The sequence below is a fragment of the Aplidium turbinatum genome, chromosome 11 (genome assembly GCF_918807975.1).
Source record: "Aplidium turbinatum chromosome 11, kaAplTurb1.1, whole genome shotgun sequence".
NCBI lineage: Eukaryota > Metazoa > Chordata > Ascidiacea > Aplousobranchia > Polyclinidae > Aplidium > Aplidium turbinatum.
In genome coordinates this window covers 15,809,758-15,881,846 of record NC_137482.1, presented here as the reverse complement: position 1 = coordinate 15,881,846, position 72,089 = coordinate 15,809,758, and the positions used below count along the sequence as shown (strand labels likewise).

Here is a 72,089-nt window from a genome sequence, read left to right as displayed (position 1 = left end):
TCTGCTCATCGCTCAGTATGATCTGGGCGAATTGATCAAAACAATCAAAAAATTAATTGCAGAAAATAAAGCCAGGGCCAGGGGTATAAAAACATTAGGGAAAACCATTTGGCATCACTTGTCTGAGTTACTTTCGACAACTCAGCATAAGTTGGCATTCCCAGGCACCAGAATCCGCTATTTTTACGTAGATTCGCAGACGTTGAATCAATGTAAAAATGACGAATTTTGCTGCCTGGGTTTGTACACCGTTCACAACGTTGCCAACCGTCGAAACGATGTAAAAATGGAAACTTTGACTAACTGAACAAAAAAATGCAAACTGCGCTGCGTTCTCAGCGAATGACGTGGCAGCTTCTTATTGGTGCTCACCACTTTTTGGTCGACGTCAGAACAGACGATGCTGCGGCCACCAACTTGAACTTCGATTGGTTTGTTGAGAATCCGCCTCGCTAGCGCCTCCATCTGGCGTGGAAACGTCGCTGAGAAGAGCACGGTCTGTCTGTCCGGCCGACACGACTTGATCACGTGCATCACCTGGAGTGGATGAAAATCTTATTGTAAGAGTTTGAAATTTATGAAAATGTTTCTTTCTACGGTGAGTTTTGATGTACAGATATTTTTCAGCGGTCATGGCAGACAACAACTTTAGATGGATAAGTTTTTTTCCGTTTGTCTGTTAATAGCATCGATCCGTAGTAAGCAGAAGTCAGAAATAGCACCCTTAAAGTAGAAATGGTATAAACGTGTGGCACTGAATGCCTCTTGCGTGTATACGCAAAGAATTTCAGCAATTTAGTATCTATAAAAATATCACAAATACATCGCTTGATCAAAAACAAACTGCATTTCAGACATCTACAAGTTTTCATGATTCAATATTCACTAAAAGGTAATATGCAAACCACTCTTTATTATTCACAAAATCTCATTTTCTATGAACAAAAATAATATACATCAGCAACCTGGCATGCTGATTTTGTTAACAAAACAATCACCTCATGTCAGTGCAGTGCAATAAATATGTCTGTTTTAGGGAAACTATTTGTTTCAACAAAAGGCGAAATATTTCACGATTTATCGCTTCAACTGACCTGCGGTTCGAAACCCATGTCGAACATGCGGTCGGCTTCGTCCAGTACGAGGTAGGTGCAACGACGCAGGTTCGTCACTCGGCCTGTGAACAAAAAACCCGAAGGCAGAAACAAAAAAGACTCGGTTAATATTTGCATAGAAAGTTTTCTGAAAGATTTAAGTGTTAAAAAACCACAAGGTGTCGGCGAAGAGAGGCGGAACGAGAACACACGAATGACGTCATCGTGGCTCTAAAGAAGATTGTTGAATTAAAAGTGATGGGCAAGTATTTCTCAACAAAAGTAAAGTCTAGGAAAGTTATTATTCCACTGAGTTACATTTGAAATTAACACTACCTCAGTGTAAGCAAATACAAAACAACTGCTAATAATAGACACAAAACTGAGTAAGCTTATTCTATCTTGCAGATATTATCCGGCTACAGAAGGTTAATATATAAAGGAAGGTATCTCGTAGGTCCGAGGCCAACGGTTGAACACCTATAGAAAGAAGTACATGGTTACATGGCATGTGCAAATACCGGGTGTATGACATTTGCTAGGTTTACCTAAGATGTTACCAGAAGATTGTAATCCGCCAAGTTTCATTTTACACTTGAACGACTAATTTGGACCAAGGATTGGGCGACAAAAACAAATTGGTTTCAATCACGGTCAAATTTATTTAATAGATCTTTGCGCTTTCGCTGCTTCGAGGTGAAAGACGTCTCAGTAACTTGCCACAAAAAGAGCGCTAGCGGCTTCCTTTTCAAATTCTAACCACAAGTGGCTGCCAAAACAAATTAATTAATATGATGTAGATGAGCAAGACAAAAAACAGCTCAAAATACGAATCAACCGCCCAATCCCTGTGCTGCACTGACAACTTTACCGAACTTTAATTAAAATTTTCCTTTTTGCATTTCAATATTAACTTGAATAAAGCGGTAAGTAATCTTGTCTAAACTACCCTAAGTGTTTGATAGGTGCCCGGATGTTGCACAGTTGAACCTGAAAAAAATGGACAACGAATCAGTATCTGCTCTTCTAGGGGGGTGCATTGGCTTAGGAGGGGAGACAACACTAGATAACTTGATATGATAATACCAACGGTACGCTAACTTTTTACATGGAAAGAAAAGTTAACTATACAATTAAACCAGTAGAGGAATCTCTTTTGTTCATAGTAGCGTAGAGGAATTTGAATTATTCAATAACTTGAAATAGTGTAAGTTGATTAAGCAAATTAATTAGGAAAAGTTCAGAGACTTTGCCTGCAAACAGCTAGTTATAGAAATGCACATTCTCAAAATCAAATGATATCTTTTTAATCATAATTACGCATTATTCAAGCTAAAGGATGAGAAATAGACCAACCGTTGTTGACTGTCAGCATGTCGATCATTCGGCCTGGAGTGCACACAATTATCTCGGCGCCTCGTTTCAGATCGGCGATCTAAAACAACAACAAAACATTAACCATGTGGCTAGTAGAGTCGTATGGTGTGCACAAACTGCACAATGCACATCTTACATGTGATCTTCTTCGTGCTTCAACAAGTGTTTGAAAATGTCGTCAGATGGTAGCAAAGTTAAAGGTTAGAAAGTTATCTCGCCACCAAGCTAGAAACTGAACTAACGATAACAATGCATTTCATCATCTTTGTCCCATTTGAAGATCTTTTTTTTGTCGTATCTAGGCTTTCGCCCGGTGGTTGAAGATTTAGATTAAGTGGACAGGAAGGCAAGGAAGCCATCTTCGTGTCCACTTTCATCAGGTATGCCTTTAAGTGTCCTGCCAGAGACACAGCTACATGCTCTTGAGCGGTTTCGAACCGGTGCCCATTCGAGTGCCGTTCCAGTGCTCTCATCACTCGACTGTGCAGCCGGGAATCTGATGCAAATGCTAAGATAAGCTTAAGATATATCTCATGTTATAACTTATGGTTGTTGTTACCTGTTCCGATATGCCAGTCCCGCCATATACGCACACGACTCGAAGCTTCAGAGATTTGGAAAACTTCTTGCACTCTTTTGTGATTTGTAAAGCAAGTTCCCGTGTTGGTGTCATAATGACAGCTGAAGACAAACGTCGTGAATAACATCAAACAACCTACGACAATGCTACAAAAAAATTACTAAAATTACTACATATGCGACGTATGTTTCTGTGCTTTATATAGGCGCGCCGGGCTCAAGATCACGCGGCGCTGGTTCGACTCTCGAGGTGTGCGCTTGACCAACGCATTTCAGGACTGCTCTCCATTCAGCGGCACCTAGTAAACGGAATAATTCCTCGGCAACAACACTTCAACAATCGGAAAACTTCACTCTGCCAATCTCGGTAACCGGCTCTGCGTCAAGAGCCTCTACAAGTATGCGAAACTACCAGAAATAGACTATCAAGGCTTTGTCAGTCCGAGGATAAAGATTCAAAACCAAACCATATACGACCACACAAAAAGTTTAAACTGAGCACATTTTCTTTTTTTATTGATTCTTTATAAAATCAGGACGAGGGGTGGCTGATTAATCCAGGTTAGCCTTGCCCAGTACTACAATAGCACGTACCACATTTGGCGGCTTATAAATCAAACACTCAAGAATAGGATGTCAATTGTCAACGTTTGTTTGTCCGAACAGCAGACTGAACATTAAGAAAAAATAATGTTGAGTTTTCAATATTGATAAATCTCAGACAACAAAACTTGTCTCAACGTTTGCAGACGTTGAATCAATGTAAAAATGACGGATTTTGCTGTCTGGGTCTTGCAACATGTGACAGACTTGAGAATAAACGCACCTATCGGGCCTTCTCCGTTGTCCAAAGGCCGTTGATCCATAATCTGCCGCAGCATTGGTAGAAGAAAGGCGACGGTTTTTCCGCTCCCGGTTTTTGCGATTCCGATCAAATCATTGCCAGCCATCACAGCAGGTATGGCCTGCGCCTGGATTATGGTCGGCTTCTCATAATTTGCTCTGAAAGTAGAATGTTATCAATGAATGAAACCAATAATTTGTGATCAACACCAGTTTTGAGTGTGAAAAGTCATAAGCACACAAATACTTCATGTAAAGACCGATAGTTTGTTTGGAAGTGAAAAGTTTTCGGAATAAACGAACACTGGGAAAACAATGTCACGACACAGACATACTTTTTCAAAGCATTGAGCATTTTGTAAGAAACTCCAGCCTGCACCCACGACTGGATAGGTTTTGGACAATTCTTTCCACGTATCTTTATGTTCTCCATGTTCATTCGCATTTCCTCTACTTCCTCGGTGGTCAACGCTGCCAGTTCAGGAACCTGGAAAATGTTTGTTTTGAAATATTAAGTCGTTTTTCTCGAATTGAAAGTATCTATATTCTTTACATGTTATCAACGTTCAAATACATCTAACTGCCCGATGTTATAATGTGTGATACGCTAAGTCCATCTTCAATTTGGTCGCACACATTCACCAACAACTCACCTCAACATAGAAGTTCTTGCGAAAGGAATCATAGTTTATTTTCGAGTGATCGATTTCAGATTCCAACTTCTTGGGCTGGTTCTTGTTTTGGTATTTGCTGAAGGCCTTGTCGAGGCTCTCTTCCTCTTCCTCAGAAGAATACTGTAAAACAACGTTGCTTTAAAATCAGCGGCTGATAACAATAAAATTTAAACAATCAAATATCATTCGTCTACAAAATTCTTGAAAGCACAACACAATTGGTGCAAAAGCCAGAGTGATTTTGTGTGAAATTGCTTGGCCAAACTAAACATTACAATTACGTGTTCTAATTAACTTTGGTACCTCCATGGCGTCCATGTTTCCTTCCATCAGTTCTCCCTTTTGCTTGAGATCTTTTGGCTTTGACTTGTTAGCAACGGCACTGACCCGACTCACCTTTGGTCCGTTCGAGTTGTCATTGCTTTCCTGCAATAAACGTTCTTGCAAACTTAGGTAAAAGTGAAACGCAACAAAAAATTTGGTGTGGTGAGCTTTATCAACGTCGAGCGATGGTCGTTGATAAAGAAAGGCAGTGTGAACGTGTTTTGTCCGCAACACGTTGTCAAAAAGATTTGAAATAACTTTCAAATGAAGGTAATTTATACTGTGATAATTATGAGAATATAAGGAAAGGAAAGAGAGCATTACATAGACTGGAAAGTTGTTTTCAATAAACAGGGACTTTTATGAAATCAGGTTCCCAGATAGCAAATCATTTGTTTTTCACATTGATTCAACGTCAGCAGACGTTGAATCAATGTAAAAAAACCGATTGATTTGTTATCTGGATCGTACAAAACGCTTTAAATACCGAATCAAACAGGTAACATAGATCACACTTACAGGTTCGACATTGTCGTCCTTGGTCTTATCGTTGGTTAGATCCTGCATGAAAGCATCCAAGGGATCTACTTCCTCTTCTTTTTCGTCCACTTTTTCATCTCCTTCTTCTTTTGCGTCATCTCTCTTTTCCACAGCTAAGCGCAAGTTAAAGAATGGTGTGATTTATTTTAATCATCTTTATCAAAGTATCGAAATAAGACAAAAGCATAACAACCGTTGAGTACTATATGATTATACTTTATCGATGTCTTCCAAATGTAACGGAGCACACCATCTCAGGATTAATTTTTTGTGAATTTGATTGATTTAGTTCGCCTAAGATTAAAAAATGCGATTATTTTTACAGCATTCAAACTCTTTTCGCCTTAACACTGCAACTTAAGAGAGATATACCGAATGAGTCTGATGTTTTTACGCAAAAAAAATATGACCTTTTAAAGACAAGGATACTAATGACAAGGCCTTTTGCAAGCTGGTCAATGGTCTTTTAATATACGTGCAGCATTCAAAATACAAACGTCAGCTACTACAATACCAATGAACACAAACGATTGCCTAGTTTTCGCAACTCCTGGCGAACGTGTCTAATCTAAGCTTTAGACTAAAAGTAAGCAGAGAAATTAGCCCACCATCATCATCGTCGTCGTCGTCTTCAAGGGACCAAATCTTCCTTGGTTTCCCATCTTCATCACTGTCGGCTGATTTCGCCAATATCTTGGCCCTGTTCTGTTCCATCCTCCATTTCTCGACCCTCTCTCGACGCTTGTTCATTTCATCCTCAAGTTTCGCTTGTTCAAAGTCTTTTGATAGCTGCAACACTTAACAGTTAATTACAACTGGAAACAGTCAATCCCCTTGTTCATCAACACGTAAAAAGAAAGTGACTTTGCTAGTTAGAATAGTACTTAATTATGGCTCCGTTAAAAATGCGGAGGCACAAAATTATAAACCTGAAGTTGCGATGGTCTGCTCATTTTTCACAACAAAAGCAAATAAAGAAAAGTAAAACAAAGTAACTTCACCGGGTTTAACATGATGTATTACATACACAAATATAACATAATTAAAATAAACTCTAACGTTTTTGACACGTACGTGTGTCCTCATCAGGAATTACATATCTACAATATACATAAAATGAAAACTGTAAGGTAAATTTGACTTTGCACTATAACTGTAACTGATTTAAAATTATCTCTCGAGGCATATCTGAACTTCAGACTAAGATCATGGAAGCCTTAAGGATCAAACGTAATAATCCGTCTCTCAGCCGGCAGTTATTCGCCTGTGGCTCATCGTTCCTCTTGTGTGTGTTCTAATTGTTTGTCAAATACCTGTAGTTTACACCTCATGTGATCTGTTTTCCACCGTATAATTTACCTGTAATCATTCCTGTGTCACTCGTTCAGTTTGTGTGTTTCAGTCTGAAGTGTCGTTAGTATACAGTTACAGTTATAGTGCAAAGTCAAATTTACCTTACAATTTTCATTTTATGTATATTGCAGATATGTAATTCCTGATGAGGACACACGTACGTGTCGAAAACGTTAGAGTGTATTTTTAATTATGTTATATTTGTGTATGTAATACATCATGTTAAACCCGCTGAAGTTACTTTGTTTTATTTCTTTATGGTTCAACAAAGCAAACTCTCTACCAATGCTTTATCACAAGCAAATAAATATATTAAAATCGCGTTCTTAATATCACTAGGATGTAGTACTGATTGAATTAGGTAACTAGGATGGTGATAGGTACAATGGGCTTCAAAAACATCTTCATGCACAGCACGCAAATTAATGACGTCAATTGTTGAAGAGGCTTGTGGCCAGGGTTGTAGTGGGTAGCTGCCCGGGTGGGCTGTTTTATTTTTTTAATAAAAAAATAGCTTTGTTTAAAAAGGACATGGCTAGATGTAAAATAGTAGTGATGCCAGATGAGGAATTCTGCTCCAATTTGAGAAAACTTTGAAGCTGTTCTAGAAAAAAAATTATGGCAACACCTGTGACGGAACGAAACTTTTACTAAAAACTTTCAAAAGTTTTATTTTTAACAACAAGTCAAAGTTTGGGTGCTCATCAGCATTGCAATTTTTTCTAGCATTAGTTTTGTTGCAACTAACTAATGCTAAAACTAATCATATTCGTGTTACATATAGTAGGCTCAGCAACCAGCTACTAAAGTTATATTTTTGCAGGCTTTTAATGTACTGTAATGTTGTCAATGAAATGGCACTTTACAGTGCGAGAAACTTTAAAAGGGACTGATCAGGTGATTCCATTTTCTTGTCTTACTTTACTCACTCCTCCAACGTGAATATAACGTTAATCGTCAACCTACTAAGATGGATCTTATATTCCTCTCTAGACCTTTCACCGAGGACATCACATCATACTTGAACAGCCAAGCAAACCAGAAAATGGCAAAAACTCACCGGATCGACATCAGAAAACTTGGACTTTTTGGAATCTTTGTCAGTTGTGGATTTCGCTTTGTCTCTATCTCGAGAGCGAGATCGCTTTCTTGACCTTGAACTGCGAATGAAGTAAAAGTAATCTTAAAATCGTTGCTATGCAAATCATCCAGCCCTTTTTCCGCTGGTTGAAAGGCACACCTCAATCTGACGCGAGACAATTGACCACGGCCGACCAATCGCAAACAGAATGTCCTCATCCCGTCATTAAGTGTCCTGCTAGACACAGACGCGTGCTTTCGATAGGTGTCGTACTGACGGCCTTCGCAAGCTATCACTGATAAAGAGATTTCCATACCCCGGCAGCAAACCCGTCCTTTTTTACATTGATTCAACGTCTGCAGACGTTGAATGACAAACTTTGAACGCCTCTGACATTCCTTCACTTAAAACCAAAAAAAAAACATGTCAAATTCTCTTCTAAGACATCAAGACACCTTACACAAATGACTGCCATACAAGTAGTCATCAGCAAGTAGAAGGTTCTTACCGTCGTCCATGAGATCTTGACCTTTTTGATCTTCGTCTATCACGAGATCGAGATCTTCTTCTGGAATAAAAAGATCACAATGATGTGATATGTTGTGTCAGGATCACTACTTGCTATACTTTTAGTTCACTGGCTTTAACGATGGTGGGGAAACTTTAAAGAACAAACTGAGCTTTTATGCTTACAATGTTATGGGACAAACGTCACGTATAGATATCTGAAGATAGGGAGCCTTCAACCACGTACTAAACTTTCCAACGTGCTACCATGAAGCAAACTTTCAAGTGATCCACTTCAAAATTGGAGGTTGGCAAAATGACACTGTTGTCGCCAGTTGCAGGTTCAAAGTCAAACCGTTTCAGGAGATACCCCATTATTACAAACTAACTCGTAAAGCGTTATAAGTGGTTATCGCAACATGCCTGCGTCTTCTGTGAGGTGATCTCGTTCTTGATCTCCGTCGTCTCTCCGGTGTTCTTGAACGTCTAAATACGAAACAAGATTACTCGACGCCTTGGATATTTGTTTTGAAGACCCCAAGCAAAATATGAAACACAATAGCGTGGGTGAATTTGATGAAAAGTGCTACTAAAAACAGTTTTTCATGAAAGTCACGGTAAGTTATATTGTTCAATCAAATAAAGCTGTGGAATGAAATTACTTTCGACTCTTTGTGTCTGGCTTCTTTTCTGTTTTTTTCTCTTTTTCCGCAGTGGCCTCTGTAGTTTTAGCGGCTACTTTTTGCTTGCTGAAATTTAATAGAACTTAAAGTAAAAAGCATTTGATTGAACTCAAGTAACATTCTCGATCAGTGACGTAAGTGCTTACCTGTCAGATTTTTTGGAATCTTTATCCTTTGAACTTTCGGATTTAGAATTTGTTTTCGCTGCAACAACAAAATAGTTTGCGTAAAACGAAATCTGCTATGAAGATGGGGCCTATTGATTATTGAAGCTATCTTCTGTGGAACTGGAGAGCAATTCAGAAATTTAAAGCAAAGTTAATGTCAACATTTTCAAATTTACTGTGATAACACAAAGAAAGATATATTACAAGAAACCCGAAACGATATCTTGGGTAAACAACATCTCTCGTATCTTACATTAGATGAAACCAAGACTGGAAGTAGTCCTAACTTTCATGGTAAAAATATGTCAAAATGAAAGCTTTCTTCACATATGCATTATGCAGGTGTAAATTAAAAAAGTTGCGATAAAGCAAAACCGACGTCTTGGGTTCGTGGTTGTCAAGTTGCACAAAAGCAACAAGCTGCCCACACGACTGAATTTAATTTGCAATAAAATGACAGGAAACCTTTTTCGCCACCAGAAGAAGAGCTGCTGCTGGATGAACTCTTGCTCCTCCTTCTTCTTTTCTTACTTCGAGATCGCCTTGATCTTCTGTCCCTGGACCGTGATCTAAACAAAACGTTGTAACAACGTGAAACAAATCACAACAATACGTGGAATAAATAATACTTTGGGCATTAACCAACACGTTTTAACTAGACAAGAAAAAAGGAAAGTTAAATTAATGATGTTGGGTCACACGCTTCAAGAACCAGAAAATATTCATCCTTGTTTGAGCAAACGCAACATGACATTTGTTTTCTACAAGGTACGTTTGAAACTAAAAGTTATACCAGAGCAGATAACCCAACTATTTACTCACCTTCTTCTCCTGTGCCTATCACGTGATCTGGACCGCTTATCACGAGACCGTGATCTCTTATCACGAGACCTGGAACGTCGCTTTCGAGCAGGGCTCCTAAAAATTATGATGAAGATCCTTGTCAAACTAATTAAACCAGGAGCAATAATTTTTTTTGACTTGACAAAAAGCAGTCATTTTGACGTTTGAGCGCCAAAACATTCGGTGACAAACGCCGTTCATTAAAGTCTTAGAAAATTTCCAACGAGTTGTGATTGCGCAACGTTGCATGCAAGTTTGCACTCATCACATGATACAGGTCTGGGATTCTCAACTTGGGTTACATTTAACGAAGAAGGATAAACTTGTCAATGCTCATGTTGCATTGTTACTATGAGTGGTTCTAAATAACAACTGTTAAAATAGATCGTTTACCTTCTTCTTTTCGGTGACTTGTTACGCGATTTCGATCTTCTACCTCTTGATCGAGATCTTTTTTTACTTCGAGAACGAGAGCGTCGACGTTTTCGCGAAGAAGACTTGGAATCTTTGCTATCTACTTTTTTGGACTTCTCTGCTGCTGCTGTATCATTGCCATTCGTCTTTGGTTTCTATTGAAGCAACGGTTGCAAATAAAATATGATCACATACCAGATGCATTTACGTTAAATAAACGTAAATATTAAAACCAAAACAGCATTCAGCAATTGCTGTAAAAGTATGTATATAATACAGTAGTTTTTATACGTCGCTGCTGGATACGAATTCTATTGATCATTGAGTGTCATTACAACTCCAGACCAAGAAAGGGGTGTACTGTATAACCCAATAATCCATGGCTCATTAATGTCACTCTTCTCCAGTAAACAATTCATGGCATGAATCAAAATACAATACTGATAGTGGCAGGCAGTAGGGTGATTTTGTCGTGCGCGGACATTTTGCCGAAAGACATTTTGCCGAAAGGACATTCTGCCGAAGGACATTTTGCCGAATGGACAAATTGCCTAAAGGACTAATTGCCGAACGGACTAATTGCCGAAAGGACTAATTGCCGAATGGACAAATTGCCGAAACAATTTGGAAAAAAATTACTTTGAAGTGACACAAAGTCTCGTTACTATGCAAGCAGTGCTTTTGAAATAGAATCACTTTGCTACTGTTTGTTTGCCTAAAAATTACTTTGAAGCAACACCAAGTCACCAAGTCTCGTTACTATGCAAGCAGTGCCTTTGAACTGGTAATTATTTTGAAGTGACACCAAGTCGCAAGTCTCATTGCTATGCAAGCAATGCCTTTGAACTGATAATTATTTTGAAGTGACACCAAGTCTCGTTACCATGCAAGCAGTGGCTTTGAAATACTGTAGTAATTACTTTGCTACTGTTGTTTGCCTAAAAATTGCTTTATATACAGTCTCCACAGTTTTTGGAAATCAGTATTAGTTTGAAGTGACACCAAGTCTCATCTATAAGTATAGGCTATAGGCTATGCAGTCTCCACAGGTTTTGGAGATCAGTATTAGAAGTTCGCTTATACATATAACACTTCTGTCGGATACTTACGCGCTGTCGCACATAATTTGTGAGTGAAATCTGCTTGTGAATGACATTTATGTGACATTAGGTTATGATAATACATAAAATGCATTTGTATAATTTCGGCAATTTGTCCATTCGGCATTTAGTCCTTTCGGCAATTAGTCCTTTCGGCAAAATGTCCATTCGGCAAAATGTCTTTCGGCAAAATGGGTTTCGGCAAAATGTCTTTCGGCAAAATGTCTTTCGGCAAAATGTCCGGGTACCGATTTTGTACGGTTCATTACCGTAAATCATAAAGTGCAATAACACCTGTGTTGCATTATAATAAACCAACAAAAATTTAAACTGATAAAATTAGCCTTGGAAATGGTTACCCTACCGATTTATGTCTACTACCAGTCTACCACAGTGCAGAGTAGATGTTTGTTGGGTATACTATACAACTGGGGTTGCATATCAATTCAAGCTAAAAACGAATTTAGCTGAGATTATGAAAGCACATTACAAATATATACATTAATACATCAAAACAATGAAAATTATTAATACTACAAAAAGTGCTCAATGCCAAGCAAAAAGGCAAAGCAGAGCGAATTAAATCAAATATAGTTATTACTATCTGAAGCCTTTACAAATTGTTTCACCTAACGGATCATCAGAAGGTCTTATTCAAATTCTATTTGAATAAGACCTTCTGATGATCCGTTAGGTGAAACAATTTGTAAAGGCTTCAGATAGTAATAACTACATTAATACATCTTAATTTCTAATGTAAAGATTGCAATACTGGTACAAAGAAAAGGACATTTTAAAGTACCATTTGTCAAAATGCTAGATTGCTAGTGTGTCATACTTTTTATTTAACCTAATTCTTTATCACCATTTTGAGGCCCCGAATTACTCACCAAAAAGTACAACTCGATTTTTTAAAATTTTACAACACAAGAACAAAGCCCGCCAAGGTGTGGCAAGATAGTATTCTTAATACATGTGTTGACAACTGTAAAACACCACAAATACATTATCAAGCGAGTGCCATTAATATTCACTGATTCTATATAAAGAAAATTGCCATGCTCACCTCAGCATCGGTGCCATTTTCTGTAATTGTTTTCACTTGCTCACTTTCAGTACCGGTACTTGTCATATTTCAAAAACAACTTAACTAAGCTAGGTCCACTGTACAGTGTACACATCAACACTTAACAGTATTCACTACTCAGCTTTGAAAATAGAAGCAAACATTGATATCTTCCATAAAAAAACTTTAACCCATCTTATTTATTAGTCAAAAGAATGCCAACGTTCACAAGTTATTTTATCAACAAGAAGGGTTAGAAGACATAATATAAAATTGTGAGAAAATGATAAAATCAGTCAATCTATTTATATATTATATATATTTATAAAAATAACAACAAAACAAATGTGAAAAAAACATTTCAATTCACGCAAGCACAGTACTTAAGTTCAGTACAAATAGGGAAACAGTGAAGTGATCTTATGATCTACTAGGCAGTTGTCACCCTGCATAATAAAAATTAAACCTATAAAAGACAAAGGTTACACATCACTACCTTGTGATTAATATGATGCTCGAATGATGTCAGTTCGACAAAAGCATGACTTGTGACAGGTGATGCCACACACACTGTCAGAATGGCCCGTTTCGGCGTGTCCGATTCGGCTAGTCCGATTCGGCAAGTGCCCTATTCGGCGAAAGCCCTTTTTGGTGAGTTCCCTATTCGGCAATTTTTTGAATTTTTTTTTTTAATTATCGGGTACTGTAACCTAATTATCATTGCCGTTTTAGGGTTAGGGGTTAGAGGTTAGGGTTGGAGTTAGGGGGTTAAGGGTTACGTGCGCGAACATTTTGCCGAAAGACATTTTGCCGAAACTCATTTTGCCGAAAGACATTTTGCCAAAAGGACATTATGCCGAAGGACATTTTGCCGAATGGACAAATTGCCTAAAGGACTAATTGCCGAACGGACTAATTGCCGAAAGGACTAATTGCCGAATGGACAAATTGCCGAAACAATTTGGAAAAAAATTACTTTGAAGTGACACAAAGTCTCGTTACTATGCAAGCAGTGCTTTTGAAATAGAATCACTTTGCTACTTTTTGTTTGCCTAAAAATTACTTTGAAGCAACACCAAGTCTCGTTACTATGCAAGCAGTGCCTTTGAACTGGTAATTATTTTGAAGTGACACCAAGTCGCAAGTCTCATTGCTATGCAAGCAATGCCTTTGAACTGATAATTATTTTGAAGTGACACCAAGTCTCGTTACCATGCAAGCAGTGGCTTTGAAATACTGTAGTAATTACTTTGCTACTGTTTTTTGCCTAAAAATTGCTTTATATACAGTATCCACAGTTTTTGGAAATCAGTATTAGTTTGAAGTGACACCAAGTCTCATCTATAAGTATAGGCTATAAGCTATGCAGTCTCCACAGGTTTTGGAGATCAGTATTAGACGTTCGCTTATACATATAACACTTCTGTCGGATACTTACGCGCTGTCGCACATAATTTGTGAGTGAAATCTGTTTGTGAATGACATTTATGTGTTATTAGGTTATGATAATACATAAAATGCATTTGTATAATTTCGGCAATTTGTCCATTCGGCATTTAGTCCTTTCGGCAATTAGTCCTTTAGGCAATTTGTCCATTCGGCAAAATGTCCTTCGGCATAATGTCCTTTCGGCAAAATGTCTTTCGGCAAAATGGGTTTCAGCAAAATGGGTTTCGGCAAAATGTCTTTCGGCAAAATGTCCGGGTACCTAAGGGTTAGGGGGTTAAGGGTTAGGGTGTTAAGGGTTAGGGTGTTAAGGATTAGGGGGTTAAGGGTTAGGGGATTAAGGGTTATTTGAACGTTTAGCGACGTTAAAACGATGTGAAAGCGGCAATGATAATTAGGCTACGGTATTATACCCATTAATTTAAAAAAAAAATTCGAAAAATCGCCGAATAAGAAACTCGCCGAAAAGGGCTCTCACCAAATAGGGCGCTCGCCGAATAGGGCGCTCGCCGAATCGGACTCGCCGAATAGTAGCAGACCTCACACTGTTGTGCCCGGTGATTTAGGCGCTGCCTCACTATAGCACAGAGGGATTTAGATGGTATCCTGAGTCAAGCGTAATTTATAAGGTACATTGTGGTTATATATTATTATCATATACTGTATCATATATATGGTAAATGTATATACATACTGTATTATTCAAAACAATAAATACTATTAATACTACAAAAAGTGCTCAATGCCAAGCAGAGCAAATTACATCAAATATAGTTATTACTCTCTAAAACCTCTACACAGCATGTTTCACCTTAAAAGGGGGATCATCAGAAGGTCATTTTTCAAATAGAATATAAATTAAGGTATAAATGTAAATTTTATTTGAAGAAGGACCTTCTGATGATCCCACTTTTAGGGTGAAACAAGCTGTAGGGGTTTTAGAGAGATTATAATAACTATATATATTTGATGTACTGTATTATTTATCTTTTTGATAGGTCTACTATATTTAACGCAGTGGCTATTCTTACTATATATTGTGAATATAACCTCTGAGGCTATATGCATACATCCATGTCAACTCGAGCATGATTACTCTTTTCTTCCACCTTTTCTTTTGAAATAAAGAACGACAAAAAAATTGGGTATATAACTTCTCAATTCAAAAGTTTTTTTTAACCGAATCATTGGCTTATGTGCAGGGTTGGAAAAAATCATGATTTTTTTAAAAAAATCAAAAAAATCGGATTTTTTTGATTTAAATCGGATTTTTTTGATTTAAATCAGATTTTTTTGATTTTTTTTAGATAAAAAAGCGTCGAGTCTACTTGGGGGAAGAGATCATTTTAGTAAGATAGCAGAATCATTTTTAACCCCTTGATTGATTGAAAGGCTTTGCTTTGCAAGTGTTTAATCATTTTTATTATCCTATTGTAGGCTAGCCTGTCTATTGCACATATTTTTAAGTAGGTGTGATATGTTGCTTTATACTAAATCACAATTGTGCATATCGAGATTGAGGTGAGTCTCAGACTGTCATCTCACTACACTAAGATCTTTCCTTACGTTTGAGCGCAAAACTCCCATCGTGACGTCACATTGCATGACAACATCTGTGTTAAATAAAAAGGAAAAATTCGCGCTAAAGTTTATGGCTCTACAAAATATCAATAGCTGTGGAATGGTAACATGTTTTTGAAAAAAGAAAGAAACACATTTTGCAAAATACTTCTATGATCTAAAAAGTACCAATCTTTTAAAACGGTTTTTAACCTGGACAGGCATTTTAAAAAAGGTCTAATAAAAATTAATCTGTGCCGTGTCTTTTAGCTCAAACTCTCACATTTGAAAACCCTGAGCCTCAATGCAGAATAGTGCAGCTTACCCTCTTTTGTATTAAAATGCTGAAACAATTTTTTGTCTGAGTTGAAATGCACAACTGAAACTCCAATTATACTTAATTATCACTATCTTATCTTAATTACCCCCCACAGCTATACTTTGAGCTATTACATTGCTGCAACTTCAGACCAAGGCTCATCCTTTCTCATAAATGACAAGAGCAGTCACCCTGGCCATGTGCAATTATTCCCACCTACTAACGTTATTGTCCTTAACATCACAGATATATTATGATAGTACCATCCTTACTAAGTCACAGATCATTTTTCTGAATCGTTGATTGTATTTTTTTTTACCTAAAAAGCTCTAGCCTAATATACTATGTTGGAGCTGGTATACAAGTCCCAAGTGTGAACTGCCAAGTAAACTAAGTTGCCTTTCAAAACATGCATAGCCTATAGCCTTATGTATTGAAATATAACTTTTGTATTACAAAGAAGCAGTAAAACGTTTGTTGATGTATTTATTTTTATTTTAGCAAATAAAAAATCATTTGATTTTTTTAATTGATTTTTTTGATTTTTATTGTTTGATTTAAATCATTTGATTTAAATCATTTGATTTAAATCAGCCAACCCTGCTTATGTGCTGTTTTTTGGGTTGGTATTCCAAAGGGATCAGTTTGATTCCAAACTGAAGCACTTTTTTTTTAAACTAAATTCTAATTCGAAGCAACTCAATCATCACTGCTATTTGTGGTAATTTTTTTAAGTTGAGTAGCCTACAGCCCAGTTTTTATGTCTTTTCAAACATTAATATAAAAATAAGAATTTGTTTGATTTTCTGGAATTTGAAAATTTCTCTGGGTAAGTTTTTGTTTATCATAAGAGGATGTGATCATGTTTGCCGAACAAACTTGCACATGATCTTTGTTTTGCCCCTGGTTTTGACGCAATGTATGTTTGCTGCAAGTTAGTTTGGTGGCTGTAAAAAGTAATAATAGTGTTCAAAAAATAGTTTCATCAATGCTCAGTTTAGTTTGTTTTTATTTCTGACCATCACAATGAAAAACAATAGCCTACACGGCATACGCCAAACACAGCAGAGGTCTAGAAAAAGGTAGAAGCAACAAAACGTGGACGTTACAACAGGCTTGATACCAGAACAGGACAATCAGGTTTAAATATGGCAAGGTTGCAAAACCTAATGTATAATTTCAAAGTTTTAGTTTTGCAATTTGCTATATTTTATTGCTGTCACCCACATGTGTTTATTATGCATGCGCAACGTTTTCCAAAAAGATACGAAGCTTATGTATAAACCTACAACACGAATGAGCGGATTGAGCGCACATTGAGGTCAAACGTTATGCTCAAGTAGATGTGTGCATACAACTTCAGAGGCTATATTTCAGTCTTCGAAATTAACGGCGGCACACGGCAATTGCCGTGGTGAATGCCGCTGCAGACGTCATAATGGCCATTCTACTACGGCAATAAAACTGCCGTCGCAAAATGAGCATTTTATTCGGACAAAAATTGTGCAAAATTTCTTCCTGTTTGATTTACTCGCAGCGTGAGTTTAATCAGCAGAAACATCGCACCAAGACCTCACCTCGGACTATTTTACTTGCTGTGGACACTCACATAGTCTTCAAAATTAGCATATTTTTACTTCGCAAAAACGTTAACGAGGCCAAACGGCAAAAGTTGAAATTGCCTCGGCAATTGCTGTGAACTTTTATTACAAAAAAATTATATCAAAACATGTAAAACAAGAAGAGAAAAAATAATCGAATAGTCCATCACGACCGCAATGTTTGATTTGTTGTGATGAAATAATACCAAAAGTAGCAATAAAGCGGTCAACGCGATACGCACATCGCACGCTGTTACGGTGATTCACGCTGTAACTCATTTGAGGGGAAAAGTAAGTTAATTTTGGGTTGATTCAACGTTCGAGTCAGCACAAATCGATTTAATTTTCCCGGCGAGTTATATCGCATAACAACAATGCCCAATAAGAAAATTACGTTTTTTTTTACATTAATTCGACATCTAGCGACGTTAAATGATCATGAAATAACGTTAATTGCTCAATCAGGTACCGATAACAAATCAATAGCTCCCTGCGAGAAGACTGCCTTGATTTACGTATACAGTACACTAACATAATTTCGGCACAATTAGGATACTGCGAGCAACACAAAGTCTGTTGAATAAAGAACTAGTCAGAATCGGAATCATCGGAGGATGAGGTTGTCGCATCGTCTTGAAGACGCAAAACTTCCCGTTCATGAACGCGCGATGCTATATGATCGGAAGCATTACTTTTCTTTACTGCCGAAGAACCATTTATCCAATTTTGTACCACTTTTTATATTCGCAATGACACCGGACAAAAATGAGCATTTGATGAAAGAATAACTTTTGCGTAACAATTAAGCCAGTATATATTTATAAGGTTGCAAACTTTTACAGTTCACAAGAGCTTTAAAACACGTTCACATAAGTTTAAAAAAGTCGGACTGAAGGAGGAAGATGCAAGGGACAGGGTAGTAGTAGTAGTAGTAGTAGTCCAGTTTTAATCCGGTGATGTCCCCGTTACCGAGGGTGGCCGGATTCACCTCCAAGTGCCGCAATCGTCTTCACACCCTGCCTCCACATCGATCTGTCTAGCGCGTCCTCTCTTGTCAAGCCCACCTTGCTGCTTTCTTCCTCAACTTGCTTTTTCCATGTTTTCTTTGGTCTTCCTTGTTTTCTACGACCCTCCACTCGCAACTCCAGCGCTCTTCTCAAAACATCATCTTCATCCCTTCTCAAAACATGCCCATACCACCTCACTCCATTCGCTTTTGCCAACTTATCAACACTCTCATTCAACCCAAGCAAGCTCATAAGTTCTTCGGTATTCCTTTTGTCCATCAGCTTTACACCACACATTGCTCTCACCATCGCTCTCTCAGTTCTTCTTAAAATCGCCAATTCGTTTTCCCGTAAGCACCATGTCTCACTTCCGTACAGCATTGCAGATCTCACACAACTAATATAAATTCTTCCTCTCATTTTCAACGGAAATCTTCTACCACATAACAACTCTCGACACTCTCTGAATTTCACCCAACCAAACCTTCCTCTTGCAGTCACTGCCGCTTCACAACCACCACTGGCATTCAATCTATCTCCTAGATAGCAAAAGGCATTTACTGATTCAACTTCGTCATTCAGCTTTTCAACAGGACCAATCATTCCTTCCTCAATCTTCTTGCATCTTTCACATTCAAAACCATCTCCAGATCTGCATGTCACTCTCTTCATCTTTGCACATCTTCCATGCACCCATTTCTTGCATTTCGTACATGTAACAGAATTTGCCATCACTCTTCTTCCGCAGACGCCACATGGGTCAATTTTGCTCATTGTGATTTCCCCTTCCGTTCCGCTTATTACGACCTTTGTCTTTTTGATGTTCACACGCATACCTTTACATTCAAACGACTCCTTCCACTTCTCAAATTTCCCTCTCAGATCTTCCATTGTGTCACTCAACAAAACCAAATCATCGGCGTACAGTATCTCCATTAATGAATCTTCTCTTACACATTCGGTAATCACATCAATCACAATGGCAAAGATTAGAGGAGAGAGGACAGAACCCTGGTGTACACCAACCTTCACCGAAAACTCGTCTGAGAGGGCAGATCCAACGCGAACTCTCGTCCTTGCACCGTCGTAAAGACCCATTACGGCTTGCACGAGAGCTTCTGGCATTACTTTTTTTCTCATTGCCCATTCCATCACTCTTCTTGGAACTCTATCAAACGCCTTTTCCATGTCCACGAAACACATGTACAAGTTTTTACCCTTGTCTCGATATTCCTCTTGCAACCTTCTCAAAATAAAAATAGCATCTGTCGTTCCCTTCCCAGGCATAAATCCACACTGCATCTCGTCCAGCTTCACCACAGATCTTATTCTATTCTCCAACACCCTTTCCACTACCTTCATTGCATGCTCCAACAGTTTTATTCCCCTATATGACCCACAATCCATTACATCACCCTTTCCCTTGAAGATGGGTATCACCACACTCATCTTCCATTCATTTGGCATTCCTTTTCCATCTAACACACGTTGACTGATTTCCTGCATTGCTTTCAGTCCTGTCTCTCCACTTGCGCGTATCATTTCCACAGTGACTTCAGATAGTCCAGGAGCCTTCCCCGATTTCATTTTCTTCATTGCTTGCGTTACCTCCTCTCGAGTAACTCTCTTTAATGGACCTGCTACCACGTCGGCTTCCACATTTTGATCCCAATCGTTTTCCTCGTTCATTATCATCTCCATATGTTCTTTCCAAATTCTTCCACGATCTTTCTCACTGAAACCAAGTTTTCCATCCCTTCCTTTAATACATCGTCCACCATCTACATCTTTCCCATCCCGCTTCATAACCTTCATAAACTTATATACTTCGTTAGGACTGTTTTTTAATTTGGTCAATTCCTGCTCAGCTTCTTTCTTATAGTATAGTCTTATAGTAGTATATAGGGTGAAATGGAGAAAAGGGATTAAGACAATTGCTGCGCGGAAACAATCGGCCACCCCCACTAGTGGGGAACAAACCGACGATGGATTATGATGATGAAGAGCATTGTTGTCAGCGCATAAAATAGCGTGCGTAATGCTCTGGGCTACCGCCGTGTGACACACGATGAAGCGCATAAACTTTCGTTTGTTTAAAGCATACGACAATTGCCGCCGCAATCCAAGGTTTGTTGATTTGGCGACGGCAATGTTTTTGCTGTCGTAGATGGAAGCTAATTTTGAGGGCTGTATTTACAATATATACCGTATGTTACCGTAAATATAGCCTCTGCCTATAATCTTACTATCTTAAGATGACTGAGTAGGCTAACACTAATTTTCATTCATATCAAGTTGAGAAAAGCAGACAAAGAGGTGCAAACTAATTCATTCCCTACACACTTTGTCTCCTGATTTCTTCCCTGAAAGGGAATTTACCGAGATTGACAGATTAAAGTGCTCAGGGATACTCAACTAATTTTAGCAAAGGTTCATTTTGACAAGTTGAATATTTTTGCGGTCCGGTGAATATTTCACATGCAACCACGAAAATTTAACAACTAATACGAGCACCTATACACTTTTCAGGTAGTATATAGGTAACACATCTTGGATTTTTGTCTGACACAAACAAAGAAATAAAAAATGTATATATATATAGTGTTTCTTTGTAGTGTAGCTGTGTGAATCGCACATCAGAGAAGATGGCAAAGCGTTGGGGGGTCTTGGGGCGAGCCCCCAGCTCCTTGGATAATCACAAAAATTGCTTTTTTCTAATGAAAATTTGTTCAAAGAGGCCCTAAAATGTGGCAATGAAGTTATTCTTCCAGAAGCCCGAGGTTCACCTTCAACACCCAGAAGGTCCGGATTCGGACCGCGGTCCGCCAGTTGAGTAGCCCTGGATTAAAGTCTTTGATTGTTGAAGTGTTGTTGCCAGGGAATTATTCTATCCATTAAATGCCGCTGAATGGAGAGCAGTCCTTATTTAACATTTGTTACTCAAGTGCACATCCTGAGAGTCGAACCAGTACCACTTGATCTTGAAGCTTCATTGTTCCAGAAGTCACACATTAACCAACTGAGCTATTTGGGCAGACGGTCCCGAGTGTTTCATCTGAAGTGTCCTGGTACTATACTATTACCACATTATTAACCAACATATCCTCACTACAAATCTACAATCAACACCGCTTTTTATAAAGTCTTGTGTGGCTAGATCTGGAATGGATCTCATATCTACCTAGAGCGTACAGGTAGGCGATAGCTACTCGGCTACTCAGGTGGTTATAAAAAATTAAATGAAACAGCAAAAAGTGAACTTACTCAGTTTACAGGAGGTTTAGGATTGAGGCTAGCCTGCCTAGGGTACATTACCCTGCCATAGAATATGGCCCATGCGCGTATATGGCGTTAAATTTTTTTCAAAAAGTTGTGAAATCGTGTTGTCAAATTTTGAACAGCTTGGAACTTGCCTTGCCTAGAAGCTAGGACTGGCGTACTTTTTTTTCAACAAAAATATATTTTTGTTTTCTTTTGAGGGCGCAATGATTTTTTGATCAGCATTATTCCGGCAGAATAATTTTTCCGCGATCCTCTCAGATCATTTGAATCAAACAATCTTCTATGAACCTCTTTGTGTTGGTTTGTTTCCTCGATCTTTGCTATGTTGACGTGTAGCCTATTGTTTTTGCTGTGATGGTCAGAAATAAAAACAACTGACCTGTTTCTTTGCCTATTTTTTGTAGGTGGATCCAGTGGCGCCGCCAGACCTTCAACATTGGGGGGGCAAAATATTGACAGTGCAAGACAGTAGCATAGTGAAAAATTTTGAGACAGCCTGCGGGCGAAGCCCGATGGCGTGTTCGCCGAAGGCGACACTTAGCGGCGGGGGGTCTGGGGGGCCTCCCCCAGAAAATTTTGAAAAATTACTTTCAGTTTGGTGTATTCTGAGAGCATTTTCAACAAAATTGTGGGTATGAATATTTCTGTAAAATGGTGCTGTCCGGTGGCATAGCAAAAGGATAAGATCATGTTTTCTTCGGCATTTTTCGAAAATAAATCTAAGTCTCTATGTTTTCTTGTTGCTAATTCCAGACAGAGATATTTGAATGTTTGGTACTGGCAAAACTCGCTCTTTTAATGCAGTTTCGTTTAAAATTAGTCAAACTTTGTTTTAGAGACATAGGTTGATTGCTTTTTTTTGCGAGATTGCTTTTTTTTGCGATTTTCTTAGGTCAATTTTCTCCTTGGTTGATTCAAAAAACGATCTTATTCCGGTAAGTCACTAACTTTTATGCTCTGAAGTCAACCCAAAGTTTAGAAAATGTAACGTCACAGAGGTCATACATCTTGATGAGTGTCAAACAAAAAGCTTTGAGACAATGAAGTTACTTCAGGCTATTTCTGATATATTCAAGTTTTGTATAACGAATAGTTGCTTAGATGTTAATCTAGATCGAACAAGCGATCTCAGCAGTTGCAGATGGCTTGCATCCTTGCACAGTTTGACGAGAAACTACATCATAGACTTTTCTTGTATTAACATCCGTAAATTCAATTTGAAAGGTTGAAACCCCCGAACTCCCTTCCCTTGGCTACGCAACTTGTGCAAGACAGTGGCATATTATTTAATTTCTCTTGTTTTCTACCAGGGCTGGAAAAAATGTTTAACTTCCCGGGAATCTGTTTTTTAGAGAAAAAAATTCCCGCGGCTTACAATCACGATAATGAGAACCTTATATTTTACTGATCTCCGGAGCTGACGTAAACCTTAAAAGTCTTGTCGACATATTCTTGATGCCCCCCCTTATCGAAAATTGTTCTTTGTAATACCGCTTTGAAGGAGGATTACGACTATGAACAAAAGAATAAATTTTAAACTTCATTTTGAATTGAAAAGACATGACGTAATGTTTTCCAACGTTAGTTATATATTTTTTCATTACGTAACGTCTTGTAGGAATAAATTGAAAATCAGTATGATCACTCAAAATGAAAGCAATGGGACTACGAATCCTCACTAAACCAATCAATCAATGGTCTTGTCGCACTGACGATGACAACCTTATATTTCACTGATCCCCGGAGCTGACGTAAACCAGGCATAGATCTGTTGACTCAATGCAAACCCTTTGAAGGTTGGGGGGGGCTGTCAATACAACTTTTTTGTATCAACAGTTGTATCTCTAAAACCACTGAGGCTGTGACTACGAGATTTCTTGACTTTTCCTAACTTTTATTCACCTCTATTGAACTGAAATTTTGAGCGAATAAAGGTTATAAATTGAAAGATATATAGCATTTCTCAGCACATCCTCTGAAATATTTCATATTCTATTGTGAAACATTTTCCCACCAGCTGGATGAAAGTAGCCTAATTAATTTGGCCCATGTCTCGTTAATCCTAACTGTTTCACAGCGTGAAGGGCATTGGCTGTATGTAAAATAATGTAAAAAAAATTAATCACAACATTACTATGCACGTTCTTCATTACTCTACCAAAAAATAATGTGTAAACTCACGCTACGAATTACACTCATAAGTGACCTCAACATTTCAACGTATATGAGCAGTTCAAAATTCACATAGTTTTAATTTTCGGATATGCTCAGCGTGAATAATTTTACAAAGTGAATCCCAAATTTTGAAACCGTGCCAAAATAACAGAGATATCACTCCTAAAGCATAAGAAGAATTGACAGCCCCCCCCCAAACTGAGCAAGACTTCAGGAGCCCAACCTTCTAAGGGTTAAAAGTCATGTCGACTTATTCTTGATGCCCCCCTTATCGAAAATTGTTCTTTGTAGTACCGCTTCGAAGGTGGATTACGACTATGAACAAAAGAATAAATTTTAAACTTCATATTTGTATTAAAAATACATGACGTAATGTCTTCCAACCTTATCACATTTTTTTCATTACGTAATATTTACCACCACCAAACCACTATTGACGATCGAATTTGTTAATTTATTATTCGGTAAAATGTTTAGATGATGTCACGTCATTACGCTGATTTGAGATATAATTTCATTCATGACGTCGTATGGATGAAAAACTTTTACAAGTTTTATACTCTGCTGAGATTAAAGAAGAAACATAAATGATAAATATTGGAGAAATTGAGTCTCCTTTACAACTTAAGAATCGAACAACGCAAAACTGCTGAAACGAAACGTTTTGTTTAAGTGAAAGAATCACTGCAAGCAACCAATGCCAAAATGCGCGCGGAAGAAGTCATGGGAGTGTGAGGGATCAAAATTTTAACAGGTTGTTATTTTTCTACATCAATGTGACGTTAGTTAAAACTTTAAAAAGTCTATATCTTTGCTTCTGTAGAAAATCTTTTAATCTACTGTACAATTTAGTCATCAAGGTTTTGCATACTTTTTTTAAAGAGAGAGCTTTACCCCCCCCCCCCCCCTGCAACTTGAGTTGACTTACTTGAGGTTGGGATCCAAATATTAAAAAAAAAATATTAATATGTATTAATAAAAAAAAAAATTAAAAAGATGATGCCCAAAACATTGGGGGGGCAGCTGCCCCGCCTGCCCCCCCCCTGCCGGCGCCACTGGGTGGATCGCATTTCATGTAATACATTTATTAGTAAGTAGAACTCGGTTAATCCGGATTCGATTTGACCGGCGATTTCATCCGGATTAGGCGAAGATCCAAATTAACCGATGACGATAACGGTTCTATCAAGACTTGTTCATTTGTACTTCCATTTTTATCCGGATTAGGCGAAGATCCGGATTAACGTTGATTAACCTCGAGTTCTACTGATATTAGATTTAGCGGATCACTTTTTATGCAGATACTGTAGCGAAAAAATTGCTTTTCCTAAATAAATCTACACATTTAACAAACGTTAACATTTCAATACCTTAAAGGCATACTAAATGAAATTTTCAAACGGGAATTAAGCATTAAAATGCGTAAACTGAACATTCAAGAATACATTTCAAGAAAAATTATCGAAAAAAAATTGTTTTCAATGGCGCTGGCAAGGCCCTTCTTCTCTCGTGTTGTCGCTATATGTCAGGGCATCCGTTGGTTAGCCACTGCCTGGTGTCGTCATCGATGGAAATTAGGCCTTCCATACCATGGGGTGGTCTGTATAGCCGGCAATCCTTGATAATGTGGGCTGCCGTCTGCATTTCGCCACACTCACAAGCAGCACTCCCTGCCAAGCCCCAGCGCAACATGTCTGCACCATAGCGTCCAACACCAGTGAGCAAACGGTTACGCCTTGATGAGGCAAGTCTAGAGAGGCCATGTCCCAGCTGGTTTTCGGACGGGGATCTAAATACTTGGCGAAGTGGGGACATGCTGCTTGACCATTGTTCACACCATGCCGCGTGGCACCACTGTTTGCTAGGGCTTCCACCAGAGGCTGCCAGAAGGTCTTGTGCAGCGCGTACAAATGGCTTTCTTGATTTTAGCCGCTGCTTTGGTGGATATCTCAGCGTGGTTGTGTGTTGCGGATGGCCAGGGTTTAGGGCAAGGCCAGGATGGTCAGGGCAAGGCCCAAAGTCCAATGTTTCATTTTTTTCAAAATGACCAAAAAGTGCAAACACAGCTCGAGAATACGTCACAAAAGACAGCAATAACAAAAGCCACGTTACAACATCTGATGTTTTAACATCAGATCTGAGGTTTTGACAGGGGCGTATCCTCAATGGAAGCAAGGGAAGCATTGCTTCCCCTGCCAAAATTGAAAAAAGAAAGGATGATATTTTTAAGTAAAACGATTTCGTAATTTCTTTACTTTGAATACGAATTAGAACAGTTTCTAACTCACGTCCCCGTATGATTTCAGCTCGGTTTTAATTTTAAAATAGTTGGAAGCTTACGGATGCAAAGATTGTATCGCTTCCCTTGCTCTCGTTTTTGCTATAAGGAGAAACAAGCGAGAGAGAAAGGAAAAAAAGCAGCGCAAAGTTTGCGAGATTTATGTTTCTTTTAACAAATCGATGGAAGCAATATTTAAATTGCTTCCAGAGTTGCCAGATTGGACGAATTCCTCGAATTAGGCTTTTTTTAAATTAACTCTTCAAAATGCATAATCAATATTTCTCAAATATCGTAACCTTACCAGATAAAACCATATTCATCATTGTTCAATACATGTTCTGTACTTGTTTGTACTCGTAATGTGGCCGATTAAAACTCATCCGCTACAGTCTTTTTATATTTGCTTTTTTTGGGCTACTTTCAGAATTATTTTTGCTACAGTTTATTAAAATCCGCTACAAGTCATAAAATATATGTAGCCTACATTTTATAATTTTTAATAGAATCAGGTAAATAGGCCTATATCCATTTGGCCTTTTTGTCTAATATTTTCCTTGTTTTGGCCTTTGTTGTATTATTTTGGCTTTAAGACCTTTTCATAGTCTGGCAATTCTGATCTGTTGGATATTGTGTCAGTGGGCTAGGACGCTAGGTAATGAGAAAATCTAAGGCGCTGTTATGGTTATAATATCGGCCTAGTAAGCAAAAGTTTGAGCCAAATGTTGGCTTTACACTGTTATTTTGGCTGGGTAGACTTTGGCATAAGACATGATATGTGAGGTCTAGGCTAGAATTGACTTGACTGAAATGAATTCTGGCTTAAGCTACTTCAGCAGTAGGTAGCTGTAGCTGAGTTTTTGGTGTTCTCTAATTTTAGCAGCATATTTTGCCCGTTTGTGTGTAAGAGCTACCTTTAATAAGTTAATAGCTGTTTATCTGCTAATAAATTTCATACAAATATTACCCTAAAAGTGTTTCTAGAAAGCATTATAATCCATTATTTGAGTGTAATTTTGCAAAAAATTTCCGGGGGGGCATGCCACCGGACCCCCCTAGAATACACGTGCCTTCGGCACGCTCTAACCCCCCACGAGTTATATTGCTTCCCTTGCTCAACCAACCAGGATACGCCACCGGATTTTGATCAAACTGTCTGATGTTTTGATGTACCGTACGGTACATAGATACATAGCCTACAGTTAAATCGCCGGCAGTAACAACTGTTGCGTGACCAGCTGATTGCTCGTCTTTTGTTACGTAGACTGTACAGTCGTACGCTTCGCTGCTCAGGCCCATTCTGGTTTTGAAAGCTCTGACAAAAGTACGCGCGGAATGCTGATCAGACCGCAATGGGGCAAAATTTTATTAAAAATTGTTTTATGGTACGGTAGCATGTTAAACACAAAGAATGTGGAAAATCGCCAGGTCAGGTTTTTCCTTTAGTATCCCTTTAAAGTCCTGGCTAATACGTAGACAAGTTATAGCAAAGTTGTTTGAGGGGGATGGAAGCATGACCCAACCAATGCCCCCTGCGTGCGCCACTGAAGTCACGTATTTTTCACCGTGTGTGGAATTGCAAAATTGTGCTTGGGAGGAGCGTCTTTAAATTGCGCAAACCCCACACATATTAGGATCGAGGCTACATTAGGAAAAAAGCCTTATTGCTATGAGAAGGGTGGAAATTTCCTAACATGTAGGCCTACCCGGCTTATAAACCAATTAAACCATTGATCGATCTTCAAGGCCACAGCTTAGTTACCAATTTCCAATTGTAGGCTACCGGTACACGATTAATACCAGGCTACTCGAACTATTCTATGCAGGCTAACAAAACCTGTTTGTCGTATCCAGGCTTACACCCGATAGTTGAAGATTTAGATTAAGTGGACGGGAAGGCAAAGAAGTCGGCAGCAGCAATGACCGAGTGGTTAGCGCGTTGGGCTCGCAGTCGAGAGCCTGCATGTTCGACTCCAGCCACCCGCACTTGCTGTTGTTTTTCTGGGCAAGAAACTTTACGATAATTGCCTCTACCCAGTGATCGATTTCGAGTAATGGGTAGTACCAAATTTAAGTCACAAGTAAAGCAGACAACCGGAAACAGACATTGCCGTCGGCTGCAGCGTGGGTCAGGTGTGCGTCGGAAGGCGTACACCGATGCATAGCGCTCAAGTCCGCTTTCCCGCAATGCAGGGTAAATATATGAAAGAACAAGAACAGAACAAGCCAATATTCTTGTCCATCTTCAGGCATGCCTTTAAGTGTCCTGCCAAAGACACAGGCACAGCCACATGCTTTTGAGCGGTGTCGAACCGGCGACCTTTCGATTGCCGTTCCAGGGCTCTCACCACTTGGCTATGCAAAGTGGATACGACAAACAAAACCTCAATTAATGTAGGCTACAAACCTTCTTCAGGGTCACAGCCTAATTAGCCTACCACTGCCAATTGTACAAGCTTAACCTTGTGAGTTTGCGCAATTTAAAAACGCCCCATGAGAGGTTTCAGATTTTTTAAATTTTGATTAGTTTTTATTAGATTGGTTTTGTCTTTGCCGCATCCTGCCTTCGGAAAACCAGGTTTAATACTGAAGTCAAAAACAACCCTTTCCTTCCAAAACAAGTTTACAACCAATGCAGATCCTTTCACCTGTTACACATGGCAGGAAAACTTGGAACCCTACAAAAAAATTAGCTCTAAGATCTATGGACAGAGCGCATGGAGTGATTATGATGGGTTTAATATAGCGAAACAAAAAAACTTCTGAATGGATTCGAAATCAAACGAAATTACGGGATATTGTGACAAGATCAAGCGGCGCTGGTTCGACTTTTGGATCGAGTGTGCGCTTGAGCAACGCACGTTAAGGACTGCTCTCCATTCAGCGGAATCTAATGTATGGAAATCATGGAATAATTTCCCGTCAACAAGACTTCAACAATTGGAAACTTCACTCTGTCAATCTCGGTGACCGGGCCTGCATCAGTAATTCAAAGTCTCTACAAGTATGCAAAACTGCCAGGATTAAACTCTACAAGAAGCTTTCCCAGTCCAAGGATAAAGATTCAATCATAGGTGTACGGGAAGCATATTTTTTGGAGGTGCGAAAGAATTTTTGCCCAAATGACTTGGCTATTCTTTATTCTCACCGCAAATGGGAAACAGTGCAGAACACCTTGACTAAGGATATGGACATTCTATCTTCCTATCTGCACCAATGGCGCCTCAAGTTGAGTGAAGCGAAGACCGTGACTTCTGCCTATGTAATAGAGACTCAAACAGGAAAATTAGCATCCAAAATAGGCTAACGGCCGGACACTTCCTTTTGAAGCCACACCCACATAGCCTACCTTGGGGTTCGACTTGATCGGTCTCTTACATACCGCAAACACCTAGAACACTTACGCGGAAAAGTGACAGCTCGCTCTGCTCTCTTGAAACGTCTTGCTGGTACAAGGTGGGGTGCTAGCCCCTCAGTGCTGAGAACAAGTGGTTCAGCCTTAGTCTAAGCCCCTGCTGAATACTGTGCTGCTACTTGGTGCAGAAGCGCCCATACTGACCTTGTCGATGAGCCAATTAACAACTGCCTGCGAACTGTTACAGGTTGCCTCCGTCCAACTCCAACTGACTGCTTGCCTGTCCTCGCAAACATTGAGCCAGCTGCACTACGGCGCCAACGTGCTGTTCTTTCCCTGAGCCGTAAAGCCCTAAACCCCGGCCATCTGCCACACGCACGCAACCACGCTGAGATACCCACCAAAGCAGCGGTTAAAATCAAGAAGGCCATTTGTACGCGCTGCACAAGACCTTCTGGCAGCCTCTGGTGGAAGCCCTAGCTAACTATTGCTCAAACATTTAGTAAAAAAAACATAGACTGGCATTTTCAAAAATGGCAGAGGTAGAAACTTGATTAGAAGTTTGAATTGCAGCTTAGGCTACTTAATTCCAGGGATATCTATAACTACGGGATTGGAAACTCTGTGGAACTGAAAACCATTTTATACACCAGTAGGGTCATTTTTCTTTGTGCGCTGCTGTGATAAATAATCACATAAATTGACCTCAAAGGGTAGCAAGTAGTAGGCTAAACGAACAACCAAAAGTGTAATCATTAATTCACCTGTAAATTGTAAGGTCTATGCTTGCCTGGTTTGTGTATTTGTTTGTATTCCATTAGTGCAGTTATGTTGTATTTTGTTTGCTGCTTAAAAAATTTCCAGAATGACTATTGGTTTTAGTTCTGATGACGTCGTAAACGGATTGGTTTCGCACTGGATCAATCAGTGAACAAGTTGATGATACAACAGCATATTTCACTGATTGCTGAACACTCCTCATTTACTTCTGATCCGATTTGCAGTACGCACAATGCTAAAGAACAACAGTAGGCTGTTTCTGGACTCGTTGCATTCATTCATTTTTTGGATTCATAGTTTTTTTTTTCTAGCAGCGTAAATGTACTTTTATACATCAATTAAGTTTATGTGAGTGTACATTTTGTATTATTATTGCAAAATCTAACTTTGTATATCTTTTAGTCGGTATTTTATTTTGTTAATCTTTCTGTAGTCCTAGTAATGTGATGACCCTACTGATGTATAGCACTGGATAGAGTTTCCAATCCCGTAGTTATAGATATCCCTGCTTAATTCTGACATGTAATTTTGCAAACATTAAATTGAAATACGTTTTCATTCAAGCAGAGTTGAAACCCACTGAACAAAGAACAGTTTTTGAATTGTGAAACCAAGCAAGGCTATGCAAATAACCAAATCGTGATGTGTTAACATCGCTTTGTTTTTAGGCGAGTAAGAATTGACATAAAAATAGCCGGACCCGGACATTTTTGATAACAACCATTTTTCTTCATAAAAAGATGGGTTACCTGTTTGACACCCCAAATTTAAAATTCGGACATGGGGTAAGGCCTTTTTCACTGGGGCAATTATTGATCGGCGCGCCATCTAGCGGAAGAAAATTTTATGTATTTTATGTCGTGCTAATTCGAGAATTTCAAGTGAAACAAGGATGATTAACATAGTGTCTAGAATTACCCTTCAGCAAAATTTGCTATTTTACGTTGATTCAACGTCTGGCAACGTTGAATCGACGCAAAATAACATATTTTGTTTGCTGAGTGCCTCGTGTAACAGAAATTAGGCTCCAATGATAGTGTAAAAAGGTGGTCCCATACTTGATTCAAGTGTTGGGTATGAGAAGATAAGGTCCTCATTTCTTCCTAATGAGGTCCTCATTCCATTCCTAAGCCTTGGGCACTAAGGAGAGTATGGTGGCCAGTTTCTTTCTCTCGGCCGCCTTTCCTGCAGCAATTACGCCCACCCAATTTATTACCGTACACCCTAGGTAGAGATGAGCAGTGTTTTCAACAATCAGCTGAAGCCGGGAGTCGAACCAGGTTTGCATAATTGGAAAGCCAACGCCTTACCCGTTGTGCCAACCCACAGTGTAGTGGTTGTAAAATTCTACAAAATGCTAATTAACCAAGATGGATTTCGGAAAATGTAATTTCGTCTGTTACAATGTATCTGACAAACATGAAAATTACGGACACATAAAATTTGGTAATGATTTCTATCTTGAACTTTTACAAAGAGAATATTTCAGAAAAATCATAATTAAGGAGTGGGATAACAACTATAACATCATACCAGCCAAGTCATTAAATCCATTGCATCATCGCCAAAGCTGCACAAAAATACTTACCTGAAGAAATAGGTTGTTACATAGGTAGTCATTCTAACGTCGATGCAATGTCGCTAGACTTTTATTGTCAATTGGCATTTTTATACATCAGGTCGCAATATCGAGTATTCTCTTGGATGTAGCCTACTATCATCCCTTGGTCTTTGTTCAAGTTATGGTCAAGTAATAGCGTTTAAACCAGTGTTTCTCAACCTTTTTTGGCCCAAAGCCTCCTTCATGAACTGGCAAATTTTTCCGCCCCCCAACAAAAACAATTAATTACGAACAGCGAATATAAAACAATAAATACTATTAATACTACAAAAAGTGCTCAATGCCAAGCAAAAAGCCAAGCAGAGCGAATTACATCAAATATAGGCTAGTTAGTTACAAGTCTCTAAAACCCTTACAACCTGTTTTACCCTAAAAGGGGATCATCAGAAGGTCCTTATTCAAATAGAATTATATTTCTAATACAATAAGGACCTTTTGATGATCACCCTTTTAGGGTGAAAAAGGCTGTAAGGGTTTTAGAGACTAATAACTACCGGTAACTATATTTGATGAAAAGGAAATATATATTGGCGAGCATGAAAACAGCATAGGCCTATTATACTGGTAGTCAATGTGAACCTTGGTAAGAAAGTGCCAGTTTCTACACATCCTGTGTAAAGCCAGTGAGAAACATTCGAAGATCACCTCTTATGTCAAGTGGGTTTCGCTGTTTGGTATGTAGCAGAACAACACAGCTGAATCCCTTTTCCACCAGGTATGAGGTAGGAAATGTTACCACGAAGATACGAGCTCTTTGACGAAATCGTTACGCTGGGCGGTAGATGGGTTAAACCAGAATGCCCCCAAATAATCAAAACGCCCCCTTTAGTCCGAGGTAATCATACCGCCCCCCCTGCGAAATCAAAACGCCCCCCGGGGGGTGGTACCGCCCCCGTTGAGAACCACTGGTTTAAACGATCAGCTACTATAAGCCAAGCGAATGGTGATAATACGGATGAGGTAATGGACTCTACAAGTCATCCCGGCTCTTTCTGTCAGTGGGTAGCAGATAATTTCGATTTTAACGAAGATACTCTGACAGGTCATGAACTCATGATACAACGCATGTGATGGGCATTATAAATTGTCAAACACCAGTCCAAGAATGGCAACTCAATCACTAGTTATTGAAAAACAACACGTCAGTGCAACTGAACTACTGGAATCAGGCAATTTAGACAAGTCGTATACTGGTGCAAAGACAGGTACGGCACTTGGAAAGACATACGAATCAAGCAGCTGAACGTCTCTTCCGTGTTATTTACTCACCATGAATTGCTTGACACTCAATGGCTGTGTTCAAACACATTCAAATCTAAGCCAGTACAATGGCAAGGGTTGATGGCTAATGTAGTTCAAGGTGAGTTTCAGGTTTCGTCAGTATCATTTAATCCTATGATAGCGCTTAATCCCGCTACAGATGAAGCTGTTTACAATACAATGATATTCGTTCAAGACCAAGCGAGAAAAATGAGCATACGTTGTACACCGCTAACGTTTGACCAACCCCTCTACTTCAGAGCATTCAAAATTAAACAGGACAATTTTGGTATTTTCAAAAATGTTCACTTACGACTTGGTGGTTTTCATCAACTGATGTTCTTTCTCGGAGCAGGGTGCAAAATGACGGAAAGAAGTGGTTTAGATGATTTATGGAAAACTGTGTATGCATCGAAATCTTTGCCAAAAAAGATGGAGAAGTTATGTAGGCTACAACGTTTCAACAGGGCATTATTGCTGATACTCGTGTAAATGTGGATAACGCCTTAATTATTGGTAACGATAATTAGGCCTACTGTACTCGCAAAATATGTGGAAAGAGAAACTGAAAGAGATTTCTCTAAAAAGATCTGACCAAGCAAGTACCTTTGCCGTTATGCGAAAAGCCTTAAAATATGGAGATAAAGAGATACACAATACACATGTCATCCACCGAAATCTTTCACAGATTTCTGTCCATAGCCTGTTTGCAGGGGTCACTGGAACCGGACAAATTTTCGTATGAACTTGCCAATGTTCCACCATCACTTTTCTCAGATGACGGAAGTATACGGAAATCTCAGACATCTGCATTGTTCAAATACATAATCTTGCAAAATGAGAATATTTTGTGCACTAATTCTCGATTATCTTGTATTTCGATTGTATTTGATGGCTGTGCTCTCATTCAACGATTCCCTGGCCAAAAGTTGGGAATATGAAAAATTTGCTTGAAATGTTCATTCAATATCTTCTACGCGGGGAAAATACCAATATCAGAGTTGTTTTTGACGACTTATTGTGATATTGAAACAACCAAAGGAGCAGAGCAAAAGCGCACAAAGCTGACCTCATCTCGTCCGACGTAACAATTTGCAACACACCAATCCCGGCAAATACACCCGTGTTTTTATCAAATAAACGTAACAATTTATAAACTTACTCTAGGATAATCTTAGTAGTAATGGCATTTACTGTAGACAAGGCCAAAGAGACGCTAATGTTGCTATCGTCCGTAAGGTTCTGGAAGAACATGAAACCTATGGTCAATTGGTCAAGTATAGGCTAATTGTGATGGCTGACGATACTGATGTAGGCCTACTCATCCTTTTGCTTTATCTCGCACCATGCGGAAACAGCATTTAGGCTAAATGAAAACGTCTAACGCGAAAATTTCCATTCGTCGAGCTCAGCTTGCACTCGGAAAAAATATGTGCCTATCTTTGCTATTTTGCCACGCGTTCTCTGGATGCGATACAACATCCTGCTTTTACGAAACGGGAAAAGTAAAAGTTTTTAAAATCTTGAAAGGTCTGGACAAAGTGCAACGTAAATGTGCCGCCTTCGGAAACAAGAAAACTTTAAAAGAAAAGACATTTCTAGAATTGGAGAAGAATTCTCCCAAATTCTGTACAAGCAAGTGTTTTCCATAAATACGTTGAATTTATTGCGCTACCATTACGCTGTAGCCTATCCCCAAAATATATATCAGTTGAAAGAATGCCTCCAACAAGTAGAGCATGCTACTTTTACAGCCTTCGTGTGCATCATCCAGTGTCAACGTGGCGTCGTTTGAAAATTGTGCTGAATCCTACTTTCTATGGATACAAGGAAACAGCTTCTGGTCTGGTCCCAATAATGACAGATAATGAATGTGCACCCAAAACTTTTTTGAAAGAAATTAGGTGCAATTGCAGGAGCGCTAAGCGTTTATGCACATCTTGTGGTTGCTCCAAGAAAGGCTTTAAATGCAGTATTCACTGTGCTTGTGAAGCTCAGTGTAAAAATTCATCACTTTTAGAGTGTTAGATACCCAAAAGCTGTGAGTGTAGAAGTATATTTACTTTAATAAAAATAGTTGCATCGCTAGAACGGGACCTCAAATTGTTGCTGTGGTAGTTTTTGCAAGTAAAATGTTTTTGCAATGAATGATTTGTAAATTAAAGTGAACCCATATATTAAAATGTACGCTGCCTTTTCTGTTGAAGCAAAGCAATAGTAGGCTACTGAATAAACGACATGAAATGGTCTCCAGATAAGCATTAATTGCTCAAATCGCTGATGTTTATCTTTCTATTATACGTTGATTATACATCTGCCAACGTTGTATCACCACTTGTTTCAGTTGCTAATGTTGTTGAAGTGTCATATAGCCTACATTGAATTACACTTTAACGTAGGCAATTATAATTGCGTGATAATAATTAAATTGTAATAAATGGCCAAATACGTCACAAATATGGGCGTCGACGGAAAAAATGCAGGGGTGGGGTAGAAGCGGGGGTTGAGAGGGCACAATTTTTGAAGCCAAATTCATCTTGTAAGAAAGCACACAACTTGTATGCTGCAACATAGGTAAGAAAAGTTGTAAATTTAAAGTAACATTTGAGTGGTGAGGTGCGAAAATTGTGAAAAAAATTACTATTAACGTATGATGTAAGTGGTTGTTGCGCCTACGGCGCAAAACTATTTAGAGAAATTAAAAAACTAAAGTAGAATTGGTTGAAAACCTGATGAGAAAGTGTTTGCGTGGAAGGCGAATACAATTTTTGAAAATTGCACTCTCGAGCAAATTACAGGTAAATCATAATCTTGGGGGAGGGGGTAAGTGCCCCTTCCCTGCCGACACCCCTGATCACAACCTTTTTAAAAAAATATTATTACACTTATCTTTTTGTGAGTGTTAATTACGTTTATGCTTACTAAGTTGCATTTTACTTAGAGCAAATATTTACAACCGCTAGATGGCGCGCTATAAAAATTTAAAATGCGGTTTTGGGGCAGTTCCCCAAGTCCGATTTTTGCCGAATTTTGGAATCGTCGGTCTGACTACCAGACAAGCTTCCTGCAACCAAAAAATGGTTGTTATCAAAAATGTCCGGGTCCAATGTCACTTCTTACTCGCCTATTTATTAGTCTGTAACCTAATTCTTTTTTGCTCTGCACGCGAAACCACGGCACGTTGAATAAGAATATCGTTGCAAAGTCTTCGGAGAACCGGGGAAACAAAAAATGAAAACTTTGAGGTTTTACCTAATTGAGACACTCCTTCAATAAATCTCCAATAAAACTTTAATCCACTTAGTAGGCAATGTCCTTTGCAAGGTTCCCAACCGCGCCAATGAGGAAACCTTGTCACTAGATTTTGTCTTATGGCAGCACTATCAGGAAAAATGTCAAAATCTTCATTTTTGGAAATGAGCCATTTTCCTTTCCTTTGAACCATTCTGCTAGGAGCTTTCATAATGCTCCACTCGAGTCGCACAGTCGACTCCAGGAAAGGAACACGATACATAAAAATAAGTAGGATTTAGGAAAATATGTTTCGGAATAAGTGGGACGTGTGATGAAACACAGACTTACATCTCACCATAAGTTGGATCATATTTTTCACTAAATCAACAGAAACAGTATGAAATGCTTTTATTGTTTCGAAAAGCTGCCAAAGCCAAAATTCAGGATCTGAAATAAAACAAAATATGACAATGCTGATAAAGCGTGAACGAAAAAAGAACATGATGTAAAAATGGTATGTTCAATAATTGTTCAATGTTCATGTATGATTAAAAGATTTTTTCTGAATTTTTTGTGACCATGATTTTTTTCATGAATAAAACCTTTTTTCAGGCACCGTCAGACAAACAAGTCACAAAGCAGAAGCTGAGGTTCCAGCTGATCCAGCAATGCGCAGGATTTAGAGTTGCAAAAAAAGCACGAGCAGACAAATAAAAAGTGTGCATTGCCCTTAAGCCGCTTTGTCACAATGTCAGAATATAACAGCCTCAAAATTTTCCTGGAGAAAAACGTTATCTGATTGCGGTTCGCAACGAACACTAAGGTTCAATAACAAGGCAGAAGTTAATAGATTCTCACTTGTCTTCTTGTGAACCAACTACAGTACTTCCCTGTTCTGTGTTGATTCAATGCGAAATAGTTTGCACACAAACGTTTCTTTAACGTAGGCTGCAATTACACGAGAGATGTGATTTCAGTTCGTCGCGTCGATGACGTAGTCGCAGTTGACAAAAGTAATACTCTTGGTGAAGTAAAATGACTGCAATAAGGATGAAAACTAGAACGGCGATAGCGCAACCGTCTCTGCAAATTTGACTTATTGCACCTCCGATTGCATTGGAACACCTTGCAGTAATAGTGATAGGAAATTCTTCGTGTTGCACACTTCCGCTGAATTGCGCAATACTAGACGCAGTATTAAAAGATTGTCAGCGAAAATACGTCGATGATTCACGAAAAATCACCAGAAAACACGGCAAATGAAATAAATAAAACGTTGATGCAATAAAAAGAGTTTCTTATTTTGGATGACTTCTGATTCCAACGCGACAAAGCACAAAAACTTATCCTCGGCTTCCAGCTGTTACTGCTCACAAAGTTGCATTATGATCCTGCACAACAGAAAGTAAATTCAGTTTTTAACGTGGCGGATCGAAGGAAGTTTTGATCTCAAATAAAAAGAGCCCTTTCAAAAATTGAATCTTTAAAGTTTAATATACCAATGGAGGGTTTGCACATGCGAATGAAGTTAACAGCTAAAGTTAGCTTAATTACTGTTTTTATAAAACATAGCTGGGACGATTTGAATGAATAGATGAGAATAACTTTTAACAGGACGAATTTGGAATAAGGTTGTAATGGGAGATATGAGAAAAGAACACAGAAAAACACCCTGAAAGCTGACATGACAAAAAAGTAGTAGTCCAGTTTTAATCCGGTGATGTCCCCGTTACTGAGGGTGGCCGGATTCACCTCCAAGTGCCGCAATCGTCTTCACACCCTGCCTCCACATCGATCTGTCTAGCGCGTCCTCTCTTGTCAAGCCCACCTTGCTGCTTTCTTCCTCAACTTGCCAATTTATCAACATTCTCATTCAACCCAAGCAAGTTCATAAGTTCTTCGGTATTCCTTTTGTCCTCAGCTTCACACCACACATTGCCCTCGCCATCGCTCTCTCAGTTCTTCTTAAAATCGCCAATTCGTTTTCCCGTAACCACCTTGTCTCACTTTCGTACAGCATTGTAGATCTCACTCTCTAGTACAATTTCTTCCTCTCATTTTCAACGGCAATCTTCTACCACATAGCAACTATCAACACTCTCTGAATTTCACCCTTGAGGCAAACCTTACTCTTGCAGCCATTGCCGCTTCACAATCACCACTGGCATTCAATCTATCTCCTAGATAGCAAAAGGCATTCACTGATTAAACTTTGTCATTCAGCTTTTCAACAGGACCACTGGACCAACCATTCTTTCTTCAATCTTCTTGCGTCTTTCACACATTTAAAACCATCTCCGGATCTGCATGTAACTCTCTTCAACTTTTTACATCTTCCATGCAACCACTTCCTGCATTTCGTACACATGACAGAATGTTCCCTTACTCTTTTTCCACATACGCCACAATGGTCGATTTTACTCATTGTGGTTTCCCCTTCCGTTCCACTTATTACAATCTTTACGATAAAAAAATTAAAAATTTAAGCTGCCAACGATAGGGGAAAATGGGAGAGTCTCTGCAGATAACAGTAATGTTTCGGGTTGAGGGACCAAGCTTCTAGGCTTCTTTGAGAAAAATTGGAGATATCCGTGATCAAAGGCAATTGCTACAGTCTACAACCAGCCAGCATGCATGCTTTTACAGCTAACTGAAGGACACGTCCAGCAACAGAGCAGCGACGCCAAAGAAAAAAAATGTCAGACACAGTAATCTGCAGCAGAAGCCTTTTTCGCAGATTGAAAGGAAGATTATACCATGGCAATCATCAATCGAAAACTGAGAATTATTCCACTTGAATATGCTTGTACCTGACGGTTGCAAAACCAGAGCAGCGGTCAAACTTTTTGTGTCAACTTTTACTGCTCTTATCTAGTCACATGCATGAAATGCACAACTGAAGAATTCACATGAAGTCCAGTTACTCTCAAAGCGGCTAATTTGCTCGCACGGAAAAATGAAAACGATCTCTCAGTAACTATAGCATGATTAGATGTCCGTCCACTTTAAAAACGAACAAAACAGGACTGAGAGAGAGTAGTTACCGTCCAGCTGTTTTCGCTGAGTCTTTACCAAGTCGTCCACAAAGGAGAACATTTCTGGCAAACCTTTCTTCACTTGGACAATGAAAAATGCCTGCAAACCCTTGGCCATTTCACTCATAGCAGAGTTTTCCTACACAGAAAACACAGCGAGTTTGTAAAACCTTAAGTGCGTCGCGTCATAACTATGTCAATGACACAGATTGAACTAGTAGTTAAATAATTAGGTGAGAAATCAACAGGATCCTGAAGCAGTCCCTTGTGATTCTTCGATCAAGTTTCACAGACAGCACATGCAATTTTGGAGTAGCCTAACACGTTAAAATCATATCTATATAGAGTAGACTGTGAAGCCCAAATTTTGTCAAACAAAACATAACACTGAGAATTCATTTAATACAACATTCCAGGCGAAAACGAGCACCAGAGGAATTCGACGTAGCTAAGTTTTAAAACTTACCAAAGTTTAATCATGCAAATACTGAATAACTTCTAATGAAGATTTTCATTCATATCTCAGTTGTAGTCTTGAAGATGACCAGAGAATCATATGTCTGTGTTTTACAAATTCACAACTCACCCCTTTGACTTGAAAGCAGGTAGTGAACAAGGAAAAAATATGGCTCAAAAATGCCTCCACAGTAGTAAACCGTATTGGATGAGCAGAGCTTAATTTTTCCCTTACATTCGTCAGATCAAAAGAATCACTAGAATTTACAACCTGAAAAAAAAACACTTCGCCACTCAATCTAAAGTGCAACTTGCGGTAGTGATGTGCTGCAGACAAAAAGCATGCGCGATGTTGGGTTGGTGAGGAGCGATACAGAAAATCGTACTAATCAGAGAAACACTAATTTTAATGGGAACGAACCAACACATTGGGCCATCGAGATGTCGCCAAAATACTTTAATCTAGTCTAGTGTTTTGAAAAGAAGCAAATTGTTTATTGCAACAGGAAACCGTGCGTTACCACAATGCTCAGTTGTTGTTGAAATAGCGGACAAATTACTTACCGACATGCAAACAAGCACATGAAATAGAGGATACTGTGGGTGGCAACACAGTTCTAAAGTGAGCTTTTCACAGATCTGCAATAAAACAGACAAGGATCAGTGAAAGGTTGTATGGGCGCGCTAGTTTCAACCAGTAGTGTGTTAGAAGAGTTGATGACTGCATCAGGTTATCACATCATGCATTGGGAAAGTCATATTGACCTTTTTTTCGCGCAACGCTCAGAGTTCAAGATGGATACCACTACATCTTGCAGGTTTACAATTGTCCATATGAAATGGATTTGTTCCCTGTCTCATCATTAAGAAAAACTATTAATCTCATGAAAATCCCACTCACTGTATCGTCAATTGCACGTACATTACATATAACTGCAGACAGGAAGCCGCTGTTTCGACCTCAAGGTCTTCTCGGTGCAGTATAATACTATGTACATTGTACACAGTACATATTGACCAAGCATCACTTAAGATTTCGTATCGTATTTCATCACTAGTGAGTTGAACATAAAATACATTTTGAAGAGTTAATTTGTGGTACAGAACTTAAATATGACGAGAAGGTTTATTATTGCTCGAAGCTACATACATACTTTCAAGTCAAAGCTAAATAGGCCTTTGAGATCACACTCAGTGTACCTACTGCACTCATGGGGCAGTAAGGCCGAAACCGTGTGCCACTGTCTGCAGTTATGGTGAGGTATATACAGTACACATAGATTTCCTTCTATCTATAAATACCTCACCACATTTAGGTTAACTTTATTCTGACGTCAAGCCCATGAAGAGAGTCAGACAAGAAGTACTGCAGCTTCGAGCGATGATAAATCTTCTTGCCTTAGTCAAGATACATTTTACTGAACCTACAAGATTTTTGTAACATTTAAGTTGATAAATTACCTAAAACTTTAATAACGCAACTTTCTTCCTCACCCTAAAAGCGTCAAATATATTTCTCATTCTGCAGTATTCTTTTCGCGAAAAGAATACTTCCGCCTTAAGGACTTTCCTCATATGGAATTTTACATGTTTAACAAAAATGGTAACTTTGGTAAACACATCCACCAAAAGAACCACAAGCAACAAGCCAACTCCGCAACTCCCACACACGTTGTAATATGACAGGATGTAAAGGATGATGAAATGCGTCTCCATTCCAACCAAAAAAGAGGCTGATTGTTTAGTTTATGTTAAATCATGGCAAGACCACCGTTTTCTTTTGTTTGGCTCACCTTAAGTTCTCTTTCTTGCATTCCGCTGGAACAACTTCTTCCAGGATATACCAATTCGTGCTTCAACAGTTCATTGACATCGACACACAGCATGCACTGCCACTGCACTGTCCTGCATGCACAGTTGACGAGTAAGTTGGGTAATCAATCAAAACTAACTACAACAAAAGAAACACTACTCAGTGGTCGATTTCTCATGTTTTCAGGCTTAGTCGAGTCTACAGCATAGGAAGGGCTTCAATCATCTATAAAACTAAGTCTACTGGCTTGACCAATGAAACAAAAACATCAAAAAAGTACTAAAGTGGTACTATTTTAGTACTAAAAAAGTACTTCACTACTGTAAGTACTTTACTGCGATAATTGTTACTTTGTCGCTCCTGAAAAGCAGGAAAATCTCATTACCATCCTGCTATGATAAAAATAACGCACAACAGACCGAATAATGTAAAGGCTATGTGCATCCATCCACCTTGCATACACAGGGTGGAAGACATTTTCTTGTGTTATAGAGGGCGTCCGTACCGAATTCGCCAATACGTGGGTTCTTTTTTACCAGCTTGGCCGTCTTTTTCTGGGCAGTTTCCCTAGCTTGACTGGTCTAGGAAAAGTGCCATGATGATAACACGTGTCTCAGAGTGAATACCAAAAAAGTCCAATAAGAGGAATTCTTACAAACGGATTCACTACTGATCTTAAACTGGTCATGAACTTGGCCACGAAGACCCAAGACAAGATAGATGCGCCATGCTTCACCTCGACAGAACATGTACAATTGTACATTGTACAATGTACATTGTACATGTCCTTTTAGAAACAAAACTACAATGACATCATAAAGCTATAGCACATAGGAGTAGCACACAAACAAAAGAGAGCCATGTTGATTGGTATCGAGCACAGACAGTGTTTTTTTCTGATTTCATCAGAAAGTCAAAAATATGATGCACAGACCAATCGAAGAAAGCTCCTGCCATGTTGAGATTATTAAAAACTGTACACCAACTCACCTTGGAACAAATATTACTTTGGGCACGTGGCAGTTGTTATGAAACACCCTCAAACACGTATCGCACCTCAGAAGTCCTCCACCGGCATTGCAGACAGCGCACCGACTTCTTTTCACCACACACTGAAACAAAAACACTGGTAAGCAAATTGGAGTAGTATTAAGTTGAGTGTACAGCTTCTGCATACTGAAGATGCCTGATGCAGAGATGACAAGTATTACAGGTTCAACGCTGCTACACAATAAAAATATCTAAGATTTTTATAAGATTTATAGATCGTTAAAATTTTAACGAAAAAATTTTAACAGCTGGACATGCATATGAAAAACAATAAAACATAGCTTTCAATCAGACAGCATGTAATAAAAGCTGCTTTGAAGTTGCTGTGTGGTTCTAACTCGGAAGATCTTGCATGCATTTAAAGCAAGAGTTTTACGACGAATCATTCATAAATAACCAAATAGATATTATACAAGGTGTTTTAGCTAAAAAAATATAACAACGTTTGGTGGAAACAATGTAACCTAAAAACTTTTGTTCCACCTCACCGATGTGCTTGTCGAATTCTCTTCTCTGGATGAGGACTTGTGTGGGTCCTCCACTGATGGGACGGTGAAATGTTCTGCCATGCTGCTATCCATCCCAATCACATCTCTAAGAGGATTGGTGTAGTCTGGGGAGTTCAGCGGCCGGGCAGTCGTAAGCCTTTCAGCCACCAAAGGCACAAAGGGAGTTAGCGATTCTTCAGTGGAATCTATGGAAGCCGGTGTTACATCAACAAGCCGTCATGCTTCACAATAACCGTTGTTGTGATGTAAACTTGTGACACATTTGGCTTAAGTGCGTTTATTTGAAACTTGTTTCCACATCATAATGGTTGATGATGATGTGAATTTTTTTTTTCGTTATTCATCACTATAATTGCCGGGTCTGCTACTATTCGGCGAGTCCGATTCGGCGAGTTTCCTATTCGGCGAGAGCCTTTTTTGGCGAGTTCCCTATTCGGCGATTTTTTGAAAATCCAACGACGCCTTCTGCAAATCCAACGATTGAACATTATTCAATATTCAGACATTGAATCAATGTAAATACGAACTGTTAAGGCTAATTGGGTTCTTTGAAACCTACGTCACCGTCTGTATGCAAACTTAGAATGTATTAGTTATTTTTGTCATCAAATTACCTAGCCTGACTATATTTTTAGAAGTAGTGCTGCCAGACCATTTTATTTTTTGTATTAAAATTCGTATCATCAAAACTAGTACTTTACTTCTGCACCTTTAATGTTTTATACAAATTTTTGCAACTATAATCTTTCTCCTTAATTTGATTTTGACTGCAATTTTTTTTGCATTTTTATCACTACCTTTTTGGTGAAAATACAGTATAATTGCATTTAAATCGCCATAAAATTATTTCACTTGTAACTTTTGGAAAGTGAAATTAACTATTGTTATTTACTTTTTTCTGAATCCGCATGGTCACACTGAGCCGGTTTCCTACAATGTTTATTTTTCTGAGTCTTTTATGACATCACAACCAAGTTTTTGAATGCGAAACTCTCAAAGTAAAAACTTCAGGAAACTTGTCACTTTTTGAATTTCTTTTGTGTTAAATCGCCCTTGTTGCTCTTGCAAGTGTTAATTGTATGTCTAATTGTCTATTTTACAATCGACGAAATAAAAGTTTTCTTTTTCGCTTTCTTTTCTTGGTTTGGTGGCTGCGCATTTTCTACACGATTTCAACGTTTAGTGACATTAAAACGATGTAAAAACGGCTATTTCTGCTGGTCGGGATAACTAGGTTACGGTATAATTTCCTTTCAATCCAAGCTGTAGGCCACACATAATTTTAATTTAATAGTTCAAACATTTTATTTTTTTCTGCACAATTTCATCAAAAATTTCAAAAAATCGCCGAATAGGGAACTCGCCGAAAAAGGCTCTCGCCAAATAGGGAGCTAGCCGAATCGGACTCGCCGAAACGGGCCATTCCGATAATTGCCAGACTGAAAGTATGACACTCAATACAATTACCACACGTTGTGATATCTTGGAGACTGATCAACACACGCTTGTAACTGTTAACACCTAAATGAGATTTTATAAGTCGTTTTTTTAAAAGATTGTTTTTATGGACATTGTATGCAAGTCTGATATGTATCTCAATGTATTTTTTAGCATATTCTTACTCCTTGTGTTCTTGTTTTGGCCAATGTCAAAATTTTATTCTAACAACATAAACATACACGTTGATTTAAGATTTAAGTTGTGAAGATAAACATATTAATACGTACATAAAAAATAAATAAATAGCAAATAAAACAAACCATTTACATATGCAAATCAATACCATTTTATAGAAGGTGCAATGTACCTCACACAGCTTATGCAGAATGTTTAGTGGAAAAATAGTCCCGTTGAGAAGTTTATCATTTTGTTCAGTATAAAAATCATGGCATTGAAATAATACAACACATTTCAAGCAAGCATATGAACAGTTTATCAGCGAAGTCACTTTTGGACTTTTCCACACACAAAACTGCGCTCATTTTGTCTACAGAAAGAATTTCATTTATATTTGTCTATTGAATCAATGTAATGGGGGCATATTTTGTCGAAAATAATCAGACTTTTATTACAAAACTGTAAAAACGAATGCACTTACCAATAGCGCTAGCGGTGGACACTAAAGTCTCATTGGAAACGGAAGAAGTTTTCGTTCCCTTTTCATCCTGTGGCGAATTTGACGGTTCCACAAAACTGAAAGCAAAGTGAATGTAAGGGAATCAGAAATTAATTTAAGAAATACAACAGTTCTCGCTCTCCATTTTGCTTCAAAGAAGCCAGAGTTGACCAATGACCAGTTGTCCGCAGTTAACTCCTCCATTTCTCTCTATTGCTGGCAAGTTCACCAGCATTAGCAAAACAGTCACTCTGTCATTGTTTCACACACAAAACCAGATGAGGTCGTAGCAAGACTAGTACACACGTTACTAACCTTTGTAGCTGAACAATCTCATTAAGACATGACTGGTCGGGCTTTTGATCCGCTACCTGATGATGTGGCACGATGTAAGGCATGAGTTGGTCCACAGAAAGATCATACAAATCGCAAAAATCGTAAGAAGGGTTTGTAGCAACTATAGAAAAAACGTTGCGATAAAAAAAAGTTACTATCACCGAAAAGCAAGTAAGTAGTCTTCATGAAGCTTTTTAACCCCGATCAATAACACAATAGCCTACGCTTAATGTCCTAGCTTAATGAAGCTACGTACGCTGATAAATGAACACTAAACAAGTGGACACGTTTGTACCATCTTCTTCTTTACCCACCTTTGATGTTGTCAAAGACTTGTGGAGGGGATTCTACGGAGATTTCAATTACATCTGGTGTGGAGGTGGAAACTGGTGCTGTTGCAGACTTGACACTGTGCTACATCATAGAATCGCCGTTAGTCCAATAACATTAAAAAAAAATAAAAGCGTTTACAGAAATATATGGCATGTGTGAATTTCAAATCGATAAAGCTAACCTAATAGGACATGTTCATTTATGTCATGAAACGCAGTATGTCATCATTCACTCGATGGGTACATTCACTCAAATTTAGCCCGCAGTCGAAATACTCCATCGTGTCTGCCCTCATCACTGCAGCTAAGAGGCACAATTGAGCGACATTCATAACTGCAACTTCAAGTAATTCGACAGAAAATAAAAGGTATGAGGAACAGACTTCAAACTTAGGCTACACTGCTCTATCAAAGAGTGATTGCAGACTTTTCGGTTCAACCATGCACGATTTGGAAATAGCATCTTTATTCAGCTGGTTATTTTAGATGATGATTTCTCTATAATTTTGACTTCCAAAACAAACAGATTGGAGAACATATGAACATCATTTCCACCATAAAAAAGAAAGATCTGCACCTCGTGAAAAACAATAACAATTTCCTGCATCAACGAGATGGCAGTCAGGCCTTTGATACCACAACACGAAAAAAGTTCGTACAAATACGAAACCCTATCTACCAACTTACAATATCCGCAATAGCCAAATCACATTTCTTCAATGAACTCAAAGAACTTTCTTTAGCGGTAGGCGTAAAGTTAAGGGAAGCGACGTCCAGATCTGGCAAATTGCTGAAAAATTATCAAAAAATATATATGTAAATTACGTTTGCTGTTTACACAAGCTCTACTCACCAAATGTGAAACAACAAACTTGGCGCATAAAACATTAAGTAAATGCGCAGCAAGTAAAAATTACTGTCCATAATGCTTAGTTACTATTGCACGCTGTTGCAAATGCAAAAGGACCCGACCAAGCACTAACTCTGTATGAAGCGGCTCAACTGTGGCACAGCTGAAGTTTCTGACACCTCTGGTTGGCGTGGATTCAGTTTCAGTTCGACTTGTAAAAGTTGAATCCTCCTTGTTGGATTTTTTCCACTCCACAGAACCTTAACACAAATTCTTCATCAAGAATTATTCAAAACGACTTATTCAAAACAAAGAACCGCAAAAGAAAATGTAAAATTATAGCTGTTAAATAGCTTATTTTATATACATTAAGTATCTGTAGTTTTGACATGGTTCTGTAAGTCAGAAGTTTGGCGGCATGCTCAACAAGTGGTACCAATGAACCACCCAACATCAAGTGCTACCGATGATGAGGGCGAAGACAATGATGAATCCTGGGAAATCCTGTTTCAGTGGTGACCACGTTAATGGTCAACCTCCTTTGTCACTGGTCTTAATTTCTTTGGTTGGATTGTTTATTTCTTTCATTTATTTCTGTCAGTCACTTCTAAAATTAAATATATTATGAGTAAATGTTATTTAAAATGTAACCAGTAAATTTGCAGTCTAGTCGACAGACAAAGGTTACCTTATCGATGTCTTGATTATTTCAGAACAGATATTTCAAAGAAGCAAAAGTGTAAATTTTGTTCCAACACTTAAATTTTAGACAAATAGTTTGTGCAAAATGTCGGTGAGAGGTCCCTGTGTCAGGTCAGCAGTGATCAATTGCTTCGCGCCAAGTCGGCGGCGACGACAGAACGTCCAGCACCACAACTCATATTACATTAAAACAATATATATATGAAATAATCTACTTTTCAGCCATTGCAAATCAGTTAGGTTTATAGATTAGATACTGTACATGAAAACTGGTCAAAGCTGAAAAACATTTGGAAAATGACAGCCAAACTACAACGTTTCAAGAAACGATGAAGTTATGAGCAATAGCGTATAGCGTTTATTGATCTCACCTAGATCTTTCTCGAATAGCTTTTCAACGTCTTTTCGAGGGACAAACACAATATTACTGGTAACAACAGGCGTGTCTGCAAACCTTTGTAGTTGCACCTTCCTTGTGTAATCAACTATCTGCAAAAAAAACACCACACTCAACTAAGGTGCTGCTGTGCGATAAGAGTGCATAAAGTGTGAAAGGGTGGGGATCTTCTAAAAGCCGACGACTTCTGGATGATTAAGCTCACCGTTATGTACAATTGTACATTGATGTGTTGTTATCAGTCACATGCAAAAAATTTAATCTAATGAAATTATCTTAATGCATTTTTCGAAGTGAAATATGTAAATCTTTTATATGTGAATTGGTAAAATAACAAACAATGTATGACAGTGCTCTTCAATGCAGTTTCTGCGAGAGAGATTGATTTCTTAGGAAAATGGTTTTCAAAGAAATCATATATCCTCGTTTTGTAGTGAAATTAGTTTCTTGGTTCAGTCTATTGATGCGCTATTCTGTATTTTCAGATCAGCGTGCTGCAGTTAGATAACAAGAGGTCGAGTGCAGTCAATAGCCGAAAATGAAACATTGATAATGTTGCGTCACTTGTTCATTGCTATGCTATCAACAAGAACGTTATTGTTTTCATTTGTAAGTGGGGGTTCAGTGATAAACGTGCAGTAAATCAGAGGTTCCAGTATGATAAAATGTTGAAGAGCGTTGATGTATGACACATCTCCGCATAAACGTGACAAGAGAAATACTAACGAAACCGTACGTACCATTTCTCTAGCATCAAGAAGAGGAAGATTGTTTTGTTTCTCCGATGCAAAGTCAATAAAATTGAGACTATAATCAACAGCACATAACAATTGGCCAACCTCATAAAATTGATCGGATAATTGAATACGACTTTTTCTGCAATGTAATATTGTAATGAGGGAATCAATCAATCAATCAATGCTCTAAACTTGTGAAATACTTGACGAACAGTCGAACACGCTGATAAAAGTTTATTGCAATTTTAAGATTACCGGTATATATATGACATTATTTATTTATGACCATCAATTTTGCTCATACTGTAACTGTAAAGCTGCTCAAATACAACCTGAAAAAGCTCTCGCGAACCACAAATTGAAAACCACTGACCAAGCAAGAACATAATTTACACGGTAGACTTATTACTAATTATTACTAAATACAGTATTACTACTGCATTATTAAAATGTAAATGTTTGTTTCAGGTACATTAGTGTGAGAGCAAAGTGTGAAAAGTTTATGATGAAAGACAATCAAAATTAAAAATAGATTTATCAGCTTGTACGATTCTAAGTCTTCTTGACAAAGCAAATGACTAGAGAACTATGACGATAGCACATGACTAGGAACTGTGTTCGGAAAGTTAGTGCATTTCGCTATTACCACAGCGAACTCGCAGCATAAGGCTAAAACAAGTCGTTAATATTTACATCGTGAAGCAAGCAACGATAATGCTGCCAAAAGCGAAACTCAATCTATTGCTTTACCTTGCTTTGTCGGAAGCTAGCTCAACCAAAGACCGACATTGATCTTCCAACCTTTCTCGCAACTGCTGAAAATATGCCACAATGTTTTGAATGGCTCTGTCGCGCGATTTTAAAATTTTTCCAAATTGACTTTCGATTGATAAGCTAGTTCTTTCAAGGGAAAGTCTTTTCTCCTGAAAAAAGGTGGCAATTGCCAAAGATTAATAACATAAAAAGCTTAATCTATAACAGTAGTTCCCACACCGAAGGCGGCAAGCCGAACTTAAGTTATAGACGAGGTATCGCTAGGGCATGAACCAGTGTGTTCACAAACTGCAAACACTACTGCTGGCCGATACTGAAAAGAATTCGTCTAGTTCAGGGGCAGTCTGCTACTATTTGGAGAAATCCCAATTCCTAAAAAGCCTTTTTCGGAAATTTTTAAAATCCCACAGCAGCATCTGTTTATTTGAAGGAATTAGCTTATAATATAGGTTAACCAAGTAAAGCGTCAGCGAAAAAGTTTCAGCGAGAAAGAAAAAGCAGTTATCAAACGGCGTTTTACGGTTAACGATAAAGGTTAATTAAATAAACTCTGAGCCAAAAAAGAAAGCAGTGGTCAAACAGCGTTTGATGTTCATAATCAACTAAGTTAAAATCTAGCGACAGTTTCAAATAAACCTGAGTTTCGGCGTTGCATGACCTGAAATTCCTTCAATCAGTTACTTGGTTGGACTCTCAATTGATGTTGCTGTATCACGGCGGAGGAATCGATTAGAATCGAATCCCTACAAATTCTCGAAAATTCACCGAATTGGTTTTCTCCGAAACGGGCCATTCCGTTCAAGGATGGGCAAACTTAAATGATATAAGATGTTCTACTGGTGCAAATTAAGCTAAACTATCACAAGATGTATACAGTGACAATCTGCTTTTATTCCGACGTTTCGTCAATCAGACACGACTGACTTCTTCAGGGGGCTAGACCAGGTAGTGACTACCTGTCTAGCATGGCAAAACACAGGACATATTGCTGAAAACAACTAAACATGCAAAATGAAAATTCAACTTCTGGACAAAAACTTATCGCGCGCAAAGTTTGAAATAAGTTAGAAAAAAGGGGGACTTAATTGCGGTCAACAAGAAACTTAAATAACAACAAGATAGGAGAGTGAACGGCATGAGTCATGAATCGAGTTTTGTACGCACTACTGCACAGTTTTACAATCAGCATGAAACCAATTTAAAAAACGTCAAATCAGCACTTACAATAGTTTTTTGTAGATAGCGGGAAAAGAGATGCCATCAGTGCGATTCATTACATGAGGCTTTTGATTGATGAACCAACTTTCAGAAAACATTCGCTTTTTATAATCACTTTCAACTTTTAGAATTTTAGAATTGCTCCAAGTTATTTTATGATCTGAAGTTATGGCATGCATGCAAGGAGCAGAATGTTCAGGGCGTTGATATTTGAAAGCTCTTTTGTGTTCATTAATGCGAGATTTGAGATCTCGTTTTGTTTGGCCAACATAAATTAAATTGCAATCATCAAATCAAATCATCAAATGATCAAATCAAAAGCCTCATGTAATGAATCGCAATGATGGCATCTCTTTTCCCGCTATCTACAAAAAACTATTGTAAGTGCTGATTTGACGTTTTTTAAATTGGTTTCATGCTGATTGTAAAACTGTGCAGTAGTGCGTACAAAACTCGATTCATGACTCATGCTGTTCACTCTCCTATCTTGTTGTTATTTAAGTTTCTTGTTGACCGCAATTAAGTCCCCCTTTTTTCTAACTTATTTCAAACTTTGCGCGCGATAAGTTTTTGTCCAGAAGTTGAATTTTCATTTTGCATGTTTAGTTGTTTTCAGCAATATGTCCTGTGTTTTGCCATGCTAGACAGGTAGTCACTACCTGGTCTAGCCCCCTGAAGAAGTCAGTCGTGTCTGATTGACGAAACGTCGGAATAAAAGCAGATTGTCACTGTATACATCTTGTGATAGTTTAGCTTAATTTGCACCAGTAGAACATCTTATATCACTTAATTTAATGCCTGGTGAACAGCCTCATTCAATTTTCAGATGGGCAAACTTGTTCAATAAAAAAGTCACTAGCCGAAAACTAAAAAACACCCGCGAACCGCAAAATGTGTAGTGAGGTAAACAATGCAAGCTTTACGTGAAAGAACTTAGCAGAAACAAAAAACAAAAGGTTTCATTTAGGGATTTCTGACAATAAGGGCGATGTGTTGTGAAAGTTGCACGAATTCATCCTCCCAAGTGTTCATTTGTAAGGATTGCACGATGCTTTGATCTAACAAACTTCATTTCAGAAAAAAAGACTGAAACCAATATGTCATGCTAAATATAGAAATGTACACTGGTGCTTTACTCTCTGAAACCTTTATCCAAAACGCGGAGTGACATCTGCTAAAATACTTTAGAGCTATGTCTTGCATTTCAATCAGTTCCATTTCTACAGAAGACGTGTTTGTAACAAACGATTGGCGAACTATATCACTGACCACAATAACATTGCATGGATTTACAACAAGGATGCCAAAGCATGGTTTTAGCTTCGGCAAATCTGGCTTGCAATTCCTTGCAATTTATGTTTGTGTTCTTCCAATTTATGGTCTGAACTTGCCTTTTCAGGAGAACGTTGGTTCTCATTTTGACTCTTGAAAAAATAACAAATGTCTTCAACATTACGTCTCTTCGAAAAACTTTGACTTGACATTACGTCTTTTGGAAAAACTTTGGGATATTACTATTCAGCTAGAACTAGAAAAGCCACAAATATATATCGGCGAGCCGCAGTTTGCTTACCGTTGGTCTAGTTCAGGGGTCACCAACTGTCGGCTCGCGGGCCGCATGCGGCCCGCCACGCTGTTATGTACGGCCCGTGGAAGGTATCAGCGTACAAAGTAAAACCAAAAATACTTTTCTTGAGTTAAAGAGCATGAATGTGTGCAAAATGCTGCAAATCAACAATTCTTGCCAAGCTGATAAGCACCGCAAGTGACAGTTATCTAATAATCAAAGAAAAACGGTTTTATAGACTCTCACAAAAAGGATGAAAAACCAACTCATTGCTTTTTTAGAGGGAACACTGTTCATAAGTTACGATAGAAACGTTTTTTCGGTAATTTCCACAAGCGTTTGTTTCATGGTGCCTGACTGCCTGGTTTCTTTGTCCCTGTTATTGGAACCTATTTTTCGCTGATATGTTTGCAACTTTGCAGGTCACCATTGTTGCCTGTATTGCGATGTGTCAAATGTTTCTTTGTTTACTGAATCTGTTAATTGCAAGATATTTTTTGTGAAGCAAAGTGACAACACCACTCTTGCTTGGCGATGAATATTCTGATGAAACCGCTCGCCTAGCTATAAGTGCGCAAGACAAGTGGCCTCGATTATCAGGCATTGTTAAGAAAGTCAAAAGTGCTGTATTAAAGGAGCTTAGCCTGGCCGGAATGGCCCGTTTCGGTGAGTCCGATCCCTTAACGGGGATTTTTTCAATTTTTTTTTTTAAATTATCGGGTACCGTAGTCTAATTATCCTTGCCGTTTTAGGGTTAGGGGTTAGAGGTTAGGAACTCTCCGAATCGGACTCACCGAATAGTAGCAGACCCGGCCTGGCAATAGCGTTGTTCAACTAATTTTGTTGCTGCGGTATTCTAAGATAAATATTAACAACATGTAACGCTGGATACTGGGTACGGTACGAAATGCGTTCTTTTCTAGCATAAGAGTCAAACTACCTAAAATTTTATTAGTGCAGCCAGCCACAGCATTCCTTGTGTTAAAGTGGCCTGCATGCAACAAGGTTGGTGACCCCTGGTCCAGTTGATGGTGGCAAAAAAAATCAAAAAGAACCTTCACCACATTGGTGAACCATGGCAGAACATCTTTTGCAAAGGAAATTGCTAGATTGGATCCTGGGTTTTATTTTTCGGTCATTGGCCGATTTTTTAGCAAAATGTCCGAAAAAAATGAAGTCAATTCGGTCAAAATGTCCGAAAAAATATTTAGTCAATTCGATCAAAATGTCTGAAAAAAATATATGTTGTATCAGCTACTTGAAAGGAAATATTTTCATCAGAAAAAATGACCGAAATAAATAAAAAATGACCGAACTTTTTAAGTCATTTCGGACAAATGACCAAAAAGTCTCAGCAAAGAAAAATCACCCAGATTTGATCAATGTACAAGAAACGACTGATTTGCTGCCTGGATCATCATGGAAAGAGCATTCATGTTTAGTTGAATCAAAACACAAGGATGTCAAAACATCTTGGTTATTGTAACGCAAATAAAGCATTCCGTATTGACACTGTCAACAATTACCTCCCCGGTAACGGAAACATCACCGGATTAAAATTGGACTACTACACTACTATTACTACAACAGGCTAGAAAGAAATAGGCAATTACGCTTACAGTGAGTTTTTTCTTTATCTTTTTCAAAGTATTTGTCTGATTATTTGCAGCTTCAGCAACAAATAGATACCTGCAACATAAGACCATTGCGCAACTAGAGCAAAATTAACAATTGCTTGTTATTGCTCAAGTGACAAAAAAAAACTTTCCAATCAAGGAAATACTAACGTAAAGGTTTATTATGTTAAATGTCGTCTCTTTATGACAGATGGCGGCAGACAAACTAAAAATCACTTGGTAATCACCTGGATACGCAAAAAAACTACAATACTAAGAAATGATAGTTTGCTTAGCAATACATGATCGAGCAACACACTTCAAAAGTAGGCCTTCAAAGCCTTCGCAAACCAAACCAAACACAAAAACAATCACAATTCAAAATTACATAATATCAATAATACACATAATTATTAAACAATGATAGATGATATCGATAGCCTAATGCATTTACCAAATATACACAAAAGTGACTAGTTTGATGTAGGTCATTACCTGCGTACAATTCTATTCTCAAGCATAACACACAGAGGTGGGCACCCGCTACTTTTAAAGTAGCGCTCTACCCGCTACCGCTACTTGGGCCAAAGTAGCGCGCGCCACCGCTACCCGCTACCAATTTACAAAAGTAGCGCGCTACCCGCTACCGCTACTCGGGCCAAAGTAGCGCGCGCTACCGCTACTTCTTCCGCTACTTTTGTCTAAAATGACACTAGGAAACACTCAAGTCCCTAGTGACGCAAAAACAACCTTGAAAACGAATGTTATCATTCGTTTACGCTGTCATTTTAACGTCGTTATAGAAAACACATTCTAAGGGAAATTTATTGTTACGCACCTTTCAAAAACACGAGCATTTCAAAATGAGAGTCACTAAGTCCTGCCCGCTTTTGCTTAAGCACATCGTTTCCAACAGAGAAAAGTGTCTCCACCGCAGCACTAGAAGGAATGGGGGTGTTGTATTTAATCAACAGATGTTTTAACTCGGTAATTCCAAAAGCTCAAGGACTTGCTTTTGTCCGAAAAAAAGCCGTCTACGATTGCTGCTTCCTTCTGCACTGACGTTTCACGGGATGGCGCAAACACTCCAAAAAATACATCCTCGGGGTCATGACTGGTGTTGGTGTCACTCTTCTCGGTATCAACCTGGCTTGATGTTTCCCGCAACAGTCGAATTACATCTGTCTTGACTTTTTCTCGCAGTGCGTCAGCATCGTCCGTGAAAACGTAGTGCACAAATTGTAGCCACGACGTCTTGAAGGAGAGATGAATACATGATGCCATAACGCATTTCATGTCGTTGAAGCACTTGTTGAACCTTCACCCCTTCAAGGACTTTCACTTTCAACTCCTCACAGGTCACAAGATCATTGATCTCGGTCAACTTCTTCCGCAAATTGTGATGGTCAGAAGCAAGGCTCCGTAATACGCCTTGGACTCACCCTGGAGAATGTCTAAAGCCTGGCAGATAGGCTTCATCACACGGAGATATTCGCCGAAGAAGTTGACGTCAGCTAGAAAAGACCGAAACCTTGCAACCAAACCGATGATATAGCTTCTTGACCGCGCCAGTATCGCAAAAAAAACAAGAATTTTTTTCAACTTAAATTAAAAAGTAGCGGGTAGTGGGAGTGCAACTGAAAAAAAGTAGCGCCTCTGCCGCTACTTTGGAAAAAAATAGCGCCGCTACTGCAGCCGCTACTCCAACTAAAAAGTAACGCCGCTTCCGCTACTTTTACCAAAAAAGTAGCGCGCTACTGCCCACCTCTGATAACACATACCGGCACCAGCTTATTGTCAAAGTAAAGCATCTAAAATTGAACAATAACAAGTAGGCTAATATATACTTGTGATCTCTGTGAAATTCCAACTGGCAATCCCTGCAGGTTAAAGCCTTGCACGTTTCACAAAATAGCTTAATTTCTTCTTTACTGTGTGTAGTACAATATAATAATAACGAATCATCACTTTCTGCAATAGTAAATGAGTTAAAAAAAAACAGGTGAACAGCTTCATTGCATGTACGACTGTACGTCGTACACTGTTCATCATAAAGAAATCTAATCTGTCACAAAATCAATAATATTCCATTAAGATTAAACAATAAGAGTGCGGTTAAAGCAGGGTTTTTGGAAAAAACAAAACAAAAACAAGCTTTTTGGAAAAAGGAGTTTTATGGGCAAAATGGGTTTTATCACGTAAAAATTGCCGAAAGGAAAACTTTTTGCACAATTTATTTTTATGGTTTAAAAACAAGTTGACTAGTATTTATGCAATGTGTTTTCATGTGAAAAATCATGCTTTCAGTCAGTAGCCTAAGTTGCTGGTTGCTAAGCTTGCTAAATAGAATATGAATTTGATAGTTTTTTTTTCTTTTTTAGCAATAGTTGCAACAAAACTAATGCTAAAAAATAACAATTCTGATGAACACCCAAACATTGTAATACGTATTAGCATAGGCGCCTAAGCCGTGGTGGCGTGGGGGCCAGGCCCCCACGCATATTTCTGCGTGGGAGCAACTTTTTATGCTGTATTGATACATAAAACTATACATGAACTAGCGATCGGCAGCAGGAAAACATTTTTTAAATGCAAACCGCAACAGCTTTGCGATAAATAATCACTAGAACAAATAGCGATGCTACAATCCCACCTCAGACAAAAAAATCTGTCATTTTTACATTGATTTAACGTCTGCAGACGTTGAAATCAATGTAAAAATGACTGATTTTGCTGCCTGGGACATAGCAAAATACTACCATTTTGCGTCGATTCAATGTCTATCAGATGTTGAATGCACCCAAAAACAACATAATTTGCTACGTAGACGCAGCGTGCGTTTAGCTTAATGCGCTTGCAAACAGACTCGATGTCGCTTTCGAAAGTCGAAACCTCTGCAGAGAATTGTCGCGGCAGTGAATCGGTTGCTGTGAAAATGAACTTGAAGTCTCGGCCCGAGGTTACCACTAACCAACGCAACAAGGGCTGGTACAAACCGCATTGCGCACACGGGGCATAATCAACGCGACAACGGACTCGCGCAAACTGCATGGCGCATATAGGACCGTTGCCATAGAAACCCGATTAAAGGCGGGAATATGCGCTTCTTTTGTCTCATCTGCAGCTGCAACACGAAAACGGGCGTATTACAGTGAATTGAAAGCAGGTCAGTCATAAGTTGCGATATTGTAGTGAAAAGGGAGCAATGTCAAGTCGAAAACTTAATCAAACGTCTCTCCGCAACTATTTTTCAAGGGCTGTTTATGGATGTCAGCAACTTTTAAATTTATTCAACGTGACGTGCTGTTGAATTGATGTAAACATGAATGATTTTGCTTTCAACAGGTATATTTTCAAGCGTATGATCAAGTTAGTATTTTCATTCCATTCACAGTATACCTTTTAGTAAACCTTTTCGTCTCTTGTTTCATGCTGATAAATCTAGTTCGTTGCTAAACTTTATGTTGTACTTAGCTTAAAGAGTCGCAGTCCATCAACCGCTAGCCAACGCAGACGCATAGCGTGTCACTGTGTTTTGGTCGAGTTTTGTTTATAATAATTAATGGTAGGTCGAACGTAGCGATAACTCCGAGTGTGGCAATAAAAGCAATCCTAGTGTGACGACATAATTACGTCATCCATCTGCGTGACATTTTGCTGAATTTACGTTGCTGCTGATGAAACACGCTTTCGCCCCCACGGCCAAAAAAATAGTTAGGCGCCTATGCGTATTAGGTTAGTTGTTGAAAACAAAAATTCTTGAAAGTTTTGAAAAAGGTTTATTCAGTCACACGTGTTGTCATCAGTCTTTTCTTGAACAGCTTTGAAGTTTTTTCAAATTGTAGCAATGTAGCAGAATTTTTCACCTGGCAACACCAGTTTTGTAGATCTAGCCACGTCCTTTTAAAAAAACTCAGCTTGGGTAGCTGCCCACTACAACCTGGGTTAAAGGCATAAAAAACTTGGCAAACCATTTGTGGTGGACCGGGTCCGAACATATAACCTTGCAAAAAAATGCTGTTCCACTAAGCAACTACTAACTTAAGCTTGAATGAAAGCTTAAAATTTAACCAGTGACCACAAACCATTTTTTCTTTCATCAATTTTCAGAAATTGTAAGACATGTTCTTTAGTGATTTTCAACCTCTTGTGAGCATTCACACACCTCTTGCATAAAAGTTCATCACATTCCCTACAGAATCTGAAGAATAAAATGTTGCCATTAGAGTGACTTGCTAAACGTTTAAAATGTCATTGTTACAAAAAAACAACAAATCTGTTGTTGACAACCAGGGCTTTGGTGATCGTATAGATACAAAACTGGAAATTATAACATGCATATCTCTGCAATGTCAATATTGGAGCATAAGTCAATACTGTAGTCGAAATGGGCTGTTTCAGAGATATCCCAATTCGGAGAAAGCCTTTTTCGAAGAAAACCGATTCGGTATTTCTTAAATCAAGCGGAAGGCTTCTGTTTATTTAGAGAATTTGTAGGAAACATTTGGGTAAGCGGTTTTTGTGTCTACCTTCCCACTCCCATACAAACGAGAAAGTTATTGTTTCAGTAAGATAGATGTAAATTAGCAGATAGCTGATATCTAACAACTCTAGTCGAGACATTTTCGCTGAGACTTCATTTACATGAGACTTCAAAACCACTACTGTTAATCAAGAACCGCTTGATAACCTAATAAACGGAATGGGTCTGCTACTATTCGGTGAGTCCGATTCGGTGAGTCCGATTCGGTGAGTCCGATTCGGTGAGTCCGATTCGGTGAGTCTGATTCGGTGAGTTCTTAACCTCTAACCCCTAACCCTAAAACGGCAATGATAATTAGGCTACGGTACCCGATAATTAAAAAAAAAAAAAATCCCCCGTTAAGGGATCGGATTCACCGAATCGGACTCACCGAATCGGACTCACCGAAACGGGCCATTCCGAAACGGAATAACGGTTATTTTTTTCTCTGATATTATTGGATTAACCTCTATTATATGCTAAATCCTTTGAATAATGAAAAAACAGATGCCGCTGTGAGAAGATGAAAAAGACTTTCTTCAAAAAAGGCTGTCTCAATAGCAGACCAGCCATATTAAACCAGATGCAAAACAAACTTTTATTTATCTAGTTCAACTGATTGTACAGTTACAGTATATCAAAACTGGTTTTGCATTATCACCGAAAATTGGCAACTTTTTGGCATACCATAGGCAAATTGGCATTATCAACAATTTGTGTCTACCAGGGCCGGATTTAGCTGATGGGGCACTTTTAGATCGGGGGGCCCCCATGCAAAAACCACCTCTACATCTACAGTAGCATTAATCCAGCACTGCACAGCATTTTGCAGAAACTTCAAAGGCTGAAAGAAATAAAAAATAACACAAAATCACATTTTTTCCACGTAGGGGGGCCCTTCAAAAGTCGGGGGCCCAAGACAACTGCACCCTCTGCCCCCCCCTAAATCTGGGCCTAGTGTCCAGCATTGCAGAGATTGGTCAATTAATATTATTACACCCAAAAGCATGTTAAACACATCAATGCTTCGTATATCGCCTATATTGCATATGTGAGCAACTGATTTCGTCTGTATTGGTACAACATCAATTTTGTGAAATTAAAAATTCTTACCCAATAGCCATGGAATTTTCTTCACAGTTAGTGCATAACTTTTCATTAGTCAAAGCAAAAGAAGGCACATCAGAATTAATACTATCTTGTTGTTTCTTCAAATTACTAAATGCATATCTGCGAATAAACTTAGCCTTGGTGTATGTTTGACATATATGGCATCGGACCATCAATGAGCCAAGACGTCGATTCTTCAGATTTGTGATATTGTATTCATGCAAACTTTCAAGGCTTCTAAAAGCTGTGTCAGGAATAGTGTTCATATCACCCAACTTTACAAAGGTGTCACTTTTACTATTCTGAAAGGTAAAATTACAAGAATAGCACAATGCAAAAATGAGTTTGAAAATGGAAATAGAGTTGTTAAGCTGGCTTTCATCCAGTTAATCAAAAAAACTCAGGTGATGTTAATGATTGTTAGCAAACTACTCACTTTGAACAAAACAAACAAACAAAAAATAGATGCATTATACTTGGTACTTTGATTACCTTTTTTCGGTGCTGGTTTAGCATCGGCATGAAAATGTGTGACGTCATGCAAAAAAAAACGCAACTACTTTTAGAAAGGGTGCAAAAACGCAGAATAGAAGTAAAAGCGGAATGGCTATTGATTTTTAAATATTTGTAGTGAATAGTGCCTCCAGCTTTCTCATTTCTGCTTAGATCGTTCAAAGCGATTCGATCATTGTTCATCATAAGCCACCCCCCGTATGCTGTGATCGGTGAATAGTGCCTCCACAAAATGTGCTGTAGCTTTCTCATTTCTGCTCGGATTTTAACAATTTTCCTATCGTTGGAAAGCATGATGCCTCATCTACCCGAATGGATTAATTGCCAGTCTAAAGTAGGCATTATATTTATGTAGCGTTAATTTAAACTTTACTATTTTGTACCAATTCTTAGCAATTCAATTTTTAAAATAAAAATACCAAACCAACACAAATTAAAAGAGTATGTCTTGCTTTATTAACCTAACAACTTTCACGTTTATATGTTATCTACAAAACGAGAAATCGTTGTTCAAACGTAACCGCTGGACGAAGCTTTTTACCAAAACAATGCAAACACAAAGCGATCAATTTCGAGTGTTCATTATAAGCCGCCCACAGTTTGATGTGATCGGCAGGGTTGAGAAAAACCCGGGTTTTTTTAAAAAAGCCCAACCCGCCCGGGTTTTTTTTAAAAAACCAGGGTTTTTTTGGGTTTTTTTAAAAAAGATGCAAAAAAAGGTAGATTCGTGCTTATTTCACCTTAAAACTACTTTTTACGAATGAAATGCCTTTCACTCACAGTACATGCTTGCATAACTCAATAAAATAATGCACTAAGGCTGTTGTTGCTTGAATGTTGCATCATCCATTAATTTCAAGATCAAGTTGGATGTTGCATCATCCACTGATTTCTATACCAAGTTGATGCTACCGTGGAGTGGTAGAAATCACATTATTGCATCATTTGCTTTAGATTTGAAGGCAAGGAGCATTTATGCCATCATGTTTAAATATTTTTTATCATTTATATATATATTATATATAGTAATGGATGAGCATTGAGCAATTGAGCGATTGCGTGGCCAATGGCCATTTAGACAAATGCTCTGAAACAGCCATGCATTAGAATCCAGAATCTGTAATTGGTAAATAGCCTCCTAAATTGCATTTCACATCATATATACACTACAGACTACAGTAGAGTAGTACTTTCACCAGTTTAACTATAAGGCCTTCTTGCATAAATGAGTTTTAGTGTAGTATACACAAAGTGGCATTACTTGATTTTTGTGTGTACACAAAAATGGGTGGGTCGGGTAAAATACCGACAACCCTGGTGATCGGTGAATACTGCCTCCACCAAATGTGCTGTAGCTTTCTCATTTCTGCGCGGATTTGAGAAATTTTACCATCGTTGGAAAGCACGATACTGCATCTATCCGAATTAATTGATTGCAAGTTTAAAGGATGCATTATATTGATCTAGCGCTAACTTAAACTTTACTATTTTGTATGAATTCTCAGCAATTTAATTTTTGCAATAAAAATACCAAACCAACACAAATTAAAAGAGTATGTCTTGCTTTATTAACCTAACAACTTTCACGTTTATATGTTATCTACAAAACGAGAAATCGTTGTTCAAACGTAACCGCTCGACGAAGCTTTTTTCCAATGCATTTTTCAAGGCAATTCGATCGTGGTTCAGTATAAGCCGCCCACAGTTTGCTGTGATCGGTGAATAGTGCCTCCACCAAATATGCTGTAGCTTTCTCATTTCTGCTCGGATTCTAACAATTTTTTTATCGTTGGATGGCATTATGCTTCTACCCGAATGGATTAATTGCCAATCTAAAGTAGGCATTATATTTATGTAGCGCTAACTTAAACTTTACTATTTTGTACCAATTCTCTTTTGTAACAATACTATTTTGTACCAGTTTGAACAACGATTGCTCGTTTTGTGGATTAGATATAAATGTGAAAGTTAACATATGAATAAACCAAGACATACTCTTTTAATTTGTGTTGGTTTGGTATTTTTATTGTAAAAAATGAATTGCTGAAAATTGGTACAAAATAGCAAAGTTTAAGTTAACGCTACATAAATATAATGCCTACATTAGACTGGCAATTAATCCATTCGGGTAGATGAGGCATTATGCTTTCCAACGATAGGAAAATTGTTAAAATCAGAGCAGAAATGAGAAAGCTACAGCATATTTGGTGGAGGCACTATTCAGCGATCACAGCTAACGGGTGGCGGCTTATGATGAACAATGATCGAATCGCCTTGGCAATTAATTCATTCGGGTAGATGAAGCATCGTGCTTTCCAATGATCTAAGCAGAAATGAGAAAGCTGGAGGCACTATTCACTACAAATATTTAAAAATCAATAGCCATTCCGCTTTTACTTCTATTCTGCGTTTTTGCACCCTTCCTAAAAGTAGTTGCGTTTTTTTGCATGACGTCATACATTTTCATGACGTCACTGACCAAGGCGACCGATGCTAAACCAGCACCCTTTTTTCAACATCACTAATATAATATATTCTGTATATATTATATATATGATAAATTAGGTTCAAACCAATTAACCACTACACTAAAATAAAAAAGCAACCTACCAAATATTTAAAATACTCAAATACACATATTAAATAGGCCTACCTGAGATCGTTTCTTGGCAATTAAAGAACTTCGTAAAAAATTTTGTTGCTGTAAAATACACGGTGAACAATAAACATGTAAGCAGCCCAACAGCAAAGGTTGTCTTCCTTCAAATGAATTTTCACAAATATAACATGTCTGAAGAAGAGATGAATCTCCACAAAAAGCATTTAGATAAAAACCATCTTCAGACATGGCTGGTGTTGAAGATAAAGAAAATGAATTCTTATCCTTTAGTTCTTTTGAAACAGGAACAATAGTATCAGAAACTGGGCAAGAATGATTCAACTCCTCACAGTCATGCTCAAATAAAACTTCAGCTGAAGAAATATTAACAGCTTCATTTTGAAGTTTGTTGTCATTTGAGCTTAATAACTGTTCTTTTGACAGTTCACTACTGCTTGTAACCACACCTTCCAAACTTGAGGATGATTTGATGTTTTTGAAAGGTGGAATATTTTCAGAATCACAAGCAAGTAACCGTTTTCGTTGTTGCGAATTGTTGTTTGTGGTAAGATTTGTCAAGGCATTTCTAGACATCTTTTAAAAAACAGTACAAATTTGTTTAGACTGTTTATTACTAGTTCATTACAAAAGATAAATCTGCAAATATAGTTATTTACTTTCAACAACAACTTACAACAAAAAGATTAGCTACATTGCTACAATGATGCAGAATTTAAACATAGCCTTGAAAACTAGTTATTATGCAGCCTACAGTTGTTCTGACATTATTATTGGTGCATGATTAGTAAATTTTAATTTATTTTATTGCAATGAGTATATATATATATTATAGATTCAATAGATTGATGTTGTGACTTGTGTATTAGGGTGGCCCTTAAAATTGAAATTTTGAAGTCACGCTCCAATCGTCTAATTCTTTTCCTATGCCTGAAAAAATGATTTTGTGAAAGTTTGAAGTGATTTGAACAAAGTTTAGAACTTGCACATCGACGTTGAAGTTTTAGGGGGGCATCGCAGCATATCGCGAGGGGACAAAAATGCTAAATCGGCCATATCGTTTCTTCTACACAGCCTAAAATCATGTTTGACCACTCAAAATTTGTAGAATGATTATGGTTATTCACTGGACTTACATAGAATAGCTTTTAATTTTGTTTAAAACCACAAATTTAGCAGAAAATGAAAAAAAAATTAATTTTTTAGCAAAGTTTTGCTTAAACGGTTGGATATTTCTGTTCATATGGGATAATTAGGAATTTCTCAGAAGTGAATTACATGTGCTGAGAGCTTTTGAACATCTAATTGCAAACCTACTATAGCTGTTGTTGTTGTAATGCTTTTACTCCTCTTTCAAAACACTCTAAAATGTCTACTGTCTAGCTACAGTTAACTTGTCTCCTGAAAAGATTCACATTTTTTTCTATTTAATTGCGAGGTAAATGTATATAAGGTAAAAATTTACGCCAAACTGATTTATTTCTATACTTCGAACACATTTAATGTACTGATACCAGTAACGACAATACAGCAATACAAAAACGATCTTTAAAAAGACAAATGATTGAAAAAGAACGGCAAATTCAATGTGAGAAAGACGCTATTGCAACTTCCAGCAAAGTAGGATTGGAATTATCTTCTAGCGGCAGCGATACAGACTCAACATGTGATCATGATCAAGCCACAAGCGCTGTGCAAGAGGCAAGCTTTCCGAAACAACGCAGAGCAACCAAGAATGTTTTAACTCCGCAATTAGCTCTGGCTCTCGACAGGATAAAAGTAACTGACAGATGTGCTGCTTACGTTTTGACCGAAACAGTTCGTTCAATTGGTCAAGACCCAACAGAATTCAACATTAATCGTACTTCTATTCAACAATTACGCAAACGTCACCGGAAGTCAATTGCAGGATCTCTGAAAGTTGAATTTCATGCTGATTGTCCTTTAGTGGTTCACTGGGATGGTAAACTGCTTCGAGACTTGACAACCAGAAAGCATGTTGATCGCTTGCCAATTATTGTTACTGGCAATGGTGTGTCTCAACTGCTAGAAGTAGCAAAATTGCCAATTGGTACAGGATTACAACAAGCAAAAGCTCTTGATGAGTGGGATCTAACAGATAAAGTTGCTGCTATATCTTTCGATACTACAGCTTCCAACACAGAAAGAAATCAAGGCGCATGTGTCTTGATCGAACAAGAGTTACAAAAAGATCTTCTGCATTTGGCATGCCGCCACCACATTCTGGAATTGCTTGCGCAAACAGCCTTCACCACAATTATGGGGGGGGTCTGCTACTATTCGGTGAGTCCGATTTGGTGAGTCCGATTCGGTGAGTCTGATTCGGTGAGTTCCTAACCTCTAACCCTAACTCCAAACCCTAAAACGGCAATGATAATTAGGCTACGGTACCCAATAATTTAAAAAAAAAATTGAAAAAATCCCCCGTTAAGGGATCGGACTCACCGAAACGGGCCATTCCGATTATGGGGAGCACTGCTGCACCTGAAGTGCTACTCTTCAAACGATTTCAGTCTCAATGGGAATTTTTGGATAAGACATGGTTTACCACGATAGTGACAGAAAATGAAGGCATAGCTGAAACAGTTATAGATTCGGATCTTATTGCTTGGGCTGAAAAATCATTGAGAGAAAGAAAAGATCTTCGTGACGATTATAGAGAATTTATTGAACTCTCATTAATTTTTATGGGAGTTACTCCACCAAGAGGTTTTCATTTCATGGCTCTTGGTCCAATGCATCATGCTAAGTGGATGTCCAAAGTTTTACACTCATTAAAGGTTTGGATTTTTCATCAACAGTTCAAACTTACAGTGAAAGAATGCAATGGGGTTCTGCAGATGTGCATTTTTGCTGTGAAGATCTATCTTAAAGCATGGATAGAAGCTCCTCTATCAGCTGCAGCTCCAAACAATGATATCAAGCTGTTCAAGTCTATTCAAGCATATGCTAGCATCAACAGTGCAGTATCCAAAGCTGTATTGTCCAAGTTTTGTTCCCATCTGTGGCATCTATCCGAAGAACTTGTGGCCCTTGCCTTCTTCGATATATCTGTGCCTGCCAACACCAAGAGTCCAAGAGACTTATGGTTCAAGCTATTAAAGACCACAACGAGACAGAAGATGCCCCAAAACGACGAATGATTAATCCTTCAACAACTACTCCATTCGAGTTACCTGATCTTGTCACCAGAGGATCTTTATCGCTGTTACAAAAGCTTGGCATTTCAACTAAGTTCATGGAAGTTGATCCACAAACTTGGCCACTACGTGATGATTTTCATAAGGCATTACAAACGGTTCACACACTTACTGTCACAAATGATCATGCAGAGCGAGGAGTGGCACTCATTGAAGAGTACAATCGCATCCTCACTCATAGTGACAATAGGGGTTGTGACAAATTTGTGGCAGTGGCACCTTGGCACCTGCCACCAATTTGTCACAACCTCGACTCCATAGTGAAGAGCAGATGCAATATCTGCTACAGGTGGTTTTTGAACATCGGAAACAATTTCCAAACTGCAAAAAATCTACTCTCACTTAGTAACTAAGAACATGTTTGTGTAAACTCTATTTGTATTTATCTGCGACAGTTTGACAATGTTTTGCCTTGAATTTACAATTCTTAGAGCTCTCTGTTTTGTGATTTTGCTAATTTTCAACTTTAAAACTATTGAAAATATCAAACCAATTAACATATTCTGCAAAACACTAAATTATGGCAATTTTTTTCACATTCTTATAAGTTAATGGTTTTGAACAAAATTAAAAGCTGTATTTTGTAACTCCAGTGAATAACCATAATCATTCTACAAATTTTGAGTGGTTGAACATGATTTTAGGCTGTGTAGAAGAAAAGATATGGCCGATTTAGCATTTTTGCCCCCTTGCGATATGTTGTGATACCCCCCTAAAACTTCAACGTCGATGTGCAAGTTCTAAACTTTGTTCAAATCACTTCAAACTTTCACAAAATCATTTTTTCAGGCATAGGAAAAGAATTGGACAATTGGAGTTAAAAAATTTGCAAAAAAAAAATTTAAGTCCATATAAGGGCCACCCTATTGTGTATGTATTGAATATGCCGAACTGCATTTTCTAGGCACGTACTGCTAAGTCAACACAAACCAACAGATTAATTGTACAACTATTTAACTTGTTGTCAGAACAATAATCATGCTTTATTTTACACCAATTTGAAAATCCCATATGAAATACAACAGGCAGTTGGAAGCTCAGCAATGGCATACCGTATGTGGCCATGAGTCAGCTACCGTACTCAAACCAAACTATAAGCAATAACACAGTGTTGCTTGATGTTGCAAATGGATTGCACTCCCCTAAATTCCCAATTGTAATTTATTTTCACCTGGGTTTTTTTGTTCGGTCATTGACTGATTTTTTAGCAAAATGTCCGAAAAAAATATAGTCAATTCGGTCAAAATGTCAAAAAAAATGTATAGGTTAGTCAATTCGGTCAAAATGTTCTTTTCTCAGATAAATCACGACAACGTTTCTCAGCGAAACCTAATGTTGTAGCTAGTCAAAAGTGCAAATTTTGGTTTGTATCAGCTACGGTACTTAAAAGGAAATATTTCCATCAAAAAAAAATAAATAAAAAATGATCGAATTTTTTCAAGTCATTTCGGACAAATGACCGCAAAGTCTCAGCGAAAAAAAAATCCAGTTTTACACACACCTTGTGGTCACAAAGTACGGTATTCATCACTGTTTTTTCAGTAACTCCAAGGTGATCTTTTTTGATATTGTTTTTCTGCCAATGTTTAGGTGATCTTAAAAAAACATAACGGAAAAAAGTTCTTCGCTCTCTCAAATCTGGTAACAGAAAAGTGTCAATGAAGCAAAGGTGTATCCTGCCCTGAGTCAAGTTTTCTGGACGCCTGCTCCATTCGAACTCCGAAGTCTGTAACTCCAAACTCCACTCTTGATGCAAATATTTTGAGGATGTTGGCTCCTGGCTCTATTCTGACTCAGAGCGCAACCGTAAACCAAACTTCAGGTTTTTTATACTATAACTTGTAGTATATCTTTTCTATCCCTTTTATGAAAAGAAAAGTTTATTTTCAAATGAAAGGACACAAAAGTACCGTAACAAACGCGCCAAGTGCAGCGTAAATATTTGTAGGATAAAAGTATCAACTGAAAAAAATCAGACTCCGGCTTCCGCTTTTGCCAAGAATTTTTACACTACGCCTACACTCCGACTCCTAAACACTACAAATCTCCAACACTTGTACAGTGTACACAACACACCCCTGCTCACTGCTCAGTGCTGTGCAAAGTGCAACTGCACATCTGCAATGAAAATAAACATTAAACAAGCTGCAAATTTCGTGCACATGTTGCAAAGCTTCCACTTAATTATTTTAAATATATTGTATCCACAAAACCAGGGTTTGTCACCTAGAATTTTTTGTTTGTTTGTTTATCTTTATCCTGCATTGCGGAAAAGCGGACTTGAGCGCTATGCATCGGTGTACGCCTTCCGACATACACCTGACCCACGCTGCAGCCGACTGCAATGTCTGTTTCCGGTTGTCTACTCTACTTATGACTTAAATTTGGTACTACCCATTACTCGAAATCGATCACTGGGTAGAGGCAATTATCGTAAAGTTTCTTGCCCAGAGAAACAACAGCAAGTGCGGGTGGCTGGAGTCGAACGTGCAGGCTATCGACTGCGAGCCCGACGCGCTAACCACTTGGCCACTGCTGAGTTGTGTGAATTGTGATAAAGATTGCACTGTGATTTTTATAAAAGTGCATAAGATTTTTTATATAAAGAAAAACTTTCGTTGCTGATTGGTGGACTACCACTTTATTTTTTTAAATCCATTTATTGTGCAAAACTCACAATATCCAATATAAGTATAAAAACAGCCTAGCCTATAGTAAACGTTTCAACAACCTCAAAGAGAAACTATGGCCAAACTTAGCAAACTACTTGGGCCGAAGATCTATCCTTTTATCACCCCAGGTTTACGATGTTCTCGACAACAGTTTTCGACAAGACAAGCAGACCTTCAAAGACTAATGGGTGGAATAATTGCCTAGCAATAACACATCGGAAAACTTCACTCTGTCAATCTCGGGAATCTGTCCTGCGTCAAAAGCTTCCAGAAGTGTGTGAAACTACCATAATCAATCAAGGCTTTGTCAGTCCGAGGATAAAGATTTAAACCCAACCAACCTATCTGAAATGCCAGATTTATTTCATAAGGGTAAGATTCTCCATTCAGGTGTCGCTGAATAGCAGTCCTGAAAGTGCGTTGCTCAAGCTCACACCCTGAGAGTCGAACCAGCACCGCGTGATCTTGAGTGAGGCGCGTAGCCACTGAGCTAACAGGGCGGACGAAGTAAGTGATGGCCTTCGCAATAAAATAAAAGCTAACGGTGAGTTCTTAAATGGCTAATGAGTCCATTCCTGGCTTTAAACGTTTGGTTACATTTGGTACATTTAAGATCCTTTGGGAGAGTTGGTTGTGGGTGTAATTGTCGTTCTTTTCTTTCATTCTTTTAACCTTTTGGATCTGTTTGTTTGTTTGTTTGGTTTATCTTTATCCTGCATTGCGGGAAAGCGGACTTGAGCGCTATGCATCGGTGTACGCCTTCCGACGTACACCTGACCCACGCTGCAGCCGACGGCAATGTCTGTTTCCGGTTGTCTACTCTACTTATGACTTAAATTTGGTACTACCCATTACTCGAAATCGATCACTGGGTAGAGGCAATTATCGTAAAGTTTCTTGCCCAGAGAAACAACAGCAAGTGCGGGTGGCCGGAGTCGAACATGCAGGCTCTCGACTGCGATCCCAACGCGCTAACCACTCGGCCACTGCGGCCACTCTTCTCAAACGTGGCAACACCTTCACGAGTGGCAGATCTCCAAAGCAGCCTATCCTCTGCGGTTTCCTCCCAGTTTGTATAATTGATGTTACACATTTTAAGATTAGCCTACTCTTCAGTGAGTCTTTATACCGCTTCTTTTGTCCACCTTACCAATTCCGAGTAGAAGATTTGCTTAGGGAGACGCTGATCTGGCATTCGCACTACATGCCCGCACCATCTGAGTTGATTTCGAATAATGCGGGACTCAATGCTTGTTGTTTCAGCCTCTTCTAGCACGCTCAAATTTGTTCTTTTCTCTTCCCAGCTGATATTCAGAATTTTGCGCAGGCAGCGTTGTTGAAATCTTTTGAGAGTTGTAATGTGGTTTCGGTAGGTGGTCCAGGTCTCGGAAGCATATAGTAGTGTTGTGATAACTGAAGGCCACTGAGCTAACGGGGCGGACGAAGTAAGTAGTAGCCTATAGGCTATACACAAGTAGCCAAGTTGAACACAATAATGTCGACTTGCCTAATGCAGGGATATCTAGAACAACGGGATTGCTGACTCTGTTTTGAAGTGGACAATAGGAGGGTTACTGCATCATTAATGCACAAACTAAAATGTGGATTTTTCAACATACAACCCATTTCTTGTTTTTAAAATGATGCTTGAAGATGAAATAATTTTAAAAAAGCAAAAAAAAATGAAAATGTGGCCGTTTTTCCCCAAACCGCCACCAAGTGGTGAAAAATACACAAATCTTAAACACAAATATTTTTAATACCACTTACTGGATTTGAATCAAATTTTAACCGAATGTTTATAAGTATCAAGACTGAAGCTCTATGGAAGGAAATGAAGATATTTTTAGAAAATAAAAAGTTATTCGAATTGTTGCATTTTTTCAAAAATTTTTGATCCTCAGACATGAAACAAATGGGTGCCGACAGCATCATGGACTGATAGTGTTAAAAATATGAAAGCGATTGGGAAACAAATGAAAGAGATATTTGGGATTAAAATTTGGTACTTGGTCAAAAATCATATTTTACGAAAAACAACAATAAACATTTTCAACACCTTAAAGCCTCCTTTATCATAAGTAGACCCTTTTTTGCCTCTGCTTGGGTTTGTAATTTTTTCTTAAGTGCTTTTAATGTTTTTCTCCTGGCCTTGGATGTGTCAAAGCTTCTTTTTCTTGATTTGTCAAGTCAAAACTTGTCGAGTATTTGGCAGCTTTCTAAATATGCAGAGATTTTGCCAATGTCTGGTTTTCCTAATTTTTTTTTTTGCTGAAGTAGAAGGTTGGCAAAAAGGGCTTTGATCTGCTGTTGTTGGATGGCTTTCTGGTGTTGCAGGAAAGGTTACACTTGTGTTACAGTAACAGTTCATCAAGTCTACCACCATTGTTAGACTTACGTCCAACCTTATCCAACTTTCTTTGTTTAACAATACCACGAAATTGAATTTTCCTACTTTTCATGTTTTTTTTATTTCCTATTTTTGATGACTAAAACTTGCCCAAAAGTGATGCAAGAATCAATTAAATATGAAAACCAAAGCTGTGTTCAATACTTAAGAGTCTTGGATGACTAACAGCAAACGTTTGCTTTAAAATGATGATCTTAAGTTATAGACAAGGCCAGCCATTAGTTGTTGCTATCGGCGTTGCTAGGGAAGATGCCTAGGAGTGCCCACTTTCAAGACCTTATTTTAGCTTCACAGCAGGGATATCTAGAAAAGGCAACTTCTCAACAGCGTAATTGACACGCGCTTTCGCCTTTTTCATTTTCGGGCGTTAACAGCGCTGACCCTTCTAGTGTCCATCGCTTTATCGAAATTTGCAAAGTCAGCAATCCCGTTGTTTTAGATATCCCTGACCTAATGGTGTAAATTTGAACAAAAATATACCACTGTCTAATGCCAGTAGCCTATGTTGCAGCAAACAGGGGCTCTGAGAAGGGGGAAGTCGAGCCACTTTCCACCTCTAGCATGACATAGTAAAGAAAAAACGAGTAGTTTTTGTTGTTTTCTTTTTTCACTTTTGAAGGGGGTGCATTTTTACTATTAAAACACACATATGTATGAACATAAACATAAATAAATTTTTGAATGAAATGTTTAGTTTCAAGTATTTTTTGATCATTTTAAATGCTACCGGTACTTTAGTTGTTTTTCATCAAGAACAAATCGTTTTCGTATTGAGGTAGGCTATGTTAAGCTGCTTTAAGACATAAAATCTGATGCTGTTAAACCTATTGGTTTCTGTATCACTGACGGTCATATTGCCACCTAGATACGCTGAAGTAGGCTATACTCTCTGGTATATAGGCCTATCGATCTATCTATTCTATACTGTTACATGGTGAATTGAGTTATTTTGA

General features: G+C 38.4%; 2 protein-coding genes across 3 annotated transcripts in view; both read right to left on the bottom strand.

Moving 5' to 3' along the window:
* The window catches only part of LOC145780368 (putative ATP-dependent RNA helicase DDX46), a 20,834-nt gene extending 8,051 nt beyond the window's left edge, over positions 1 to 12,783 (bottom strand). The window contains exons 1-20 of one of the 2 annotated variants that reach the window (XM_082592066.1): positions 12,646 to 12,783; positions 10,459 to 10,634; positions 10,045 to 10,140; positions 9,688 to 9,791; positions 9,202 to 9,259; positions 9,035 to 9,121; positions 8,796 to 8,858; positions 8,374 to 8,433; positions 7,845 to 7,944; positions 6,040 to 6,220; positions 5,411 to 5,544; positions 4,871 to 4,993; positions 4,547 to 4,687; positions 4,229 to 4,380; positions 3,877 to 4,052; positions 3,031 to 3,152; positions 2,451 to 2,529; positions 1,095 to 1,177; positions 373 to 537; positions 1 to 22 (exon numbers count right to left, since the gene is read on the bottom strand). The exon at positions 1 to 22 is cut by the window's left edge and continues 141 nt beyond it. In XM_082592066.1, coding sequence (XP_082448192.1) covers positions 1 to 22; positions 373 to 537; positions 1,095 to 1,177; positions 2,451 to 2,529; positions 3,031 to 3,152; positions 3,877 to 4,052; positions 4,229 to 4,380; positions 4,547 to 4,687; positions 4,871 to 4,993; positions 5,411 to 5,544; positions 6,040 to 6,220; positions 7,845 to 7,944; positions 8,374 to 8,433; positions 8,796 to 8,858; positions 9,035 to 9,121; positions 9,202 to 9,259; positions 9,688 to 9,791; positions 10,045 to 10,140; positions 10,459 to 10,634; positions 12,646 to 12,711 — 2,188 coding nt within the window. In that variant the 5' untranslated portion in view covers positions 12,712 to 12,783. The remainder of the gene's footprint in view (positions 23 to 372; positions 538 to 1,094; positions 1,178 to 2,450; positions 2,530 to 3,030; positions 3,153 to 3,876; positions 4,053 to 4,228; positions 4,381 to 4,546; positions 4,688 to 4,870; positions 4,994 to 5,410; positions 5,545 to 6,039; positions 6,221 to 7,844; positions 7,945 to 8,373; positions 8,434 to 8,795; positions 8,859 to 9,034; positions 9,122 to 9,201; positions 9,260 to 9,687; positions 9,792 to 10,044; positions 10,141 to 10,458; positions 10,635 to 12,645) is intronic. The other variant, XM_082592067.1, reaches the window with a different exon arrangement.
* A 24,177-nt stretch (positions 12,784 to 36,960) lies between these two features.
* LOC145780250 (transcription intermediary factor 1-beta-like) lies at positions 36,961 to 63,409 on the bottom strand. The gene is made up of 20 exons (XM_082591954.1): positions 62,870 to 63,409; positions 59,707 to 60,005; positions 58,157 to 58,272; positions 55,919 to 56,042; positions 54,075 to 54,144; positions 49,647 to 49,819; positions 48,900 to 49,035; positions 48,134 to 48,251; positions 47,194 to 47,320; positions 46,898 to 47,000; positions 46,193 to 46,292; positions 45,858 to 45,999; positions 45,525 to 45,619; positions 43,406 to 43,611; positions 42,858 to 42,979; positions 41,848 to 41,959; positions 40,619 to 40,693; positions 40,185 to 40,325; positions 39,608 to 39,737; positions 36,961 to 37,954 (listed from the first exon to the last, which is right to left on the bottom strand). Exons 1-20 carry the CDS (start codon positions 63,407 to 63,409, stop codon positions 37,947 to 37,949), a joined length of 2,937 nt encoding a protein of 978 aa, XP_082448080.1. The 3' UTR covers positions 36,961 to 37,946.
* Between the last annotated feature and the right edge of the window lie 8,680 nt (positions 63,410 to 72,089).

Excerpts from the sequence above, each read along its gene's own strand:
- LOC145780250 (XM_082591954.1), bottom strand. The coding sequence starts at position 63,409 with ATGTCTAGAAATGCCTTGACAAATCTTACCACAAACAACAATTCGCAA. Across the intron at positions 58,273-59,706 it reads GAAAATTCCATGGCTATTGG|ATTCTGTAGGGAATGTGATG; the intron begins GTAAGAATTTTT and ends TTTATTCTTCAG. Across the intron at positions 47,001-47,193 it reads GTTGAGCCGCTTCATACAGA|CAATTTGCCAGATCTGGACG; the intron begins GTTAGTGCTTGG and ends ATAATTTTTCAG.